Source organism: Moschus berezovskii, chromosome 8, assembly GCF_049115385.1.
Source record: "Moschus berezovskii isolate FMDL1 chromosome 8, NW_MosBer_1.0, whole genome shotgun sequence".
Taxonomy (NCBI): Eukaryota; Metazoa; Chordata; class Mammalia; order Artiodactyla; family Moschidae; genus Moschus; species Moschus berezovskii.
The window spans coordinates 71482027-71553467 of NC_142467.1; the positions used below are offsets into that span (position 1 = coordinate 71482027).

At 38.1% G+C, this 71441-nt stretch overlaps 1 protein-coding gene across 2 annotated transcripts; it reads right to left on the bottom strand.

Moving 5' to 3' along the window:
• Positions 1-1872: 1872 nt before the first annotated feature.
• On the bottom strand, positions 1873-53492 carry GCSAML (germinal center associated signaling and motility like). 2 transcript variants are annotated; one of them, XM_055429948.2, is made up of 5 exons: positions 53289-53492; positions 25731-25790; positions 21354-21403; positions 5980-6008; positions 1873-5071 (listed from the first exon to the last, which is right to left on the bottom strand). In XM_055429948.2, the coding sequence occupies exons 1-5, from the start codon at positions 53315-53317 to the stop codon at positions 4838-4840; spliced, it is 402 nt and encodes a 133-aa protein (XP_055285923.1). In that variant the 5' UTR covers positions 53318-53492; the 3' UTR covers positions 1873-4837. The 2 variants fall into 2 exon arrangements, with proteins under 2 accessions (XP_055285923.1, XP_088694864.1); XM_088838738.1 differs by lacking the exons at positions 21354-21403; positions 25731-25790; positions 53289-53492 and adding an exon at positions 7708-7841.
• Positions 53493-71441: the final 17949 nt, after the last annotated feature.

Below are 71441 nucleotides of genomic sequence, written 5' to 3' on the forward strand. Positions count from 1 at the left end.
ATAAGCCCATTGAGCAATGATAGGTCTGGGAAAACAGACTGACAGATATCTATCTACAGGCTATCCCAGACATGTATCTACAGGTTATCCCATCCATTTGATTATTAAAATCTTTCTCTGCTAAGGTCACACTTTGGTGAGCATTCTCATAGGACACAAATATCTTCATATTTTTAACATGTTAAGAGAGGTCTAACCACATATCTTTCCCCCAGACCTCTTTACCAATTTTCCAATCATGTTCCTTCCAAATATCTGACCATTCACTAAGCCTCTGGCCATAGCAAATGAATCTGTACACAGTTGCACGTCTGGCCATTTTTTCTGCCAAGAAAAGTGAATTACCAGGTTCACTTCTTGAAGTTCTGCCCAGAGAGGAGAATTTCCCTTCAGCACTGTTCTTCAGGGATGTTCCAGAAAGGAACAGTAGAGCCAGAGCTTTCCATTTTAGGTGTAATACCTGTGTATGTGCAAAACCATCTGTAAACCAGATGAGTCTTTCTTCCTGTCAGCTGATTGTGGAAAACTCCTCATGGAGCAATAGGTACAGGTTGGGAGAAAAAAAGTGCTATAGCAGGAATGGGAACCAGGGGCATTTGGGCCACTTCTTCACGTAACCTATTTGTGCCTTCAGGGCCTGCTTGGCCCAAAGTTATATATACCACTTCCAGTGGTATATATGATGGAATGCTATCGTGTGTACCCAATTCTATGGCTTGGTCAATTGACACAGTTGATGATGGGCAACTCATATTGCAAGGCAACTTGGTGACCCATGATTAAACCTTTAGTCTCAGAGCTATTTCTCAAAAGGATAGTAATGATCTTTGGAGGATGGATCCAAAATTTTAAGGGCTTTCCCTGTGATTTACCTATAGGAACCTTCCAAAGCTCCAGACAATTTCCTTATGTGCCACTGACACTTCAAGCACCACTGGATCTGCTGAATCATAAGATCCAAGTGGCAGAGCACTTGGAGAGCAGCCTGGACCTGATGCAGAGCTGTCACTTGTCTTGGGCCTCACTAAAAACTTGCAACTTTTCAGGTCACTCCATAAACAGACAAGAGCTGCAAATCCAAATAAAGAGTATGTTATTAGCAAAATCCACAAATATTGTGTCTTCAAAATTCCACAGGCATTGGATCTCGTTTTTGTTCATAGTAGTAGCCAGATGCAACAATTTATTATTTACCTCAGAAATAATATCTCAATATCCCCCATACCGCTAGATGCCTAGATATTTCACTAACATAGAAATCCACTGAATTTTAGTAAAATTTATTTCCTACTCTTGAGACATAAAGGTCTTACCGATAAGTCTTCAAATCCCAAAGATTGCCAATAAGTCATCGGAAACTAGGAGAGAGGCATAAAACAGATCTTGGGAAAACAGAAAACCTCTGGCCTACAATTTGATCTTGAACTTTGCAGCCTCCAGAATTGTGAAAAAATTAATTTTTGTTATTGAGGCTACCTAGACTATGATACATTGGCAACCCTAGCAAAACAATATGTCTAAGTACTCAAGTAAATGTCTAGCAGCTTTATTTATAATGTCAAAACTCTAAATGCCTCACATACCCATCAGCAAATAATTGGATTAAAAGCTATGAGCTATTCATTCAGTAGTATACTAATAAAAATATCAACTACTAATACAAGGTGAAACATTCATTATGCTGAATGAAAGACAGCTTATACATTAAAAACAAATACTGAATCTCCAAAAGAAATAGGGTATGATTTACAACCAGGTCACATCTATGCTTTTAGATTTCTATATTTCTTTTACTAAACAGTAATATTCATTGACCTATTGACTCCCCCTTCTCCTATAATTCCAGATTATTAAGTATATTAAAATGAGTCATTATCTTGAATATAGTATTTATTACATGTGAAAAATAACTACAAAAGCATACAGAGAAAAAATAATTTTTTCATTTCCTAAAGTTGACTGATTTCTACAAGATAAAACAATTTTGTCATTTGAAGTTGACTAATTTCTACAAGAAAAAACAATTTTCTCATTTCCTAAAGTTGACTGATTTATACAAGGTAAAACAATTTTTTCATTTCTGAAAGTTGACTGATTTCTACAGTAAAAAATTAATTCTGTCACTTCCTAAAGTTGACTGACTTCTACAATATTCCTACATATTTCTGACAGGGTGACTTTTCCAGAATTATAAGATTTCTGTTAAGTTCTCCTTCCACACATTGAAATCACTTCAAAGGAAAACAAGAATTTACCAAAAATAGGGAGTCAAAATTTGTATAAAACCAACAAGTTACATAACTAGAACCCAGAAAACATTAAATAAATGGTATTTATCTGTATCTTCTGTTATGAGATCGTTCCTAATAAATCAGGTAAGTTATATTTTGACATAACCTATTGCATTCTGTTAATTTGTCCATTTTCTCTGTTTACCCACTCTCTTCCAGGTAGTTCTATAGAGGAGGCAGCAAAGGAGCTCCAGTGTAGAGAAGTGTCTCTGTTTACATTTTGTAAGAGATTAATGTGCATAGAAGAATAACAGACATTATTTTAGATTAAGTCTAGTATTAAACTAATAACTAGAAACCAGATTCCTTCCTACACATGTCATTTTAATGAAAAAATATGAAAAACAAAACAGAAAGTTAGCTGACATCTATCTATTGATTTATCCTTGCCAGTAACCCAAAAGGTCAGTATATTGTAAATCCCAAAGAAAGGCAATGCCAAAGAATGCTCAAACTACCGCACAATTGCACTCATCTCACATGCTAGTAAAGTCATGCTCAAAATTCTTCAAGCCAGGCTTCAGCAATATGTGAACCGTGAACTCCCAGATGTTCAAGCAGGTTTTAGAAAAGGCAGAGGCACCAGAGATCAAATTGCCAACATCCGCTGGATCATGGAAAAAGCAAGAGAGTTCCAGAAAAACATCTATTTCTGCTTCATTGACTATGCCAAAGCCTTTGACTGTGTGGATCACAATAAACTGTGGAACACTCTGAAAGAGATGGGAATACCAGACCACCTGACCTGCCTCTTGGGAAACCTGTATGCAGGTCAGGAAGCAACAGTCAGAACTGCACATGGAACAACAGACTGGTTCCAAATAGGAAAAGGAGTACGTCAAGGCTGTATATTGTCACCCTGCTTATTTAACTTATATGCAGAGTACATCATGAGGAACGCTGGGCTGGAAGAAGCACAAGCTGGAATCAAGATTGCCGGGAGAAATATCAATAATCTCAGATATGCAGATGACACTACCCTTATGGCAGAAAGTGAAGAGGAACTCAAAGGCCTCTTGATGAAAGTGAAAGAGGAGAGTGAAAAGGTTGGCTTGAAGCTCAACATTCAGAAAACGAAGATCATGGCATCTGGTCCCATCACTTCATGGGAGATAGATGGAAAAACAGTGGAGAGAGTGTCAGACTTTATTTTTTGGGCTCCAAAATCACTGCAGATGCTGATTGCAGCCATGAAATCAAAAGACGCTTACTCCTTGGAAGGAAAGTTATGACCAACCTAGATAGCATATTAAAAAGCAGAGACATTACTTTGCCAAAAAAGGTCCGTCTAGTCAAGGCTATGGTTTTTCCTGTAGTCATGTATGGATATGAGAGTTGGACTGTGAAGAAAGCTGATCGCCGAAGAATTGATGCTTTTGAACTGTGGTGTTGGAGAAGACTGTTGAGAGTCCCTTATACTGCAAGGAGATCCAACCAGTCCATTCTGAAGGAGATCAATCCTGGGTGTTCACTGGAAGGACTGATTCTAAAGCTGAAACTGCACTACTTTGGCCACCTCTTGCAATGAGTTGACTCATTGGAAAAGAGTCTGATGCTGGGAGAGATTGGGGGTGGGTGGAGAAGGGGACGACAGAGAATGAGATGGCTGGATGGCATTGCCGACTCAATGGACATGAGTTTGAGTGAACTCTGGGAGTTGGTGATGGACAGGGAGGCCTGGCGTGCTGTGATTCATGGGATCGCAGAGGGTCGGACACAACTGAGCGGCTGAACTGAACTGAACTGAACTGAGAATGAAAGTAAAAAAAAAGGGATTGTTTACCAATTGCCTGAATTTTGAAACCAGACACTACTCTTCCTTCTTCATTAAAAATAACTAGTATTTAAATTAACTAGTATATTGTGGACAAAACTGTAAGTACAAATATGCTTTCAGTTTTTAGTAAACTTTGAACAAATTTATCTGATTTGCTATCAGAAAGAAAGATACTGGGCCACTAAACCTCATTTCTTCTTTTTAAATTGCACTCTCAGCTTTTCCTCTTAGAAAGGCCAATGTCAAAACCTGTTAATTCTTAAACTGCTACTACAAATTTACATGCAAGAATCTCCAGTATGCGGAAAAGGCAAAATTGAAGTAAATATTCAGTTAGTAAATGTTCTGGTCACTGGTCTTATTATGTTAAGAATTTATTGAGTAGATTACACCTCAAAAGTGAAAAGATAATTAGGACTGTGAATGCTGGCCTCTGAAATTTGGAAAGTAGAATTGGAGTTGGATATTCTAAGTCACATATGTGTAGATGTTTATTGTTCTAGTGAGGATCCCCCCTACAATTTCCACATCCTCAAACCTTACAAACAAAAAGAGGTCGAATACTCTATATCATTATATCAACTTATGTGGCTTTACTCAAACCACATTGACGAGATCTTTCAGTTTCTTAATGTGGTACAGTGACAGAATATCATTTATAAAATCTGCCCAGAAATAAAAGTTGCATGTACTGCTGAAAGAGAAAGACCCCCCTGGAGGTCACCGTTTGGTCATCTTTATTACTGGAAGATGATGAGGCAGGAGTAATCTAGTGAGGAAGCACAATTTCGTAATCATTCTCAGCTGTACAGGAAGAAGACCTAATAGTGCAAGGTTTCCTGAGAAGGGCATATTCTGTTTCTGGCCCTTCCCTTAATGGTCTCACTCTCTTTGCGATGTTCTCATAACCATCATCGTTGGAGTTCAGGGAGGGTCTCCGATAGGGCCTATGATTAATGACAGTGTAACATACTTCTTCACAACCACTGACATTCTCATTTTCCTGCAAGTACAAAGGAAAAAGAAATCAAGGATCTAGAATCAATCATCAGATTTGAACTCTGTACTCCACTACCCCTCCTTTTTTCTTGTCTAATGATGATCTTGCACCTCAGGTATTCAAGGCCCTTTCTCCAAGCCCTGATGTCTTAAAGACTTCATTTTAGCAACATATCCTATGCTTCAAATTGCCATTAATTCTGTTTTCATTTCACTACAAATAATAAAAGAATAACAAGACACTGTTATCTCCCTGAACATCTAGAGAAAAGTACTTTATGTCACACATACTGAGGTATAATATATGCAACAATCAGAATCACAGATCTATAAGTAATTAATAAAATTGCATAACAATTTTTCATAGGATAAAATTTAATTAATGTAATGGAGAATCTAAATACATTTTCAATTGTATGGACCATGAAAGAAAAATTAAAATACTGCTAATTAAATCAATAAAATGTTTGTGATGTAATATTAAAAAGAATAAGTGTTTTTTCATTTGTTGATTGACATCCACCATGTTTATAAATATAAAAGCTAAGTCCTGGTCATAAAGATTAAAAGGGAATGCGGAAAGCTAAAAAATAATATATATTTTATGTTGGTCAGATTTTAGTTGCAAATTAGATTTACTTTTGTTATAGTAGCTTTGAAAATTAAAATATTAGACTTTGGTAGACTTGAGAAAACAATACAAACTTACCAATCACCTAAATTTGTTAAATATTTTTATTTTTTTATTTCTTTCTATTTTTGTATTAGAATTACCAAGAATAATATTTGAACTATGAAAGTCTTTGATAAATCCATTCAGAAATTGCATGTTAAGGAAGATATACAAGTAAGTTTATATGAAGTTGTCTGTATTTTGCATTTATCACACAAATGCAAAAATGATTGTATTACCTGATTAGAAGTGGATGGAACAACTTTACCTGGAGGATAAAAATAAAAAGAAAGCAATCTAAGAGTTTTGGGACATCACAAATTGAGGTTAAGGAGATAGTGAAAGGGTAGAAAAAAATGATGAAATTCCAAAGAGGTCCCCTGTCTAAACATGTCATGATTCCACGTTATTATTGAGATTCTTAAGGAAGGACACATCTTTTAGGGCAACAACAATACTATCTTTCTGTGTAAATGATACATATCAAAGTTGGTGACTAAAAGTAAATTTTAAAGCTGGCTAATAAAATTTTGTACATAAATATGCTATGACAATAATAAAAAATAATTATGGCTATAAAATTAAGATATAAATTTTATAAAGTTATCATAGGAAAATCACATAATTCTTAAGATGAATAGTCATTATAGAGATAGATATTGACAATAACAAAAGTAACTATATCAAATTAAATAGAGATTCAATTTTATTACAGCTATAAATACTGAATTATACATCTGTTAATCTAAGATTCACTGCTAATATTTTTAATAAATATGTTAGAACTATACGTTACTATATTTAGACTATTAAATATAGTAAAACCCCAATTTGTAAAAGGAACATTGAATGATTCTTAAATCTACAACCTAATAGACTTGAAAGTGATTGTGAGCAAAATCATAGAACATGTTAAATAAGCAGATTCTTTATAACAACAGTATGCTAGTAACTTTTAACACCTCATTGTTCCTCACAGAAAAGTCACATTCAATGCACTATTTCAAATAGGAAATATTATATTTATCCATATAATAAATATCTTTATAAATATCATAGTATGTAATGAATCAATTAACCAAATATGTTTTAAAATGAATATTGTTTTATAATTCAGAAACAGGGAATTATGTAGCTTGAGCACAATTCAATTGTAGCATTAGTGACAATTTGGAGAACCAAGCACAAGTATTAAAGACATGAAAAAAATCATACACCAGTGGGTGAAGCGGTTACAGCTTTTGGTGCTGAAAATATTAACATATTTAAGAACAAGTATATTTATTCTAAGGTTAAAAATGTGAAACATGCCATCATTTTGCTAAAGGTCATCTAAATTCATATCCAGAGTAGACTTTGAGGCTTAAAACCAGAGTGGAAATATCTGAGAAAATTTCTGATGACTGAAATTAACCTGAATTCTAAACTGCAAGAAAGATCATTGTGTCACATGAAGTGTTCCCTCTGGTCTTGGAGAGTGAGACTCCTCTTTCCTTGATTGAAAACCCTGAAATTTATCTTGCAAAGGAAGACCAGCAAGTTTCTCTTACCAAGAATACATTATCTTATTCATACTCAAGACAAAAATCAGATCCAAGCATACCCTTAACATAAAGTAGATTATAAAAGAAAGAGATAGGATGGGGAAACCACTTTCTCCCCCACAAAGTCATCAAAAGAACATTTGAATGCTGAGCAAATTCCACAGAACAACTTCTGAACACTGGCAGAGGATACCAGACACCCAGAAAAGCAGCGCAATGTCTTCGAAAGGAGGTAGGACAAAATATAAAAGATAAAAAGAGAGACAAAAGAGTTAGGGATGGAGACCAGTCCTGGGAGGGAGTCGTAAAAGAGAAGTTCCAAACACTGGGAAACCCTCTCATCTGCGGGTCTGTGGGGAGTCTTGGAATCTCAGAGGGCAACATAACCAGGTGGAAAAATAAGTAAAACCCACATTTACGTACCTAATGGCAACTCCCAGCGGAGAAGTAGCCCAGATACTTGTGTCCACCACCAGGAAGCCGGGGCTGAACAGGGAGGCATGTGCTGCATTGCATAGGGTAAAGACTGGGTCTGAATGCCCTGAGGCAATCTGAGGGAGCTAACATGAGATAGCAACTCAAACTGGGGGATAGCCAGAGAGAGATAAAAAAGACAGAGAGAGAGAACTTTCCCATGAAAAGCCCTAACATTAGGCACCGCCGGCCTGCTCACAGAACAAAGGACTGAGTGAACACCAGAGGAGAGGTAGCGGGCAGCAGACTGGCCCATCCCCCACTGGAGGTAGAGAGGCAGGCGGGCAATAGCCAGAGCCAGAAAGGGGCAATCTCGGTCCCAGAGATGACATCCTCTATGCTTTTGAACTGTGGTGCTGGAGAAGACTCTTGAGAGTCCCTTGGACTGCAAGGAGATCCAACCAGTCCATTCTAAAGGAGATCGATCCTGGGTGTCCATTGGAAGGACTGATGCTAAAGCTGAAACTCCAATACTTTGGCCACCTCATGCGAAGAGTTGACTCACTGGAAAAGAGTCTGATGCTGGGAGGGATTGGGGGTGGGAGGAGACAGGGACGACAGAGAATGAGATGGCTGGATGGCATCACCGACTCGATGGACATGTGTTTGAGTGAGCGCCAGGAGTTGGTGATAGACAGGGAGGCCTGGAGTGCTGTGATTCATGGGGTCGCAAAGAATCGGACACGACTGAGCGACTGAACTGATCAAACTGCAAACAGGCTCCCAGTTGCTAACCAAGTCTTCCTGGGATCCTGGATGGTTGACATCCACCAGGAGGGTCACAGCCAGAGATTAGCTCCCCAGAAGAGACACAGGACACACCTGAGATGGCACTCCCACTGCGCACCCAGGAAACTGAGTGGCTGGGATCGGGGAAGCGATAAGACGCACCACACCTGGGGAGTGTGTGCGCACCAAGCACCTGGTCATCTGAGCTGCTCCGACCTGGGAAGGGCACAAATCACAGGCCCAAATGAGTCTGCACCTTTGTGGAGAACCCGAGAACCTGAAACTGAGCAGCTTAGACCTGGGAAGTGCATGCAACCCAGGACCCGCTTTAGACAGTTCCCCTGCAAAGCAACCTGGAGCCTGAGCAGTGTAGACTGTGAAAGCACACACTCCGTGAACGGGGGCAAAGCCAGTGTGGCCAAAACACTGTGAGCACTCCCCACACACTCCAGTGATATTTGTTTGCGGTGTTCCTCTCTCCCCACAGCACGACTGAACAAGTGAGCCTAAATAAGTGACCACCTTCACCCTGTTGTGTCAGGGCTGAAATTAGACACTGAAGAGACTTGCAAACAGAAGAAGCCAAAATAAACAGAGGGAACCACTTTGGAAGTGATAGGTGCAACAGATTAAAACCCTATAGTTAGCACCGATTACATTGGAAGGGGCCTATAGATCTTGAGAAGTATAAACTGGAACAAGGAACTATCTGAAACTGAAATGACCCCACACTGCCCACAACAGCTCCAGAGAAATTCCTACATATAATTTTACTATTATAATTTTTAAAAATTTTTAATTTTCTTTTTATTTTTAAGTGCTCTTACTCCTTTAATTTTCATTTTTATAACCTCCTATTACCTTGCAAAAAAAAAAGACCCTATTTTTAAAGCAAGCTTCATATATATTTTTTATAATTTTTGTGATTTTATTTTGCTTTTTTAATATTGTATTTTTGAGAGTCTAACCTCTACTCTAGATTTTTAATCTTTGCTTTTTGGTATTTGTTATAAATTTTGTACCTTTAAGAATCCAATCTTCAGTACCCATTTTTACTTAGGAGTGTGATTACTGGCTTGGCTGCCCTCTCCCCCTTTTGACTCTCCTTTTTCTCCCCTAGGTCACCTCTATTTCCTCCCTCCCCCTTCACTTCTCTCCCCAACTCTGTGAATCTCTTTGGGTGTTCCGGGCTGTGGAGAACACAGGGAACTGATTACTGGCTGGATTTGTCTCTCTCCTTTTGACCCCCACCCCTTCTCCTCAGGGTCACCTCTATCTCCTTCCTCCCTCTTCTCTTTTCTATGTAACTCAGTGAACCTCTCTGGGTGTTCCAAGCTGTGGAGAGCACATAGGGATTTCATTACTGGCTAGCTTGCTCTCTCCCCTTTTGATTCCCCCTTTTCTCCTCCTGGTCACCTCGATCTCCTTCATCCCTCTTCTCTTCTCCATGTGACTCAGCTAACCTTTCTGGGTATCCCTCACAGTGGAGAATCTTTTATCCATTAATCTAGATGTTTTATCATTGGTGCTGTGTGGATGGAGAAGTCTTGAGGCTACTGTAAGAATAAGACTGAAAACCAGAGGCAGGAGGCTTCAGTCCAAAACCAGAGAACACCAGAGAACTCCTGACTCCAGGGAACATTAATCGATAAGAGCTCATCCAAAAGCCTCCATACCTACACTGAAACCAAGCTCCACCCAAGATCCAACAGGTTCTTGGCAACAGGCAAGACATACCACACAAATTCTCCAGCAGCACAGGAACATAGCCCTGAGCTTTAATATACAGGCTGCCCAAAGTCACACCAAACCCACTGACTTCTCAAAACTCACTACTGGACACTTCATTGCACGCCAGAGAGAATAAATCCAGCTCCACCCACCAGAACACTGACACAAGCTTCCCTAACCAGGAAACCTTGACAAGCCACCCTTTCAACCCAACCCACAGTTAGGAACCTCCACAATAAAGAGGAACCACAAACTGCCAAAATACAGAAAGGCCACCCCAAACACAGCAATCTAAACAAGAAGAAAAGGCAGAGAAATACCCAGCAAGTAAAGGAATAGGATAAATGCCCACCAAACAAAACAAAAGAGGGGGAGATAGGGAGCCTACCTGAAAAAGAATTCAGAATAATGATACTAAAAATGATCCAAAATCTTAAAAACAAAATGGAATTACAGATAAATAGCCTGGAGGCAAGGATTGAGAAGATGCAAGAAATGTTTAACAAAGACCTAGAAGATATGAAAAAGAGTCAATCAATAATGAATAATGCAATAAATGAGATCAAAAACACTCTGGAGGGAATCAACAGTAGAATAACGGAGGCAGAAGATAGGATAAGTGAGGTAGAAGATAGAATGGTGGAAATAACTGAAGCAGAGAGGGAAAAAGAAAAAAGAATTAAAAGAAATGAAGACAACCTCAGAGACCTCTGGGACAATGTCAAAGGCTCCAACATTCAAATAATAGGAGTCCCAGAAGAAGAAGAAGAAGAAAGGCCATGAGAAAATACTTAAGGAGAAAATAGTTGAAAACTTCCCTAAAATGGGGAAGGAAATAGTCACCTCAGTCCAAAAAACCCAAAGAGTCCCAAACAGGATAAACCCAAGGCAAAACACCCCAAGACACATGTTAATCAACTTAACAAAGATCAAACACAAAAAACAAATATTAAAAGCAGCAAATAACACAAAAGGGGATTCCCATAAGGATAATAGCTGATCTTTCAACAGATATTTCAGGCCAGAAGGAAATGGTAGGACATACTTAAAGTGATGAAAGAGAAAAACCTACAACCCAGATTACTATACCCAGCAAGGATCTCATTCAGATATGAGGGAGAAATAAAAACCTTTACAGACAAGCAAAAGCTGAGAGAATTCAGCACCACCAAACCAGCTCTGCTAAGGGATCTTCTCTAGACAGGAAACACAGAAAAGGTATATAAACTCGAACCCAAAACAACAAAGTAAATGGCAACAGGATCATACATATCAATAATCACCTTAAATGTAAATGGGTTGAATACCCCAAACAAAAGACAAAGACTGGCTGAATGGATACAAAAACAAGACCCTTATACATGCTCTCTATAAGAGACCAACCTCAAAACAAAGGACATATAGACTGAAAGTGAAGGGCTGGAAAAAGATATTTCATTCAAATGGAGATCAAAAGAAAGCAGGAGTAGCAATACTCATATCTGATAAAATAGACTTTGAAATAAAGGCCATGAAAAGAGACAAAGAAGGACACTACATAGTGATCAAAGGATTAATCCAAGAAAAGATATAACAATTATAAATATATATGCACCCAACATAGGAGCACCACAATATGTAAGGCAAATGCTAACATGTGTGAAGGGGGAAATTAACAATAACACAGTAATAGTGGGAGAGTTTAATACCACACTCACACCTATGGACAGATCAACTAAACAGAAAATTAGCACGGTAACACCAACTTTAAATGATACAATGGAGCAGTGAAACCTAATTTATATCTATAGGACTGCTGCTGCTAAGTCACTTCAGTCGTGTCCAACTCTGTGTGACCCCATAGACAGAAGCCCACCAGGCTCCCCCGTCCCTGGGATTCTCCAGGCAAGAACACTGGAGTGGGTTGCCATTTCCTTCTCCAATGTGTGAAAGTGGAAAGTGAAAAGTGAAAGTGAAGTTGCTCAGTCGTGTCCGACCCTTAGCGACCCCACGGACTGCATAGGACACTTCACCCCAAAACAATGAATTTCACCTTTTTCTCAAATGTGCACAGAACCTTCTCCAGGATAGATCACATCCTGGGCCATAAATCTAGCCTGGTAAATTCAAAAAAATTGAAATCATTCCAAGCATCTTTTCTGACCACAATGCAGTAAGATTAATGTCAACTACAAGAATAAAACTATTAAAAGTTCCATCATATGGAGGCTGAACAACACGCTCCTGAATAACCAACAAATCACAGAAGAAATCAAAAAAGAAATCAAAATATGCATAGAAATGAATGAAAATGAAAACACAAAAACCCAAAATCTATGGGACACTGTAAAAGCAATGCTAAGGGGAAGGTTCATAGCAATACAGGATTACCTGAAGAAACAAGAAAAATGTCAAACAAATAACCTAACTCTACACCTAAAGAAACTAGAAAAGGAAGAAATGAAGAACCCCAGGGTTAGTAGAAAGAAAGAAATCTTAAAAATTAGGGCAGAAATAAATGCAAAAGAAACAAAAGCAACCACAGCAAAAGTCAACAAAGCCAAAAGCTGGTTCTTTGAGAAGATAAATAAAATAGAAAAACCATTAGCCAGACTCATCAAGAAACAAAGGGAGAAGAGTCAAATCAGCAAAATTAGAAATGAAAATGGAGAGATCACAACAGAAAACAGAGAACTACAAAGGATCATAAGAGACTACTGTCAGTAAGTATATGCCAATAAAATGGACAACTCAGAAGAAGTGGACAAATTCCTAGAAAAGTATAACTTTCCAAAACTGAACCAGGAAGTTCAGACCCTGAACTTAACAGACCCATCACAAGCACAAAAATCGAAACTGTAGTCAGAAATCTTCCAGCAAACAAAAGCCCAGGACCAGACGGTTTCACAGCTGAATTCTACCAAAAATTTAGAGAAAAGCTAACACTTATCCTACTCAAACTCTTCCAGAAAATTGCAGAGGAAGGTAAACTTCCAAATTCATTCTATGAGGCCACTAGCACCCTAATACCAAAACCAGACAAAGATGCCACAAAAACAGAAAACCACAGGCCAATATCACTGATGAATACAGATCCAAAACTCCTCAACAAAATCCTAGCAAACAGAATCCAACAACGTATTAAAAAGATCATACATCATGACCAAGTGGGCTTTATCCCAGGGATGCACGGATTCTTTAATATCCGCAAATCAATCAATGTAACACAACACATTAACAAATTGAAAGATAAAAACCATATGATTATCTCAATAGATGCAGAGAAAGCCTTTGACAAAATTCAGCACCCATTTAGGATAAAAAACCCTCCAGAAAGCAGAATAGAAAGAAAATACCTCAACATAATAAAAGCTATATATGATAAATCCACACAAACATTATCCTCAATGATGAAAAAGTGAAAGCATTTATACTAAAGTCAGGAACAAGACAAGGGTGCCCACTCTCACTACTACTATTCAACATAGTTTTGGAAGTTTTAGACCCAGAAATCAGAGAAGAAAAAGAAATAAAGGGAATCCAGATTGGAAAAGAAGAAGTAAAACTCACTGTTTGCAGATGACATGATTCTCTACATAGAAAACCCTAAAGACTCTATCATAAAGTTACTAGGGTTAATCAGTGAATATAGTAAAGTTGCAGGATATAAAATTAATACACAGAAATCCATTGCATTCCTATATTGTAACCATGGAAAAACAGAAAGAGAAATTAAGGAAATAATTCCATTCACCATTGCAGCAAAAAGAATAAAATACTTAGGAACAAATCTACCTAAAGAAACAAAAGACCTATATATAGAAAACTATAAAACACTAATGAAAGAAATCAAAGGTGACACAAATAGATGGAGAAATATACCATGTTCATGGATTGGAAGAATCAATATAGTGAAAATGATTATACTACTGAAAGTAATCTATAGACTCAATGCAATCCCTATCACGCTACCAATGGTATTTTTCACAGAACTAGAACAAATAATTTCACAATTTGTGTGGAAATACAAAAAACTTGAATAGCCAAAGCAAACTTGAGAAAGAAGAATGGACCTGGAGGAATCAAGCTGCCTGACTTCAGGCTACACTAGAAAGCTATAGTCAAAAAGACAGTAAGGTACTGGCACAAAGACAGAAATATAGATCAATGGAACAAAATAGAAAGCCCAGAGAAATCCACGCACCTATGGACACTTTATCTTTGACAAAGGAGGCAAGAATATAAAATGGAGAAAGATAATCTCTTTAACAAGTGGTACTGGGAAAACTGGTCAACCACTTATAAAAGAATGAAACTAGACCACTTTCTAACACCATACACAAAATAAACTCAAAATGGATTAAAGCTCCAAACATAAGACCAGAAACTATTAAACTCCTAATGGAAAATATAGGCAAAACACTCTCTGAGATAAATCACAGTAGGATCCTCTATGACCCACCTCCCAGAGTAATGGAAACATAATTAAACTTAAAAGCTTTTGCACAACGAAGGAAACTATAAGCAAGGTGAAAAGACAGCCTTCAGAATGGGAGAAAATCATAGCAAATGAAGCAACTGACAAAGAATTAATCTCAAAAATATACAAGCAGCTCCTGTAGCTCAATTCCAGAAAAATAAACGACTCAATCAAAAAGTGGGCCAAAGAACTAAAGAGACGTTTCTCTAAAGAAGACATACAGATGGCTAACAAACACATGAAAAGATGCTCAACATCACTCATTATCAGAGAAATGCAAATTTAAACCACAATGAGGAACCATCTCATGCCAGTCAGAATGGCTGTTATCTAAAAGTCTACAAATAAATGCTGGAGAGGGTGTGAAGACATTAAGGAAACCCTCTTACACTGTTGGTGGGAATGCAAACTAGTACAGCCACTATGGAGAACAGTGTGGAGATTCCTTAAAAAACTGGAAATAGAATTCCCATATGACCCAGCAATCGCACTCCTGGGCATACACACCGAGGAAACCAAAATTGAAAGAGACACATGTACCCCAATGTTCATTTCAGCACTGTTTATAAGAGCCAGGACATGGAAGCAACCTAGATGTCCATCAGCAGACGAATGGATAAGAAAGCTTTGGTACATATACACAATGGAGTATTACTCAGCAATTAAAAAGAATGGATTTGAATCAGTTCTAATGAGGTGGATGAAACTGGAGCCTATTATACAGAGTGAAGTAAGCCAGAAAGAAAAACACCAGTACAGTATATTAACACATATATATGGAATTTAGAAAGATGGTAATGATGACCCTATATGCGAGACAGCATAAGAGACACAGATGTATAGAACAGTCTTTTAGACTCTGTGGGAGAAGGCAAGGGTGGGATTATTTGAGAGAATAGCATTGAAACGCGTATTATCATATGTGAAACAGATCTCCAGTCCAGGTTCGATGCATGAGACAGGGTGCTCAGGGGTGGTGCACTGGGATGATCCTGAGGGATGGCATGGGGAGGGAGTTGAGAGGGGGGTTCAGGATGGGGAACACACGTACACCCATGGCTGTTTCATGTCAGTGTATGGCAAAAGCCACTACAATATTGCAAAGTAACTAGCCTCCAATTAAAATTTAAAAATTTTTTTAAAAGAAAGAGAATATTTTCCTTTTTATTTATTCTCTTAATATGTATTCGCAGCCTGTCCAAGTCAAACAGGCAAAAATGTGAATTCAGCAACACTGTGTTGTTATTTAATTGATTCTGTGAGTCCTAGATTATAAAAGAAAGCACCCAAGGGCTTCCCTGGTGGCTCAGAGGTTAACGCATCTGCCTCCAATGCGGGAGACCCGGGTTCAATCCCTGAGTCGGGAAGATCCCCTGGAGAAGGAAATGGTAACCCACTCCAGTATTCTTGCCTGGAGAATCCCATGGATGGAAAAGCCTGGTAGGCTACAGTCCACGGGGTCACAAAGAGTCGGCTAAGCGACTGAACAGAACAGAACAGAATAGACACATATGGTATGGAACCGAATAAATGTCTAGATACCGATGCACTTACCAGAAAGTCTGGACTCAATACTGCAATTCACAGAGTTGAGAGGCACATCTAATTATTAACTAGAGTGGCTGCCTAGGAATTAATCTCAGTAATTGCCTGTAATTGTCTCCTATTACTGCTGCCATGAAATTAAAAGATTTTTGTTCCCTGGAAGAAAAGCTATAACAAACATAGTGTACTAAAAATCAGAGACATCATTTTGCTGACAAAAGTCTGTATAGTCAAAGATATGGTTTTTCCAGTAGTGCTACAGTTGTGAGAACTGTCTTATTTAGGCTTCGGAGACAAAGCAGAGCAGGCCTCTGACTTTGCTTCTAACCTGCCAGAATACTGCCCTGACTGGGAGTGACTGGGAGTGACTGCCTGCTATAAGTGCAAGACTTGGAGCACCTTAGATAAAATTGGGGAGGAATCTTGAGATTGTTGAGACCCTGAAGGGGGCCTGGCCAACCAAGCCCTGTGCTTAACAATATTCCAAGTTTTACAAGACAAAACAAACAGAATTAACATGAAACTAGGCTTGCAATTTGGTCACAGATTGATGATGATATCAGCTTGCATCTGTCCTGGGATTATAAATGGGAAACCCAAACTGCAGTCTTTGACGTCTCACTCATAGAGTGGACACGCTGCCTGGACCCTTTCCTAACTGGGACTCCAGATGTGCTGTGACATGGGACTTCCCAAAGCCGATTGAGTCTGAATGTTGGTCAAAACCCAATTTGGTGATGTATCTTCTGCTCTTTCTATTTCTCCTTTCTTTTAATATTAGTATATTGAAAGTAAGCTAGATAATTCTCGAATAAATATCTGTATTATTTATTTGTATATAACAAGTGGCTTATTTTGTTACCAAATCCTGTGAATCTGAGGTGAAAGTTAAAACTTTCTGCAAAACAGATGCGAAGAGCTGACCCATTGGAAAGACCCTAATCCTGGGAAAGATGGAGGACAGGAGGAGAAAGGGGTGACAGGGGATGAGATGATTAGATGGCATCATTGACTTAATAGACATGAGTTTGTGCAAACTCTGGGAGTTAAGGACAGGGAAGCCTGGCATGCTGCCATCCATGGAGTCGCAGAGTCAGACATGACTGAGTGAACAAAAACTGCTGTAACAAATTATCACAAACCTGATGGCTTAAAACAATGCAAGTTTATTACTAATATCTTACAGTTTTAGATATTAGAATTCTAGTCTCACTGGGCCAAAATCAAGATGTTGACATGGCTGCATTCCTTTCTGGAGATTCTAAAGGAGACTCAATTTCTTTGCCTTTTCCAACTTCAGGAAGCTGCACTCATTCCTTGGATCTTTGTCCCCTTCCACCGCTGCTGCTGCTGCTGCTAAGTCACTTCAGTCGTGTCTGACTCTGTGTGACCCCATAGATGGAAGCCCACCAGGCTCCCCCGTCCCAGGGATTCTCCAGGCAAGAGTACTGGAGTGGCTTGCCACTGCCTTCTCCGCTTCCACTGCTACGAACAAGCAATAGCTGAGTTTTCCTTATGCTGCAACACTCTGACACTGTGCTGCATCTCTTCTGCTTCTCTCGTCTATTTTAAGAGCATTTGTTCATCTCCCCACCTAGAAACCTTGAATCACATATGTAAAGTCCCTTTGACATTTAAAAACATAATCACACTTGGATATCTTTGGGGCCTTTATTCTGTTAACACCTGTTTGCATGCTCAATAGCTCAGTCGTGTCCAACTCGTTGTGACCCCATGAGCTGCAGTCCACCAGGCTCCTCTGTCCATGGGATTTTCCAAGAAAGAATACTGGAAAGGGTTGTCATTTCCTCCTCCAAGGGATCTTCCCAACCCAGGGATTGAACCCACATCTCCTGTACTGGCAGGAAAATTCTTTACTGCTGAGCCACCTGGGAAGCCCCTTATTCTACCTACTACCCATATACTCCTTGTTATAAAGCCAGAAAAGGAAAATATCAAAAGATTTAGGAATGTAAGAATATTTAAATGAATATGCTGCTATAACCTTCTCATCCTTGCCCCAGCATCTCAGAAAATGGCAAAGAAAACCTTCCTTTCTCTCTGTCCATGATATAACACATGGTAAGCATCACATTGCTTTCTAAATTGCAAATTTTTCTTGCTGTTTGTATTTCGGTAAGTCTTCTGTCTCTATTATGATTCACACACCATTAATAGACTGCCACATCTTTCCTGGAGTTCAACTCAATAATTATGATTGATCTGTAATTGTTGGAACCAGGAATGGTTGAAGTAACAAACTTCCAAAGGTACGAGAATCTGGGCTTAGTTACATCAGCTGATTAGGTTTAGAGGCAGAGCAGATCCCATTAGTATTAAAAAATGAGACACAAGTAGTCCACAGTACAAATGGCAAAATATTTATTAAAATTTACCTGTGGTCACTTGGGTAGAAAAGCCTAGCCTAAATGACTGCTCTAACAGACCTTTTGGGAAAGAATGAGAAATATAAAGATAAACTGATTATCTGATTGTTTTGGAGCACATAAACAGAGAATATGATGCTTTAAATTTGTGGTTCAAGAGCTGATTAAAGGACCAAGGAAACTTCCCTAAAAGAATCTTATTTTACCTTAGCCCACTAATAGGAGAAGGGAATTTTTTCCTGTGTCTATGTCATATGTGTTGAAGGGATCCATAAATATATCCAACGAATATCACAATGACTAAAACAAGGGTGAAAGCAGATATGTTGATCAATTTGCAGCAGCATCGTATAGATTCTCCTCAACTGGCTCTGGTCCAAATGGAATGTAAACTAACTAAAATCAATAAAATAAAACCAGAAAATTATTGACTTTAATATCAAAAAGATGCAGAGGTGGTAATTTTGATAACTTTTTACTCAATTTCCCTTTTTGGCCTCAGTAAATGCAGCTGGGTCTTGGACATTTTCACAAATCTAATTAGATAACTTCAGTTGCATTTTCTGTTGCAAGTGAGACCTGTTAATTCACTAAAGCAGTGCATTTGGCAAATATTTAGATACATTTGCTTTCATGAAGAGACACCAGTGCTACTTCATTGGAGTATTTCAGGGCTTTATCAATTTGTCTCTCTCTCAATATCTGCTTTGCAGGAACATTGATCATTCCATATATCTGCAGGACATAAAAATAATCTGCTATATAGAGAACATAAGGCTGATAGAGCCTGGTGAACATAAAGGGACAGGTACCATAGAATACTTTATATATATAGTTTGCCAAAGGAAAATGAAGGAACCTTCACTTGGTGAAGTTTGGGGGGCGGGGGTAGTAGCCTGAATTATTTCAGGATAGCCCCATCTCAATCCAGAGAAGGCAATGACATCCCACTCTGGTACTCTTTTGCCTGGAAAATCCCATGGACGGAGGAGCCTGGTAGGCTTCAGTCCATGGGGTCGCTAAGAATCAGACATAACTGAGCGACTTCACTTTTCACTTTCATGCACTGCAGAAGGAAATGGCAACCCACTCCAGTGTTCTTGCCTGGAGAATCCCAGGAATGGGAGAGCCTGGTCGGCTGTCATCTATGGGGTCACAAAGAGTCGGACACGACTGAAGTGACTTAGCAGCAGCAGCCACTTCAATAAATTTGCATCTACTCTTCCTGTAAAAAAAAGTAGCACAATACTTTGGTGAATCTCTTAGGATTTGAGTAAGTTGGAGTTGGGCTCAAAGGAATAGCAAGAGGGCATCACTATAGATCCCGTAAACATTAAATACCTAACAATTTTAAGTTTAGGATCTCAGAATTTTAATTAAAAAGGATAAGTTTGATGAGAAATTTAACTTGCAAAACTGACAAGATGAAACAGAAAACGTGAATAATCTATAACTACAAAAGCATTTGCATCTAGAAGTGAAAAACATTTTCCCCAGATACTTTTCCCTAAAAAATTCTACCAAACATTAGAAAAAATAAAATCCATCAAACAGAAGCTCCTCTAAAGAATAGAAAGTTTCCAAATGGTCAAGCACCAGAATTCCAAATGTACTGAAACAGGGTAGCATCAGACAGTAGAGCAATGGTCAACAATTGATCCAAAGAGTAGAGTGTGGTGTCAAATGAAGGAAGGAAGAATTTCAGGAGGGAGATACTTAGCAACATTTTCAAGGGCTAGAGATAGAGTGATGGAGATTAAAATTGAATATTGTCCTTTAGAGTCTGTAGTTACATCTGAACAGAGACATTCAGCTTTTTTAATGTGATTCATACTTAAAAGTATATTTTATATCCTGGTTCAGTACAACCATATACATGTATAAAATAAAAATAATTATCATATAACAATTATATATGCAATGCACTGTGATGCTTTTTAAGCATGTTATTCTAATTATGGCTGTGATGCAGTCTGGTAAAATGTATTGTTTCATAGTCCATTGAATACGATTAGTGGAACAGTAATACCAGAAGTAAACTACTCTGAGTTTAGACTGGGAAATGCAAAGTCCCAAATAATGAGGCCATACAATTCTTTAAAGAAGTTTGACTGTAAGATGAGAGGACAGTTGAAGCAATAGTGATAAGAAAATGTGAGTTTTCTTCATAATTGTTCATTTTGAGTAATTGCCTGATTACTACAGTAGTAAAAGAATGTGCCTGCCAATGCAAGAGATGCAGTTTCAATCCCTGGATTGGACAGATACCCCGGAGAAGGAAATGGCAACCCATTGCAATATTCTTGCCTGGGAAATCCCATGGACAGAGGAGCCTGGTGGGCTACAGTCCTTGGAGTCACAAAGAGTCAACACAACCAAGCGACTAAGCAACAACACCTAGATACTATATCAAATGGAGTAAATGCTCTAAAAAAAAAACACTCAACACCAGATAATATGACCCTATTTTAAAACTTCAATATATAAATTAAAATTGGCAGAAATTAATTCCTTCCCCTAGAAATCTATGAAATGCTGCCAGAAATAAATCATATTCAAATACTACTGTAATACAAAGAATAATGAGATCAGTTTTGTGAGACAAAAATAAGTAAAGGACCAGCACATCCCTGTAAGGACTCCAAGCAAAATTTCCTCCAACTGGAACATAGTATCAGAACATCAACTAATTTGTATATTTACAACATCCCTAGTATGAAAAATATTATGAAGCAATGACTTACTTTTCTTATCTTGACCTTGATTTTCTATCTCAAATGTAGTCACTTCCTGCCTACAAAGGAAAAAGATAATAACATGAGATACTCCAGTTCTCTGAAGCCAAAGTTGCACTTGAAAGAAATATTTCATTGCCCTTAACCTAAGCTCATTGCTAAACTTATAGGTCAAAAGTTAAATAAAATTAAACTTGCTTGCTTACTCCCCTTTCAGAAAAACCATGAAATATAGTTAATGCTGTATTGTATAATTGAAATAGACTCTCACGTTTTAAAAAGGTAAATATGTGAGATGATGGATGTTTTAATTACATCAGTGGGGCAATCCTTTCAAAATATATACATAAATCATCAAGTACTCTTTAATTATCTTAAAACTTTGTCTTAAAATTTTATTTTTTAATTATACTTCAATAAAGGTGAAAAGAAGGAAAACCACACAAATCTAAGAAAAGAATGAAAATTAGAGAACAAATTCCACAAATTCCAACAAAGTATCTTATGAATTTATTTTACTAAATAATTACTAAATTATTTAGACCACATATATTGTATATTATCATATATATGAAAATCATATGTGCAATATAGTGAAACTGGGAATGACCCAAAGGATAATATTGAAATTCAATTTATTTCTCTGCTGTTCTAGATGAGTGAGGACATCTTTAAAGATAAATCATAAGTTCTAGAAATTATAATTACAAACTTGCAGTGACAGACATTAAAAAGTATGGTCTAGTGATTAAAGAAATAGAGATTATCTCTACAGCCACACAATTCCACACCACATAACAAAGAAGAGACAAAGAGGGGGTGAAGCTTTCAACACAACTTTTGTTTCATTTTCCCAGACTCTTAAACTTGAAGGAAAAAATGGAAGTGACAAAAGATACAACCTATAATGATATTCCCAACTCAAAGAGGGTAATGCATACAAAACAGAGATGTGCTCAGAGCAGTGGGAAGAAAATATTTGGTGAGGAGGCAATCTGAGACAACAAACTAAAATCAAAGCCTGAGTCTTAGATTATGTCTCCTCTCCCAAAAAGTGAAAGTGTTAGGTGCTCAATCATGTTCAACTCTTTGTGACCCCATGGACTATAGCCCACCAGGCTCCTCTGTCCATGGAATTCTCTGGGCAAGAATACTAGAGTGGGCAACTATTTTCTTTCCCATTGGATATTCCCAACCCAAGGATAAAACCTGTGTCTCCTGCATTCTAGGCAGATCCTTTACCATCTGAGACTCCAGGGAAGCACTCTTGCTAAACCAGTGGACAAACACACATACTACTTTATCTCACAAAAGACCTGCTTACACAGCAAGGTCCTAAGCACAAAGTTGCAAGCATGGACTGCATTATATATATATAATAGAAACAATGTAATAAAGACAAGTAATAATGCGTGAAGCAGGCAAGTGGGCTAGCATAAATCAGGGGGGGAAATTGAAAGAAATGGCAAAGCTTTTAGAGAAAGTAAAATGGTATTGCAGCTTCAGCTTTAGCATCAGTCCCTCCAATGAACATCCAGGATTGATCTCCTCTAGAATGGACTGGTTGGATCTCCTTGCAGTATAAGGGACTCTCAAGAGTCTTCTCCAACACCACAGTTCAAAAGCATCGATTCTTCGGCGATCAGCTTTCTTCACAGTCCAACTCTCACATCCATCTGATGCTGGGAAAGGTTAGGGGCGGGAGCAGAAGGGGACAACAGAGAATGAGATGGCTAGATGGCATCACCGACTCTGTGGACATGAGTTTGAGTGTACTCCGGGAGTTGGTGATGGACAGGGAGGCCTGGCGTGCTGTAATTCATGGGGTCGCGGAGAGTCGGACACGACTGAGCGACTGAACTGAACTGAACTGAAAATGGTATTAAAAGCATGGAAAAGTAAAAAAACAAGCAGTAGCATAAAAAACATACTTTAAAAAGTAAATGGTAGAAAATAAAAAGGTAGAGTGGTTAGAAAATCAATGATAATTATGAAAAAAAGAAATCAATATACACATAATTGTTCTTTCAGGACATGAGAACCAAATAAAACAAAAATATCCAAAGATATTTTTAAAAAAGAACTCCTGAAATAAAGACTTGAATCTGAAAATTGATTTTATGGGTGAAAAAAACGCAAATCATGGGGAACATTGATGTGTAATAGCTTCTGAACTTCAAGAATAATGAATCCTGGAACATCCATGGGAAAACATTACAGATATAGAATGCAATCAGAACGTTAGTTCAGAAGCATCACAAGATATTTTCTACCTCTTCTCCAGCTACAAAATGTAAAGGGGAGTTGCAAAGAGTCACAATGAAGGCATAGCCACTCCACTATTTCTACATTTTCCTTTGTGCAGAGAAAGCATAGCTGAAACTTAGGAAATGACTGATTCCTCAAAAATTATTTCCTGTCACCAACAAATATCAAGGTCTTCCTCTCCATCCCCCATACCTTCACACTTTGTAAGACTAGAAAGGGTCATCTCAGAGACAGAAACACAGACCTTGAGATGAAATGATTAGGAAAGGGGTTGAGTACAAAGATATGAAAAGCTCATGACTGACAAACAAGTCATGGTGTTTCCGTTAATCTAAGCAGTGGCAAGATATGATTGTCCAGATATAGATTGCTTTTCACTGCCTTTTTTTTTTTCCATGAGTGTCCTCTCAGGGTTAAGCAACTGATAGGCACTAAGTTCAAGCAGTGGTTAGAGCCTTCACAAACACTTGGTCTATAGAGGAAGATGGAAGTAAAAAGCCAAACTAACAATATAAAGTTACAAGTTAAGAGAAAGGCATAGAAAAATATGAATTGATGTTTTCAAATTGTGGGGATGGAGAAGACTCTTGAGAGTTCCTTGGACTGCAAGGAGATCAAACCAGTCAATCCCAAAGGGAGTAAATCTTGCATTTTCATTGAAAGGACTGACACTGAAGCTGAAGCTCCAGTACTTTGGCCACCTCATGCAAAGAGCTGACTCATTGGAAAAGACCCTGATGCTGGGAAAGATGGAGGGCAGGAGGAGAAGGGGGCGACAGAGGTTTGATGGCATCATCGACTCAATGGACTGAGTTTGAGCAAACTCCAGGGATAGTGAAGGATAGGGAAGCCTGGCATGCTACAGCCCATGGGGTCACAAGAAGTCGGACACAACTGAGCAACTGAACAATAGCAAAATATAAAGAGAGGGGCAGTGTAGAAAATCGATGTGGTATGGAAACAGTATTCTTACATAGTCTAGTCAAGAAGTTCATAGAAATCATAAGAGCCAGCATCTCCAGAAGAGATATTTTCTGTCACAAACAAGGAAAATGAAACCCATGTGCACTAGCAAAGCAGCATGCACCAGGGCCCTGAGGTGAAGATTAGTGACTTGAAGGATACGACTTCCTAGGAGAACACGGGTGAGCATGCAGGGTGAGGAATGATATTGGAGACATACACAGGAGTCAATCTATATTGAATTTTAGTCTGTGGTGAAAAGTTTGGATTTTATTCTGGGCGTAATAGAAAAACACTGATGGATTTTTAGAGAAAAGCAGAGACATTACTTTGCCAACAAAGGTCCGTCTAGTCAAGTCTGTGGTTTTTCCCGTGGTCATGTATGGATGTGAGAGTTGGACTGTGAAGAAAGCTGATCCCCGAAGTATTGATGCTTTTGAACTGTGGTGCTGGAGAAGACTCTTGAGAGTCCCTTGGACTGCAAGGAGATCCAACCAGTCCATTCTAGAGGAGATCGATCCTGGGTGTTCATTGGAAGGACTGATGCTAAAGCTGAAACTGCAATACTTTGGCCACCTCATGCAACGAGTTGACTCACTGGAAAAGAGTCTGATGCTGGGAGGGATTGGGGGTGGGAGGAGACGGGGACGACAGAGAATGAGATGGCTGGACGGCATCACTGACTCGATGGACATGAGTCTGAGTGAACTCCGGGAGTTGGTGATGGACAGGGAGGCCTGGCGTGCTGTGATTCATGGGGTCGCAAAGAGTTGGACACGACTGAGCGACTGAACTGAACTGAACTGAGGGGAAAAGCATGATTAGATTTATATTTCCCCAAATTATTCTAAGTATGTGAAATAGGTTGGAAATGTGGTCATTACAAATAACCAACCAGAAACAAATATCCTTTATATCAGCTATTCATTCATGTATTTGCATTATGAAACTATTAAGAAACAAAATATGTGTACTAATGACCCAGTTTTCATGTTTAGAGTCTCCATCTAGCATTCTGCCAAGTCTTAGAAGCAATCGCCAAAGAATTTCATCATTGTGGCTGTAAGAGGTCTAAGATAGGACATTAGCTCTCACAGTACAGAGATTCTGGAAGTAAATCTCTGGGGAAAATACTCTGAAATGCTGTGTCCTTACCGTTTTCTTTTCACGTCTGGGCTTACCTTCCCAAGCTCCTTTTGATTGTCTTTCAAGCAACTAGAGAACACACAAGAAAAAAAGAGATTATTACCTCTTTCCAAATCTTTTTGTCTCCGTTTTTAGCTTTCCTTAACATTTTTCAAAATATGGGGTATAGTTGCCTTACAATTTGTGTTAATTTTTGCTGCACAGTGAACTGAATCAGCCATATATATACATGTCTCCTCTTTCTTGGACCTTCCCCCAGCCTGTATCCCACCCATCTAGGTCATCATAGAGCATTGAGCTGAGCACCCTCTACTATACAGCAGGTTCTCACTATCTCTTTTACACATGATGGTATTTATATGTCAATCTCATCCCACTTTGCTCCGTACATGTCCACAGGTCCATTCTCTACATCTGCATCTGTATTCCTGCCCTAGAAAAAGGTTCATCTATACCATTTTTCTAGATTCCACACATACATGTTAATACATGGTATGTGTTTTTCTCTAATTCACTCTGTATGATAGACTCTATGTCCATTCACATCTGTAAAAATGACCCAACTTTGTTCCTTTTTATGACTGAAAAATGTTTCATTGTATATATGTATGACATCTTCTTTATCCACTTATCTGGATTTAGGTTGCTTCCATATCCTGGCTATAGTAAATAGTACTATAATAAACACTGAGGGGCATGTGCCTTTTGAACTATGGTTTTTCAGAGTATATGCCCAGGAGTGGGATTGCTGGGTTATATAGCAGTTCTATTTTTAGTTTTTTTAAGGAAACTCTGTACTGTTCTCCATAGTGGCTATATCCATTTACCTTCCCATCAATAGTGCAAGAAGGTTCCCTTTTCTCCCACACTCTCTCCAGCATTTGTTGTGTGTAGAATTTTTTTAATGGCCATTCTGATTGGTGTGAGGTGATACCTCATTGTAGTTTTAATCTACATTTCTCTAATAGTTTGTGATATTGAGCAACTTTTCATATGCCTCTTGGTCATCTGTATGTCTTTCTTGGAGAAATGTCTATTTAAGTCTTCCACTCATTGGGTTTTTTGTTGTTGTTGTTGTTATTGAGCTGTTTGTATATTTTGGAGATTAATCCCTTGTCAGTTGCTTCTTTTGCAAATATTTTCTTTTCTTCTGTTCTCAGGTCTGTATTTTCACCTCATTTATGGTTTTCTTTGCTATGCAAAAGCTTTTAACTTTAATTAGGTCTCACTTGTTTATTTTTGTTTTTATTTTCATTACTCTAGGAGATGGTCAAAAATGATCTTGCTGTGATTTATGTCAAAGAGTGTTCTTTGTATGTTTTCCTCTAAGAATTGCATAGTGTCTGGTCTTATGTTTCAGTTTTTAATCTATTTTGAGTTTATTTTTGTGCGTGGTAAAAGGTTCTAATTTCATTCTTTTACATGTAGCTGTCAAAGTTTCCAGGCACCACTTGTTGAAGAGACTGTCTTTTGTCCACTGTATATTCTTGCTTCCTTTGTTGTAGATTTGGTGCCCATAGGTGCGTGGGTTTTCCTCTGGGCTTTCTATCCTGTTCCATTGATCTGTATTTCTGTTTTGTGCAAGTACTTTACTGTTTTAATTACTGTAGCTTTGTTGTGTAGTAGCTTAAGCAAACCCCAGGAGACAGTGAAGGACAGGGAAGTCTGGCATGCTGCAGTCTACAGGATTGCACAGAGTGGGATATGACTGAGTGACTGAACAACAACAGCTGAAGTCAGGGAGCTTTATTCCTCTAGCTCCATTTTTCTTTCTCAAGATTTACTTTGGACAGTTGGGGTCTTTCACCTTTCCATATACACTGCAACATTTTTTGTCCTAATTCTGTAAAAGACGTTGTTGGTAATTTGATAGGGATTACGTTGAATCTGTAGGTTACTTTATGTAGCATAGTCATTTTACACAACATTGATTCTTCCAGCCCAAGAACGTGGTATATTTTTCCACTTGTTAGTGTCCTCTTCAATTTCTTTCATCATCAGTGTTGTCTTATTGATTTATAAATACAGGTCTTTTGCCTCCTTGTGCTCAGTTAATTAGGCCTATTCAACTCTTTGCAACCCCATGGACTGTAGCTCACCAGGCTCCTCTGTCCATGAAATTTTCCAGTCAAGAATACTGGAGTGGCTTGCCATTTCTTACTCCAGCTTTCACCTCCTTCAGTTCAGTTCAGTTCAGTCGCTCAGTAGTGTCCGACTCTCCACGACCCCATGAATCACAGCACGCCAGGCCTCCCTGTCCATCACCAACTCCCGGAGTACACTCAAACTCCTGTCCACAGAGTCAGTGATGCCATCCAGCCATCTCATTCTCCATCGTCCCCTTCTCCTCCCACCCCCAACATTTCCCAGCATCAGAGTCTTTTCCAGTGAGTCAACTCGTCGCATGAGGTGGCCAAAGTATTGCAGTTTCAGCTTTAGCATCAGTCCCTCCAATGAACATCCAGGACTGATCTCCTTTAGGTGAGTTTATTCCTAGGTATTTCACTCTTTTTTTGTTGCAATGATAAATGACATTGTTTCCTTAATTTCTCTTTCTGATCTTTCATTGTTAATGTATAGGAATTCAAGAGATGTCTGTGCATTAATTTTGTGTCTTGTAGCTACTAAATTCATCAATTAGCTCTAGTAGTTTTCTGGTGGTGTCTTTGGGATTTTTTTAATGTAGGGTATCATGTGATCTGCAAACAGTAACAGTTTTACTTCTTCTTTTCCAACATGGATTCCTTTTATTTGTTTTTCTTTTCATATTGCCATGACTAGCTCTTCCAAAATTATGTTGAATAACAGTGGTGAGAGTGGACATCCTTGTCTTGTTCCTGATCTTAGAGGTTTTTCACCAGTGAGAATGATGTTTGCTATGGGTTTGTCATATATAGCCTTAGTTATGTTGAGATAGGTTCCCTCTATGCCCATTTTCTGGGTACTTTTTTTTTTATCACAAATGGGTATTGAATTTTCTCAAAAGATTTTATTGCACCTATGAGACGTTCATATAGCTTTTATTCTTTAATGTGTTAACATGATGTATTACAGTCATTGATTCATATATATTGAAAAACCCTTGCATCCCTGGGATAAATCCCACTTGATCGTGGTATATAATCTTTTTAATGTGTTGTTGGATTCTGTTTGCTAGTATTTTGTTGAGCATTTGCATCAATGTTTCTCATTAGGTCTGTAATTTTCTTTTTCATGATATCTGGTTTTTATCACAGTGATGGTGGACTAGAGACTGAGTACACTTCTCTTACTATTAAAAAGAAGCCTGCTTTTCCTTTTTGTTAAACTTCATTTCCTTTGAAATTGACAGTCATAGATACAGAATGCAATTTGGAAAATAACCAGAAGCCAGACTTACGATGGAACAAAATTCTGTAATCTGATCTTTGATTCTCTCAGCTTAATTTTTTATAATCCGGAAAGTTCCAGGGCTTGGATTGATCATAATCTGGCATGCAAATTTCCTGAGTTCTCCAGAAGAGATAGGAGGTTCCAAGAAGGTTGAAAGCCCCTTACAATGGAAAGGTGCAGCCTCTCCAGTGAGTCAAGGTAGCATAAGCATGCTATATGTGTCTATGTGGAGTACTAGGACTACTGATCCTGGCCCTCTAAGGCAGACTAAGATTCTCTAAAGCCTTCTGTTTTGTCATTCACATACACATAGAGCAATGTAATCCTCACCTACATTCAGAGAAGTGTATGTTGTGCATATTACTCTTATGTTTATTCACATTAATTAAAATCATTATTATTAGAATCAGGCAAACACTGAATAATGAAGCTACAACCAGAGAAAACAGCGACTTGCATGATTATATAATGGCTACAGAATAAATCATCATAGACCAAATCCCGTGATTCAGTTAATCAAATTTTTCACTATGTGTATTGTACAAACATATCATTTCTTGTAATAGTCTTTTCCCGCTAGTATCAAATCCTCAAAAATAGTGTATTCTCTTGTTTCTATATAAGGGTTCATGTAAAATATCTCAGACTATGAGCCTCATACTTGCTTATTGACATTATAGACTGAAGTCATTTCTACAGTATTAATGTTTAAAGTTCAAGAAACGTTAGATATTGACATCCAGGACTACTAAGCAAAGAGTAGAACTTATTAAATACAAAGTAAATCAGATTTGCAGAGGAAGGGAACCTTTACTTTTGATTCTGATGTAGAGATTTCTGGATAGTATTCAAAACCTGTCAAATTTGGGAGTTATAATTGCTTAATAGTATAGATCGTGAATCAGGAAAAATTTAATTTTGGTGTCCCCTATCTTCTGTTCTTTTTCTGTTTCCCTAGAATCCAGTTTCTCATGATTTCATTTTTCCAATCTGATCAATGAAGATTCTCCTTGAGGTTTTCAATGATTCAGTAATTTACCCTTCTAAGGGCTGTTTGTATTTCAAAATTAAAAAAACAGGGTCATAAAGTTCTTAATTTAGAAGGCACTTAATTGGAATTCCATGCCATTAGAATTACTGTACATAAATAGGCATTTATGAATTGTCATAAATAAAGTAAAAGATTTTGTTTTAATCAAACAGAATTCAGATACCATCAGGCATTGATGATATACAAAGATTTGTTGAACGAATTAATAAATTGTCAATATTCTATCATTTAAAAACCACATATTAAGCTTAAAATGTATGCTGGCCAAAGTACTGAGATAAGGGCTGATTTTTCCATATTTTCTGTGCTTTTATCTTTCTTTTTAAAAATGAAATGAATCACCAGTCCAGGTTCGATCCATGATACAGGATGCTCAGGGCTGGAGTATTGGGATGAACCAGAGGGGTGAGGGGGGTTCAAGATGGGGAACAAATGTACACCCGGGGCAGATTCATGTCAATGTATGGCAAAACCAATACAATAATGTAAAGTAATTAGCCTCCAATTAAAATAAATAAATTTTTAAAAATAAATAAATAAATAAAAATGTCCCAACTGTATGACTTTAACTTCTTAATACATCATAGCTCCACAAAAGAAATCTAAATAAACACCAAAATTCAATAGTTTGTACAGTATTTCTCCATCCAATTTGAGATTTTTTATTTTCCATAGGTTCTTCTTTCCACCTCAAGAAGACTCTTCAAAATCTCATTTAGCATAGGCTTGTTACTGATTAAAACTTCTTTCTTTTAATTTATTTATTTTAATTGGAGGCTAATTACTTTACATTATTGTATTGGTTTTGCCATACATTCACATGAATCTGCCCCAGGTGTACATGTGTTAGATTTGCTTGTCTGAGATGATTTTTATTTCACCTTCTATTCTAATTGAGTAGAATATCCTAGGTGCTGGAAAGCATTTTTGATGAGTGTATGTACATACTCAGACATGTCCAGCCTTTGCAACCTCAAGAACCATAGCCTGTCAGACTCCTCTGTCCATAGAATTTTCCAGGCAAGATTACTGGAGTGGGTTGCCATTTCCTATTCCAGGTCATATTCTTGACCCAAGGGATCAAACCCACTTCTCTTCTGTCTCCTGCCTTGACAAGCAGATTATTTACCACTTAAGCCATCTGGGAATTGCCCAGATGAATATTTTGATGAATACAGATGCAAAAATTCTCAGTAGAATACTCGCAAACCAAATACAATCATATGTAAAAAAAGAACTATGTATCATGATTGTGTTGGATTTATTCAAGGAACACAAGAATGGTTCAATGTTTGCGAGTCAATCAATGAGGCATACCAAATTAACAAGAGAAAGGATAAAAATAATGTGGTCATCTCAACAGATGAGAAAAATGCATTTGACAAAATTTAACATCCATTCATGATTAAAACTTTTATCGAAGTGGGTATAGAGGGAATATAGAATGGGAAAGACTAGAGATCTCTGCAAGAAATTAGAGATACCAAGGGAACATTTCATGCAAAGATGGGTTCATTAAAGGGAAGAAATTGTATGGACCTAACAGAAGCAGAAGATATCAAGAAGAGGTGCAAGAAGACACAGGAGAACGGTACAAAAAAGATTTTCATGACCCAGATAACCATGATGGTGTGATCATTCACCTAGAGCCAGACATCCTGGAATGTGAAGTCAAGTGGGCCTTAGGAAGCATCATTACAAACAGGACTAGTGAAGGTGATGGAATTCCAGTTGAGCTATTTCAATTCTAAAAGATGATGCTGTGAAAGTGTTCCATTCAATATGCCAGCAAATTTGCAAAACTCAACAGTGGCCACAGGACTGGAAAAGGTCAGTTTTCATTCCAATCCCAAAGAAAGGCAATGCCAAAGAATGTTCAAACTACCACACAATTGCATTCATCCCACATGCTAGAAAAGTAACACTCAAAATTCTAAAAGCCAGGCTTCAACAGCACATGAACTATGAACTTCCAGATGTTCAAGTTGGATTTAGAAAAGGCAGGGGAACCAGAGTTCAAATTGCCAGCATCTGTCAGATCATTGCAAAAGCAAGAGAGTTCCAAAAAAATATTTACTTCTGCTTTATTGATGATGCCAAAGCCTTTGACTATGTGGATCACAACAAACTGTGGAAAATTCTTCAAGAGATGGGAATACCAGACCACCTGACCTGTTTCCTGAGAAATATGTATTCAGGTCAGGAAGCAACAGTTAGAATTGGACATGGAACAAGAGATTGGTTCCAAATTGGGAAAGGAGTATGTCAAGGCTGTATTTTGTCACCCTACTTATTTAACTTATGTGCAGAGTACATCATGCAAAATGCCAGGCTAGATGAAACACAAGCTGGAATCAAGATTGCTGGGAGAAATATCAATAACCTCAGATATGCAGATGACACCACCCTTATGGCAGAAAGTGAAGAGGAACTCAAAAGCCTCTTGATGAAAGTGAAAGAGGAGAGTGAAAAACTTGGCTTGAAACTCAGCATTCAGAAAACTAAGATCTCTGATGGAATATAAGTGAGCATAATAAAGGACATTTATAAGAAATCCACAGCTAACATCATACTCAGTGGTGAAAAGATGAAAGCCGTTTCTCTAAATTTAGGAATAAAGCAAGAATGCTCATTCTTACCACTTCTATTTAACATAGTATTGGAAATTCTAGCCGAAGCAATTAGGTAAGAAAAAGAAATAAAATACATCTATATTAGAAGAGAAGAAGTAAAACTGTTCCTATTTCCAATACTTTATATAGAAAACCCTAATGTTTCCAAAAAGTCTATTAAAATAAATAAATTCCTCATAGTTGCAGGATATAAGATTAATATTCAGAAATCTTTTGTGTTTCTGTACACTAATACCTATTCTCAAAAAGAGAAAGTTTTAAAAAAGCTATCTTGTTTAAAATTACATCAAAAAGAATTAAAATATCTGGGAATAAATTTAACCAAGATGGTGAAAGATGTATACTAAAGAAAATTATACAACATTGATGAAAGAAATTGAAGATGATACAAACAAATTGAAACCTATACTGTGATTTTATATTAGAATAATTAATATTGTTAAAATGAGCATTCTAATCAAAGCAATCTACAGATTAAATGTAATCTCTATCAAAATACCCATGACTTTTTCACATAGCTAAAACAAATAATCCTAAAATTTATATGGAACCACAAAAGACCCAGAATTTCTAAAGCTCTCTTGAGATAAAAGAACAAAGCAGGAAGTATCACTCTCCCAGACTTAAGAGTATACTACTTACATACAGTAATCAAAACAGGTTAGTCCTGGCACAAAAAAACAGACACATAGGTCAATCAAACAGAAAAGAGAATCTAGAAATAAATGCATGTATCTATACCCAGCTAATCATTGGCAAGAATATACCAATAGAGAAAACAGTCTCTTCAACAAATTTTCCTGGTAAAAAAGGACACTTACATGTAAAACAATGATATTAGAAAATTTTCTCACATTGTGCACAAACATAAACTCAAAGTGATTTAAAGACCTAATTGTAAGATTTGTACCATAAATTCCTAAAAATAATATAGGCAAACACTCTTCGACATGTTAAAGCAACATTTTTTGCCAAAATAAATAAAAGCAAAAATAAACAAATTTGATCTCATTAAACTTAAACATATTGCACAGTAAAAGAAATCATTTATAAAATTGAAATACAACTCAAAGAATGGGATAAAATATTTGCAAAAGATGAGCTCAACTAAAGGCTAATATCCAAAATATATAGACAGTTCATACAATTCAGTATCATAAAAGCAAACAACCCAACCAAAAAAAAAAAATGAGCCTGAACAGACATTTCTTCAAAGACATACAGATGGCTAACAGACAAATGAAAAGATGCTCAACATCATAAATTATTAGATAAGCATAAATCAAGACAGCTTTGAGGTATCATCTTACACCTGTCAAATGACCATTATCAAAAAAACTGCAACAAAAGTTGGAAAGGATGTGGAGAAAAGTGGACCCTGTACACTGTTGGTAGAAATGCAAATTTGTACAATCACTATGAAAAACAATATGGAGATTCCTCAAAAAACTAAAATTAGAACTACATATGATCCAGAAATTCCACTTCTTGGTATTACATCTAAAGAAAACAAGAACATGTGTGCAAAAGACACAAGAACATATATGCAAAAGAAAATAAGAACATGTATAAAGAAGACAAAAGATGCTGTATGCTGTGTACATACAATATCACCATTCACAATAGTAAAGATATGGAAACAACCTAAGTGTTCATCAACAAATAAATGGATATAAAAGATATGAGATGTGTGTGTGTAATACATAATATTAATATTATTCAGTCTTTAAAAACAATTGAATCTACTGCTACATGGGTGGATCTACAGAAACAATGGTAACAGTGACAGACTTTATTTTCTTGGGCTCTAAAATCACTGTGGATGGTGACTTCAGCCATGAAATTAAAAGATGCTTACTCCTTGGAAGAAAAGCAAGACAGCATATTAAAAAGCAGAAACATTACTTTGCCTACAAAGGTCTGTGTAATCAAACCTATGGTTTTTCCAGTAGTCATGTACAGATGTGAAAGCTGGACAATAAAAAAGACTGATGGCTGAAGAATAGATGTCTTTGAACTGTGCTGGAGGAGACTCTTGACAGTCTCTCGGACAGCATGGCAATCAAATCAATCAATCCTAAAGGAAAACAACCCTGACTATTCATTGGAAGGACTGATGCTGATGCTGAAACTGAAGCTCCAATACTTTGGCCATCTGATGGGAAGAGCCAACTCATTGGAAAAGACCCTAATGCTGAGAAAGATTGAAGCCAGGAGAATGGGATGACAGAGTATTAAATGGTTGGATAGCACCATCAACTCAATGGACATGAGTTTGAGCAAACTCCAGGAGATGATGAAGGACAGGGAAGCCTGGTATGCTGCAGGTGCTCCATAGGGTCGCAAGGTCGCAAGCTGTCCATGGGGTTGCAAAGAGTCAGACGCGACTGAGCAACTGAGCAACAACAACAAAGTAAGTCAGACAAAGACATAATGTTTGATATCACTTATATATGGAATCTAAAATATAATGCAAACGAATATATGCAAAAGATATTCACAGATATAGAAAACAAACTAGTGTTTCCCAAAAGGGGGAGAAAAAGAAGGAAGGGCATATTAGAGATATGGGATTAAGAGAGACAAATACTATTATAAATAGAAACCAACAAGAAGATACTGTATAACACTGGAATTATAGCCATTTTCCTGTAACAACTTTGGATAGAGTATAATCTGTAAAAATATTGAATCAGTATGCTTTACACTTGAAATTAATAAAGTATTAGAAGTCAAATATACTTTAATAAAAATAATAAAGTTAAAAAAATCAGAAAAAGCACATGACAATCAACTAGGTATTATCCCAGACAGGGTAGGTTATCAATACAAATAGCCAAGACATGGAAGCAACCTAAATGTACCTCAACAAATGAATGGATAAAGAAGATGCAGTACATATATTCAATGAAATATTACTCAGCCATTAAAAATAATGCCATTTTCAGCAACATAGGTGGACATATAGATTGTTATCCTGAGTGAAGACAAATATTGTATGATATTGCTTATATATAGAATCCAAATAAAATGATACAAATGAACTTACAAAACAAAAACAGATTCCCAGACCTACAGAGCAAACTTATGGTTAGCAGAAGGAAAGAGTCTAGGCGAGGGACAGATTAAGGGTTTGGGACTGACATGTACACATTGCTGCATTTTTAAATGGATAACCAACAAGGACATACTGTATAGCAAAGGGAACTCTGCTCAATATTATGTAAAAACCTACATGGGAAAGAGGAGAGTGAAAAGTTGGCTTAAAGCTCAACATTCAGAAAACTAAGATCATGGCATCCAGTCCCATCACTTCATGGCAAATAGATGGGGAAACAGTGGCTGACTTTATTTTGCTGGGCTCTAAAATCACTGCAGATGGTGATTGCAGCCATGAAATTAAAAGACGCTACTCCTTGGAAAGAAAGTTGTGACCAACCTAGACAGCATATTAAAAAGCAGAGACATCACTTTGTCAACAAAGGTCCGTCTAGTCAAGGCTATGGTTTTTCCAGTGGTCATGTATGGATGTGAGAGTTGGACTATAAAGAAAGCTGAGCACTGAAGAATTGATGCTTTTGAACTGTGGTGTTGGAGAAGACTCTTGAGAGTCCCTTGGACTGCAAGGAGATCCAACCAGTCCATCCTAAAGGAGATCAGCCCTGGGTGTTCATTGGAAGGACTGATGTTTGAAGCTGAAACTCCAATACTTTGGCCACCTGATGCGAAGAACTGACTCATTGGAAAAGACCTTGATGCTGGGAAAGATTGAGGGCAGAAGAAGAAGGGGACGACAGAGGATGAGATGGTTGGATGGCATCACCAACTCAATGGACATGAGTTTGGGTAAACTCCGGGAGTTGGTGATGGACAGGGAGGTCTGGCGTGCAGCGGTTCATGGGTTTGCAAAGAGTCGGACACGACTGAGTGACTGAACTGAACTGAGCTGACAAGGGAAAATCATTTGAAAAAGAATAGTTACATGAATGTGTATAACTGAATCACTTTGCTGTATACCTACAACTAATATGACATTGCTAATCAACTTCAAATTAAAATGTAAAGTTTAAAAAAAGAACCATTTTATCAACTATTTGAACTTCAATGCTATTATTGACTTGTACTATATTTTTCACTTAGCTTGTATTAATCTGCTAACAGAAAAATTATAAGCTTAAGCAAATAGATTTTTGTTTGTCCATTATTTGTGCATTTTTCTGAAAATAATTAGAGAGAGATACATTGACAGATATTGGATTGAGACATATAGGGGTGTTATCTGGCAGACGTGCTTGTTACTTTTGCCACGCCTACTTTTTTGGTGTCACTATCATTGCAGATGCTGATTGCAGCCATGAAATTAAAAGACGCTTGCTCCTTGGAAGGAAAGTTATGACCAACCTTGATAGTATATTAAAAAGTAGAGACATTACTTTGCCAACCAAGGTCCGTCTAGTCAAGGCAATGGTTTTTCCCGTGGTCATGTATGGATGTGAGAGTTGGACTGTGAAGAAAGCTGATCGCCGAAGAATCGATGCTTTTGAACTGTGGTGCTGGAGAAGACTCTTGAGAGTCCCTTGGACTGCAAGGAGATCCAACCAGTCCATTCTAAAGGAGATCAGTCCTGGATGTTCATTGGAGGGACTGATGCTAAAGCTGAAACTGCAATATTTTGGCCACCTCATGCGACGAGTTGACTCACTGGAAAAGACTCTGATGCTGGGAAAGGTTGGGGGCGGGAGGAGAAGGGGACGACGGAGAACGAGATGGCTGGATGGCATCACCGACTCTGTGGACATGAGTTTGAGTGAACTCCGGGAGTTGATGATGGACAGGGAGGCCTGGCGTGCTGTGATTCATGGAGTCGCGGAGAGTCGGGCACGACTGAGCGATTGAACTGAACTGAATCATGCTTGTCTTGTTATTATCACAACCTCAGACATCAGGTCCATGTTCAAAGTAGTTGTAAAAGGGAAAGTAGATGCCATTTATGCTGAACATATTTATTAGAAAAGAAAAAGATTTCATAGGAAGCTCCAGGTCATCTCATTGAACGTCTAATGATATGCCTACCTACAAGGGATATAGAGCTGATTATTGCTAAAATAAATAAAATCAAAATTATATTAGTAAGGAATCTTGAGGAATGGATACGGATCATGCAACTGACAGTGTTTCCAATTCCCTTATAGAGAAAAAAAAAGACAAGGAAAAAAGCCTTTCCTAATCATTTCCTATTACTTGTTAACAATCTCTCTTATTCACAAGCCCAAAGTTTACTTAGACACTGCTAAGGCAGGACAGTAAAGTCAGTAACTTAATACAGTTCTGAATTGATAATGGATTTTATGTTCATTATTTGATTGCTTTCTCACTACCATCTCTGTTTATCAAACACTGATTGCTATCAGACCTCTAAGCCATTAATTAAAAATAAATTAAAAAATAAAAAAATGAAAGAAACCTATTAACATATTTACCATCTTAGAAATCTAACCAAAAAATTTATAGGTTATCTCAACAATTTCAAAAATTCATTTGATACTATTTAGCCACATTAATAATAAAAAATCTCATAAAATTTATTATAAGTTGAAACTTCTTTATTTTGATAAAAGCGATATATCAAAAGCATACAGCAAAGTTAATGAAAACAAAACAAGCAAAAGGCAGGAGTTGTAAAAAATGAAAAGAAATAAAAAAAGTCTTTTTTATAGTTTATATATTAACTGTATGTAAAACCCAGTAGCATTAACATAATAAACCATTAAATGACAAAGTTAACAAGACTGGTAGACACAAAACAACCTTACAAAATTCAATAGCATTTTAACAACACTAGGCTAGAGTATAATGTACTTTATCTGATATTATAAATAGCACCTAGAAATCAACCTAAACAAAGAATGCAAGAAAAACAAAAATTACAACTCTTTTAGAATACAGTAAAATTTTGAATAAAGTTACACACAACTGTTTTGATTGGAATAGTGGTTGCATCACCACAACTTTTTGTCCTGAAATTAATCTATATAGTCAATGTTATCCCAATCAAAATTCAAGCTGACACTTTTGATTAACTCAACTAATTTCAGTTCAGTTCAGTTCAGTTCAGTCGCTCAGTCGTGTCCGACTCTCCGCGACCCCATGAATCACAGCACGCCAGGCCTCCCTGTCCATCACCAACTCCCGGAGTTCACTCAAACTCATGTCCACAGAGTCGGTGATGCCATCCAGCCATCTCATTCTCCGTCGTCCCCTTCTCCTCCCGCCCCCAACCTTTCCCAGCATCAGAGTCTTTTCCAGTGAGTCGTTTTTAATAAATACGAGAGGTAAAAGTCCTCAAAAAGTTAAATCAATTTTGAAGTGAGGAACAAAGAGGGATGTTCTGAGCATAGTTAATGGGCATTGTTAATATCTGTTCCATCTTCTTTCTGGAAAAAGGAAAATGATGACTGCCTTCCTCAGAATCATTTGCCACCAATATTGAAGCTGCAAATTATATGCTGCTCAAAGTGTGAAGAGGCCTTTTTGTGGCTCTTCCTCCAAAAGTCAGGTTCACAGACAAGAAGTTTTTGTGCATCAGCCTTCTGGTGTCCATTCTCAAGCCTCATAGACAGTACTGGTGGGAAAATTTTTAATGTAGAATCACCCTAGAAACCTCTTGGGCAGGGTAGCTTGGTTAATTTTGTAGGGTAAAGGTATGTTTATAAAGAGGCCCAGGCTGAAAGCCACAACTAGAGCCATTCCAGTGATTTTGTAGGTACCAAATTCTTTGCATTAAAACCCATCCTACTAAAATCATTCTGCTGTGGTTTATATTTATTATATCAAACATCTGTAATGTCATAGAGAATAACATCACAACAGATATCAAGTCATACTATAAAGTCATAATAATAAAATCTACGTGCTGCTAGTAAAGGAATACAAGACATAAACCAACCATGTGTAGACACTTCATATATAATACAGAAGTAATTACAGTTCAATGGGAAAGAATAGATCTTCTAGTAATTGAAGTTGCAAAATCTGGGTCAATTTTTTGAGAGAAAAAAAGCAAAATCTCTAACTTAATCCATATACTAATAGAGATTAAAGATCTAATGAAGAAAATCAGTACAAGAAAATTCAGAGTAATAGCTTTGCTACATAAAAATGGGAGAAAACTTCTTCCAAAGGAATTACCCAAGAGAAAAGAAAACATATATCCACAAAAGCATTTAAATATTAATATTTATAGTAGCTTTTATTCATTATAGTCCAAAATAGGAAGTAACTCAAATACTATGAATAAAAGAATGCATAATCATACTCTTGTGTATTTGCACCTAAACAGACTCTGGAATATTCAGTAACAAAAAAGAATGAACTTTTGTCACATGCAACAGTATGGAAGAATCTCTTCATTAATGTTGACTGAAAAGCAAACACAAAAACTACATATTTTATGAGCTCATGTATAAAAAAACAAACATGGGAATAGAAGAGTACTTTGAGGTGATTGAGAAGAGGCATGAGGAAAATTTCTGGGATGATGAAAAATTATATGTCATGATCTGTGTGTTCTATAAGTATACACATGTTCTATGACTATACACATGTTCTATAGGTATATACCACATCCCATAGGTATACACATTTGTAAAACTCAACAAGTGCTACGCTTAAAATTTGCTCATTTTGCCATATGCAAATTTTGCCTTAATACAGAAATCAGTTAAAGGAAATTTATCTTAAAAGAATCAAACCACAAACCATGAGGCAAAAACTTGACAAATTTCATTACGTCAACATTTAGGACTTCAGGCATTAATAAATAAAAATGAAGCAAATAGATAGATGCCTGGTAAGATTAGATATTTTTTATGGCTAACAAACTTGAATCAGTCTCCTGAACCTCTTCCTAGTCTTATCTGTGCACTTTCTTATAAAATCCAGTTTTAGTAAAAATCCTACCAAGGTGCTTTAACCTGAACCCCACAAAGCTCCTCATCCTCCACCATCCACCAAGAGATTTCTGATCATCATGGCCTGTCTTTAACAAGAGTTCTGTTAGGTCGGTTGAGCCAGAACCACTTTTAACCCTATTTCCTCTTAGTAAATTTTCATCCACTGACCCCTACCCTATTCCTTGACTGTAAATTCTTTCAGCCCCATCTCTCTCCCCAGCTATAAAATCAAGTCTTCCTTGACATCTTTAACAAGTGTCATTACTTTTTTCTTTAACCTGGCTAACACTCAAGAGGTGAGTCTATAATATTCAAAAGGTGTTTGTTAATCCACAAGAATTCAAGAAACCAAAGAGGCGGGAAAAGAGCAAAAAAGTTTCTGTTTGTTTGGGTATTTTGTTTTGCTCTAATTTATTTCTGATTGGAGGACAATAGCTTTAAAATAATGTGTTGATTTCTGCTGTACAGCAACGTGAATAAGCCATAAGTATACACATATCCTCTCTGTGTTGAGCCTCCCTCCCACCCAACTCCTCAATTTCCAGACCTCTAGGTCATCACAGAGCACTATGTGTAAAATAGCTAGCTAGTGAGAAGCAGCTTTGTAGCACAGGGAACTCAGCTTGCTGCTCTGGGAGCAAAGGCTTTGGATAGTAAACATTTAAAAGAAGCTTCAGAGCCTAAGAAGCATCTGAATAGATACACAAAATCACCAATAAACAACCAGAAAATGAAAATTAAAATAACAATTGATTACAAATTTGCATTTAAAATATATGGCAAAGTTAGAGAACATGCATTTTTCAAGTATAGGAACAGATGTGAAGATCCAAAAACTCCAGAAAGGGAGAGTAAAAGGTGTAGCCTCCTGGTAAAGAAATGGGGCATATTCCAGGTCACTCCTTCCAAAGGGATATAAGAGGTATGTTTACATATCTACAGCAGGACTTTGGTAGGCGGGTTGGCAATGAATGGATGTGAAGCAAGTGCAGATAAGTTATAAGGCAGATACACTCACTCTAATGAATATAGATCTCGAAGATATTGATGAGTATAGAAGAAAACAGACTAAGATGATAATAAGTTATTTGCATCTATTAACATTTCAAAGACTCAGATCCAAACACTCTAAGGCTACAGATGAAATAAAATTGGTACTTATGGGGAGAGGAATGAGATTGGGAATTAGGGAGGAAGGAGAAAACATAATGAGAATGGTCTTACATAGGTGGCTCAGTGGTAAAGACTCTGCCTGTCAATGTAGGAGATGTGGATTTGATTCTTAAGTTGGGAAGATCCCCTGGAAAAGGAAGGACAACTCATTCCAATATTCTTGCCTGGGAAATCTCAAGGAGAGAGGAGACTGGCGGGCTACAGTCCACAAAGTCATAAAAGAGTCAGACACCACTTAGTGACTAAACAACAACAAGATACCACTCCTTCGTCTTCCTGTTAGTGGTGATTCCTTTGTTCCTTCCTCTGCTTTTAAAGCAGCTGCCACTTTATTAGAAGCTAAATGAAAATAACAACGCAAAATACTTTTCAATGGTCACAAAGAGTATTTTGTTTCGAAAATCTTTAACACATTCTTTCTATTTTTTGGAAAACAGAAAAGCATCACCAAGAGTCATCAAATTCTACCCTTAATTATTAACTAAAGAGAATAAAGAGAAAAAAACACATGATCATCTACACATGAAAAATTCATCTGCTTCAAAGTCAGGTACTTCAGTCTCTGATGCCTGGCTAAGCACTTGACCCTGAACACAGTTTTAAAAGTAAGAGCACATACACAATGGAGTATTTTTCAGCCATCAAAAAGAATACATTTGAATCAGTTCTAATGAGGTGGATGAAATTGGAGCCTATTATACAGAATGAAGTAAGCCAGAAAGAAAAACATCAATACAGTATACTAACGCATATATATGGAATTTAGAAAGATGGTAACCTTAACCCTGTATATGAGACTGCAAAAGAGATATAGGTATATAGAACAGTCTTTGGGACTCTGTGGGAGAGGGTGAAGGTGGGATGATTTGGGAGAATGGCATTGTAGCATGTATATTATCATATGTGAAATGAATCACCAGTCCAAGTTCGACACATGATACAGGATGCTTGGAGCTGGTGCACGGGGATGACCTGGAGGGAGGATATGGGGAAGAGGGAGGTGGGAGGGAGGTTCAAGAAAGGGAACACATGTACACCCTGGGCGGATTCATGTCAATGTATGGCAAAACCAACCAATATATTAATGTAAGGTAATTTGCCTCCAATAAAATAAAATTTTTAAAAAAGTAAGAGCAGAATGATTAGATGGTAAATGAATTTCCTTTTAAGGTACATTTTCCTTTTCTTTAGTCAATCTACTACCCGCCCCCCACTTCTGAATACAGAGGCATACTAAAGCCTTATTCTCTGGGGAATAGCCAATCTTTTAATTTGGTTACTTTAGCCCTGAGCAGGAATGTAAGAATTCTTCATAAACAATTATGGAGATCTGGCTATAAAATTCAGTCCAAAATGTAAGTTCTAAATCCATGTTGCCTGTGGAAATATGGACCGGGTCTAATTCCACTAGAGGCAGTATAGATTTTCTGTTATTGAATTTTCCTTTAAACTATCATCTTTGAAAGACTGAGTCATACAGAAATCATAAAATATTTAAGATGATCAAGAACAATAAAACTATTAATCTTATAATTTTAAAGTTTTCATGCACTATTCAGAAATTTTATTATTTTTAGTCAATATGGGCTTGTTTGCATGCTGTGTACACATATAGATACAAACTTGAAGTAGATAGATGATATAGAGGAGAAAAAGTCTTCCTCTAATTTCTTTAGGTCTCCAGCTGGGCCTAAAAATTAAACTGACATGAAGCAGACTAACAGGAGAAAAACATACAAATTTTTTTGAATCTTTATATGCATATGAGAGCCTTCACTTGAGAAAGAAGACCAGAAGAATTGACCAGGGCAGGAAGCTTGTATATCTTTTAGACAAAGGCACAATAAGCCTTTGACAAGGCAGAGGGATTGAGCTAGAGCTAATAAATGACAAAGGTGTAACAAGTTTTGAAAACATAGCTTTCTTGACCCTAAATTCTTTGTCTCTGGTGATAGGAATTTCTCTCTTCCTCTTGGAACAAGGAGAGCACCTTTCACATAAGAGATTCATCTCCTGCTTTCAGGGAAGAAAGGCAAGTTTTGGGAAGTCAGAACAACCATCCTGCTTCTACTGTCCTTAAATTCCTTCAGCTTGAGATAATCAACATACCAAGGCACCATATTTTAGGGTAGTACATCCTGAACCCTATCATTGGATAGATGGAAAGAAGATTCACACTTTCTAAATATAATGTATGTGTCTGCTATAAATTTCCAGAAGGCGGAAACAGTTCTTATTATCCATTTAATACTGAACCCAATAAACAAGCAACAGGCAGAGGGCTTCATGTCATCCCCTCATACTCCTCTGAGAACCACCTACAAGCTCCCCACCTTCCCATGTTCCAGAAGGTCCAAAGTACCCTCTTCTTGAAAAGAAGAGAAGTCTTATAGCCTCTCTCAAGTAATCAAACAAAGATTGTTTGCTTTGGAGTCTTGCTGGCTACATGTTTGATGACTTAAACCACCCCTTCTAACTGAGAGACTGAAACCCTTCTACTCTTAGTTTCAAAACATATAAAAACGGGAATAACAATATCTCCTTTGTGGTATCATTGTAATGATTTAGCCCAACTATACAGTATTTCGGAGAAGGCAATGGCAAGCCACTCCAGTACTCTTGCCTGGAAAATCCCATGGATGGAGGAGCCTGGTAGGCTGCAACCCGTGGGGTCGCTAAGGGTCGGACACGACTGAGCGACTTCACTTTCACTTTTCACTTTCACACATTGGAGAAGGAAATGGCAACCCACTCCAGTGTTCTTGCCTGGAGAATCCCAGGGACGGGGGAGCCTGGTGGGCTTCCATCTATGGGGTCACACAGAGTCAGACACGACTGAAGTGACTTAGCAGCAGCAGCAGCATACAGTATTTCGGCACTTGTTCAGTTGCTTGATAAATGTTATCTCCCTTTCCCCCAATGCCATTGGATTAGAGTGTCTGAGAGGGAAATCTGGAAAATCTTTGGTACAAGTCTCCTGGCTCTTTCATTCCATGAATGATCACACAGAGGCATGGGGTAACGGCTGAGTCTGGAGAATAAAAAAGTGTTACCACAGACAAAGGAAAGGGGGAGAGCTGAGTCTGATTCTTATCATTTCTGTTTCCTCTGTCTGGCAGATCTGATAGGGATTTATTTGACAGTTACAGGAGGAAGTTGGGAAGTACCACCTCACCTAAGATTCATCACTGCTCTCCCTGTTTCTGTGTCTCCTTCATCTCCAAATATGTGCAGCATATCCCAAGAGTCTCTAATAATGGAGAGGTCCCCAGGAGAGGCCAGGAAGAGACTTATATGTCATTCAGGGGAATAACTTTTTCCTTCTCTCATGCCACATTTGTGATCTAAATAACTGACAAACACCAATATGAAGTGCATTTACTTTCACCAAACCTCTTTTTTACCATTTCAGTTGTTCCTGCTGAATCTCAGCTCTTCATTTCCTTTTAATTCATGTATTTTTTTTAGAACTTCTTAACTTTGTCCATTTTTCTCCATTTCACCTTACACACTGAGGACAGACAATTCTCTTAACATATAAGCCACATTACATCTTTCTCCACTGATAAATGTTCATTGCATTATCACTTCCTGGATGCCTTTGAAGAGTTTTTATCATCAAATGCGAAGTCTCATTTTCAAATTCGTCTTCTATAGGGATTATCCTTGAACAATATGCTCTAACTTTTGACAACTGTACTTCCTGAAACACCATGTACTTCAAACTCTTATATGTTTTCACACATTGTCCCTTTAGTTTGCAATCTTTTCCACTTTGTTCAACCTGCCTAACATTTGCAGAACAATCCAAGCTGCAATTCTTCAAACATCTACGTCCCTGCCAGTCCAAATCAGAATTCCATTCATCCCTTCCTCTTGTTTCTATAACACACTATTTGGGCTTCTGTGAAGAATACATTAACATCAGCCCTGTCTGAAAAAAAAAAGACGTTGTTGTGGTATAGTGGAAATGACACATGACTTGATATCAGAAATTACTGATATATCCTGCTAATCATTTCACAACATATACATGTGTTAAATCATCATTTGTACACTGTAGTTTCATCATTTTATAGCAGAAGTGACCTTGAAAAGCTTTTATCATCTCTCAGCTATATAATCTCTAATTTATTTTTATAATCTCTAATTTTTTAAAGTATAGAACAGCTATTAGGTACAGTATTTGTTCAAGGGACTTATCAACTTTTTAATCAGCACACACTGTAGTCCCTCCTCTATGTTATTATTTTCTTAAGGCCAAGAGTGCTATCTCATATAGGCGTCCCATACATTCTGACTGACCTCAAAAGAGGGAAGCAATTTTCATGGCATACATGAACTCAACTCTGAGCACAACTGTTTCACTTTACCTTCATCACCACAGAAGACATACCAATGGCCAACAGCTGCCTGGAAATGTTCAACATCACTAGTTATCAGTGAAGTGCAGATCAAAATCACATTGAGTTATATCATCTCACACCTATTAAAATGGCATGGCTGTTATCAAAAATATATTGCGTGTGTGTATGTGTTGTTTTATAGCTGAGCCATGTCTGACCCTTTGTGACCCCATGGACTGCTTCTCAGTCTGTGGGGATTCTCCAGGCAACAATACTGGAGTAGGCTGCCATGCCTTCCTCCAGGGGATCTTTCCAATCCAGGGATCAAACCAGGTTTCCCGCAATGTAGGCAAATTCTTTACCCTCTAAGCCAACAGGGAAGCCCAAGAATATTGGAGTGGGTAGCCTATCCCTTCTCCAGCGGATTGTCCCAACCCAGGAATTGAACCGGGGTCTCCTGCATTGCAGGTGGATTTGTTACCAGCTGAGATACCAGGGAAGCCTATATATATATATATATATATATATAATCTGCAGATATTGGCAATGGTATGGAGAAATTGGAAACTTTGTGCATTGTTAGTAGGTAGGCAAATTATGCAGGCACTATGGAAAACAGTATGATGACTTCTCAAAAAAATTAAAAACAAAATAATTATTTCTGTAATTTTGCTTCTGAGTATATGTCCAAAGAAATTAAAATCAGGGTCTCAGAGAGATATCTGCCTTCCCATGTTTACTGCAGCATTATTCACAATAAATAAGGTATGGAAACAACACAAATGCCCATTCACAGATGAATAAAGAAAATGTAGCCTGTGGCATATACATACTATCTAAAATTATTTAGCCATAAAAAGAAAGTATTCTACCTTTTACAACAACACGGATGAACCTTGAGTATATTATGCTTAAGTAAAATAATCCAGTCACAGAAGAACAAATACTGCATGACTTCAGTTGTACGAGAAACTGAAAATAATTGTAGCATGGAAGCATATACACTACCATATGTAAAATAGATAACGAATGGAATTTGTTTTATGACTCAAGGCTCTAACCGGGGCTCTGTAAAAATCTAGAGGTGCGGGGAAGTGTGGGAGGTGGGAGAGTGGCTCAAGAAGGAGGGGGCACATGTATGCCTATGGCTACTTCATGTATGGCAGAAATCAAACCAATGTTGTAAAAATTATTCTTCAATGAAAACTAAGTAAGTTTTAAATTTTTTACAAAAAGAAAATAGTTGAACTCATAGAAGAAGAAAGTAGAGTGGTTGTTGCAAAGGGCTGGGAAGAAAGGGAAAGGGGGAATTGCTGCTCAATAATATCATGTTTCTGTTATACCATATAAATTAGTTCCAGAATATGCAGCACAACATAGTTCCTATAGTTAGTAATAAGTTATTGTGCATTTTAAAATATATTAAGATCTCATGTTAAGTGTTCTTAACTCAGACACAAAACACACACACACACACATATAAAACAAGGGAACTAGAGGTGATGGTTCAGTCAGTTCAGTCGCTCAGTTGTGTCTGACTTTTTGCAACCCATGGACTGCATAATGCCAGGCCTCCCTGCCCATCACTAACTCCTGGAGCTTGCTCAAACTCATGTCCATTGAGTCAGTGATGCCATCCAACCATCTCATCCTGTGTTGTCCCCTTCTCCTCCTGCCTTCAGTCTTTTTCAACATCTGGGTCTTTCCAAATGAATCAGTTCTTTGCATCAGTTGGGCAAAGTATTGGAGTTTCAGCTTCAGCATCAGTCCTTCCAGTCAATATTCAGGACTGATTTCCCTTAGGATTGACTTGGATCTCCTTGCAGTCCAAGGGACTGTCAAGAGTCTTCTCCAACACCACAGTTCAAAAGCATCAATTCTTTGATGCTCAGCCTTTTTTATAGTCCAACTCTCACATCCATACGTGACTACTGGAAAAACCTTAACTTTGACTAGAAGGACCTTTGTTGGCAAAGTAATGTCTCTTCTTTTTAATATGATGTCTATGTTGTTCACAATTTTTCTTCCAAGGGGCAAGCATCTTTTAATTTCATGGCTTCAATCATCATCTGCAGTGATTTTGGAGCCCAAAAAACTAGTCTGTCACTGTTTCCATTGTTTCCCCATCAGTTTGCCATGAAGTGATGGGACCAGATGCCATGATCTTAGTTTTTTCATTGTTGAGTTTTAATCCAGCTTTTTCACTCTCCTCTATTTCATTCTTAATTATCTCCACTAATTAAGGTGTTAGTACCTTAACTATGGTGATGATATCACAGAAGAATAAACATGTATCAATTTAAAAATACATACTTTAAATATATGAATTTTGCATAACAACTATATCTCAATAACACTTAGAGATAAAAAGCCCAGGACAAGCAGTTGTAAAATACAGAGTGACCAAGTGGTGACCCTATTAACCTCATGTCCTCTGCCCTCCTCATCCCATTACACACCATACTCTGACTCTCCTCGGAGCCTTGACACATGGTCTCTCTGTCTGGAAGCTAATCTCACAGATTTTTGCCTAATCTGCTTATTCCCAATTACCCATGTTACTCTAATATTAGCTCTCCTTGACATCATACCTCTTCCTCTGTTGTATTTCATTTGTAGTGCTTATAACTCCTTGAAGTGCATGATTTATATAATTGTAACCCATTTCTCCTGCTAGAACAAGTTCCATGAGGTAGAATTTTTTTCATCTTGTTCTCAATCATATCTGCAGTGCATTGAATGGGGTTCCTTGTGAACTAAATAATTTCTATGAGTAACTCACTGAGGCAAAATGCACTGTAACTCAAGAATCTGAAAATACAGTTGACTTCAGTACTAATGGAATTAAATAATAGGTATCATTCATTAATCAGCTACTATGCTCCTGCTAAAAAGAGTTGGACACAACTGAGAGACTAAACTGAACTGATGTTCTGCTAACATATATGAAAAGTGAAAGTGAAAGTTGCTCAGTCATGTCCAACTCTTTGAGACCCCATGAGCTGTACAGTCCATGGAATTCTCCAGGAAAGAATAATGGAGTGGGTAGCCTTTCACTTCTCCATGGGATCTTCCCAGCCCAGGGATTGAACCCAGGTCTCCTGCATTGCAGGTGGATTCTTCACCAGCTGATCCACAAGGGAAGTCCAAGAATACTGGAGTGGGTAGCCTATCCCTTCTCCAGGGGATCTTCCCCATCCAGGAATCAAAACTGGAGTTTCCTGCATTGCAGGCGGATTCTTTACCAACTGAGCTATTGGGGAAGCCCACTAACACATATACATTGTTTCATTTTATTGTCACAACTAAATCTAGGATCTGGCAATATTATTACCCTCACAGTGGACATACAGTTATGCAATCATAGAAACCAAGGAACTTATCCAGGATCACAAGTAAAACAGGACAGTTATCAAATATAAGCTTAATCTAGCTTCATGATTTATCAGGTGAATTATTTATTAGAAATTATTCATTTCTCCTTCATCCAATTGTGTGAACTGCAAACAGTGCTGCTAACCTGCCTTCTGAAGTTCACCAAGGCAAAGAGTACTCTAGACAGAAATTACCCATATTTTACTTACTGGAAATAAAATAATCTCCTATCACCAATTAATAAATGTATTCAACAATCCAAAAATCCAACACTTTTATATTTAGTATTGCATTTTTCCAATGAAGCCATACATAAGGATAAAAATAACCACTTAGTATGGAAAAATAATGAGATAATCTTATGAACTTCTTAATGGTGTATAGAGCAGAGAGCAAGCCTGAGATAATTATTAGTCTCTACTGTCAAGGCTATGGTTTTTCCCGTGGTCATGTATGGATGTGAGAGTTGGACTGTGAAGAAAGCTGATCGCCGAAGAATTGATGCTTTTGAACTGTGGTGTTGGAGAAGACTCTTGAGAGTCCCTTGGACTGCAAGGAGATCCAACCAGTCCATTCTAGAGGAGATCAATCCTGGGTGTTCATTGGAGGGACTGATGCTAAAGCTGAAACTGCAATACTTTGGCCACCTCATGCGACGAGTTGACTCACTGGAAAAGACTCTGATGCCTCGAAAGGTTGGGGGCGGGAGGAGAAGGGGACGACAGAGAATGAGATGGCTGGATGGCATCACCGACTCTGTGGACATGAGTTTGAGTGAACTCCGGGAGTTGGTGATGGACAGGGAGGCCTGGCATGCTGTGATTCATGGGGTCGCAGAGAGTCGGACACGACTGAGCTACTGAACTGAACTGAACTGAACTATCAATGCAAGTTGAATACTTCACTCAGTCCTGTGAGTTTCTTGAGTACTACTGAATCTGGTTGCCTTGCAGTTTGTGAGCATGCAGGAGGACCTAGAATATTCTTTTACTGTGGAACCATCATTCACAGATGAAAACCATGAGAAATCCTAAAACAACATCTGTCTACTTCCTCTTCACATCTTCCTAGACTTTAAAATAGATCTGAAATCTAGCTGATAGGCTTCTCCAGAAGGTGGGAGTAGGATCCTAAGCAGAGAGCAATGGCTGAAGAGTAGAATATGTATGTGTGTGTTAGATGCTCAGTTGTGTCTGACTCTTTGCGATCACATGATGAGTAGAATAAGAAGGGGTTTTTGCAATGACAAGTGTAAGCAAACCAAGACACTTCCATCTCTCTGAGTCTAACTGGCTTCATTTACAACACGGTTGAACTGAATCAGCATCTTCATGATGCTTTCATGTTTGTAAAGTAAGCAAAATTCATGGCTGTTTTGAAAGAGACCACCAACCTTATCAGAATATGGTAACAGATAAAGTTGGATATTTAAAAAATCAATACAGAAAGGAAGACAGCTAAAAATGGAAAGCTCCTTTAAGTCTCAGTAATCTGAAGAGGACAATTTTGCCCTCTGCTTTTCTCCAATGAGTGCACATGCTTCTTCACACTGGCCAAAAAACATTTATTGAGAGGCTTCTTTCTACAAATCATTAGCAAGAATTTCAGGGATTTTCAGAGTTGAAGAGTACTATCCTCGTGGTCAGAGAATACATTATCTAAAAGTCTTACACCCATATAACCATGACAGAACGCGATGCGTTTAGTGTCATCACTGTGTATGAACCATTTACAAGTCATTGAATAGTGAAAGAATAATTTCTGGCAAAGATCAGGAAGATGTAATATCTGGTCACAGCACTGTAGAATGAATATTATATTTTGACAAATAAAAAATGGTTGAAAATGAACCTTGAAACAAGAATTCTGACAGCCAAGGCACACTTGAATTCAAATCAGCCAAGAGACCAGATTGACAAAATCCATACAACATATTTATGACAGAAAGCGGAAAAAGGTATATTTAACTAACAAAGTACACATTCTTTAGATTTCTATTTTGCTCTACATTCTAGACAGTTATAGGGGCTGTAAAGATATATTCAAAGCAAAAATTGCCTTGGAGAGACTCCATTAGTAAGTAGAAATCACTTAATTAGAGGCTGGTTGCTAAGCAAGACGGTGAGGCAATGCCCAAAGGGAGAAGAGAACAAGGAGGAAGTGATTAAAACAGTATATAGGACTTTAAATTCTAAAACAAGTGTTCCACAGTTTAGATGTTAGCTAATGGGAAACAGATATACTCATTGGAACACAGGAGCAATATGTTGAGTGTCGCAAGGCCAGATCAATCTACCTGTATTACAGATCATATCCAGATGGCCAACAACAACTCTTTGGAAAAGACCCTGATGCTGGGAAAGATTGAAGACAAGAGGAAAAGAGGGCAACAGAGGATGAGATGGTTGGATGGCTCATCGACTCAGTGGATGTGAGTCTGAGCAAACTCCAGGAGACAGTGAAGGACAGGGAAGCCTGGCACGTTGCAATGCATGGGGTCACAAAGAGTCAGACACAGCTTAGAGACTGAATAACAACAATCATTAACTATCAGGGAAATACAAATCAATCAAAATCACAATGAGAAATCACCTCATTAGTACAGCTATTATCAAGAAAAACAAGAGAAAAAAGAAAAGAAGACAATCCTTGTCCATTGATCAGTTGCTCAATACTTCGGTTACTTTTATGTCTTGGCTATTGTGAATAATGCTACAATAAACATAGGAGGATCCTGTTTTCATTTTTTTGCATATGTACCCAGAAGCAAGAATGATGGATCGTTGCATTTTTTAATTATTTAAATTGTTTTCCACAGTGACTGAACCACCACCAGTATACAAGTCTTTCTTTTTCTCTACACCCTTGCCAACACTTGATATTTCTTGTTTGGAAACAATCTAAGACCACAGATGAATGGATAAAAAAGATGTGTCTTGTAAAGCAATTATATTCCAATAAAAAATAAAATAAAAGGCATTCCAACAACAATAAAAAGAAATGTGTCTATATATCTTAGGCAAAGAAAAAATTATTTACCTATGAGAAAGAGGGAAGTGTTTGATGAGGATAGGGATAAAATTCACCCACAAAAGGCACTACTTAAATTAAAAACACTTGAGTAAATTATTTTGCTTCCACAATTTGTAAGAACCTAAGTGTTTATTTTCACACTGATCCCATGAAATCAATGAATGGCAAGATAAGCCCTCTACCCAGATGAAGAAAGAGATGTAGGAAGATTGAAGTGATCACAGACCCAGGTTGCTGGATAAAAGACAGGATGCACAGTTAAATTTTTCAGTTTCAGATAAACAATTTTTTCAGCTTAGGAATGACCCATGCATAGCACATGACCTGTGCAACAGTGCTCCAGATATTGCATGAGGGATACTTACACTGAAAAAAAAAATGCATGTGTTCATGTGAAATTCAGATCTGACTGGCATCTTGTATTTTTATTTTCTAAATCTGGCAACCTACCACAATTCCAAAGTAAGCCAAGAGAAAGTGTATTGGGAGGTTCCTGTGTGTTCTTAGGAGATGCAGTCTTCAAGTTCAACCTTCTTAAAGCACAACTGATCCACCATTCCAAATGCACACACCCCACCTCCCTCTCCCTGTCTCTTCTCCCAAGAAGGGATGTGCCCAGAGTTAGGACTCACCTGATTTCTCTCATGAGATTATTTCCCATCCTCTCACTGTGACTCTGTTTCTTAGATCCTGAGTTTAATTCCACTTGGGGTGTCTTGACCAAAGTAGCAGTGGCCACAAAACGGGGCAGGATATTACATCTGACCACTGATTCATGCTTTCACCAATGACAAGTTGCCAGAGGATGGGCATAGGCATGGTAGAGAAGGCGGGGGAGGGGAAAAGGAAGAGATGTGAGTGTGAGAGTGTGTGTGTGTGTGTGTGTGTGTGTGTGTGTGGTGTGGAAAAATCAGGCTGAAACATGAATGAATAAATCTAACACTCTGGGTTCATTTTGCTTTCAAGAAAATTTCAGGATTTCAGAGTCAGATAGGGCAGGGACTATCCCTATTTCTCACAAATTTGAGATTTCAAGACTCTCAATATTTTTTCCTCTTCCAAACACACAAAAAGAAATCCTCCTATAAGGAAAAGAAATAAAGTGAAAAAAACAGAACAAACATCTGTTTGTTCTTCCATTTATAAAAATCAAATCAAATATAAATGCCTTTCCTTAGTGATCTGATACTTCAGAAGACAAGACTGCAGAGAAAGTAAGAAAAATAGAAGAGTCTGGACATTACTCAAGGTAAAAGACATTTTTCTTCCTGTTCTTTTTTCATGACTAACATTACAAGGGGGAAGGTGACAGGGCCTAACATACAATCTCCTCCATCTGGTCCCCCACTTCCTCCCCTACACCGCCCATCAGAGCCACAAAGCACAAGCTGGTCACAGTGATAATTTCAAAGCAGGCAATGAGCTGACTGCTGACTCTGAGCCACTGTTGTTGGGAGAGTGAAATAGCTTTTTCGTTATAGTTCTCATGCAATAGAGAATAAGTAGCCACTTTTCTTCAGTTCTCATCCAACATGAAATTGATCTGCTGAATTCAGAAACTATACACTCATATGTTCCAATTCTTTTTTTTCCGAAAGTATCAGAACTGAGGATGTTTTAACTTAGCCATCGCAGAGCTCAGGAAGTATCAGGCCTTGTGTGTGTGTGCAAAGTCGCTTCAGTTGTGTCTGATTCTTTGTGACCCTGTGGACTATAGCCCATCAGGCTTCTCTGTCCATGGGATTCTCCAGGCAAGAATACTGGAGTGGGTGCCATTTCCTCCTCCAGGGGATCTTCCCAATCCTGGGATCGAGCCCATGTCTCCTGTGGCTCCTGCATTGCAGGCAGATCCTGCATTGAGTCACCGGAAAAGCCCAAATTCTGGTTTAGAAATTTCTAAATTCTAGTTTATGTTTCAATCACAATTGTGAGAAAAATATATCTGCAGCAAGATTGTCACACATCCCATTCTGGGTTTATGGTTTACCCAACTCTTATTTGAGAACCTGTGTACTAACACCCTGCTTCCCAAACGTTCACATCTATAATAATCATCTGATGATCTTGTAAATGCAGATTCTGATTGTCAATCTGGGGTCAACAATCCGCCTTTCTAACAGACTTTTGGGTAGATGCCACTCCTGCTGATCCTTTAAGGAAGACAGTGCTAGACCAGGGATTCTCAAAGCATGGTTCCAGACCAAGAGCATCCATGTCACCTGAGAACTTGTTAGAGATACAAATTTTCGGGCCCCAGCTCACACCTGCTGAATCAGAGATTTTTGGGATGTGTTCCTCCTATTGCCTGCTGAGATTTGAGAACCAGTCCCATAGACTATTTATTACTCACAAATATGCTTATCAGTCCCTAAATGCTTAAGTAGGTCCCCACTGGGAGCCAGACACTTAGTGATGGAGATGTAGTAACATCCAGGGTCTCCAATTTCTTGAGCCTCTTTAGGTTCCCCTCTGCTCACACTAGCATGAGTCGATCAGGAAAAATCAGGTGGAAAAAGAATACACCAGCAATGCAGGAGACACAGGAGATGCAGGTTCAATTGCTGGGTCAGGAAGATCTCCTGAATAGGGAAATGGCAACCCACTCCAGTATACTTGTTTGAAAAATCCTATGGATAGAGGAGCCTGGTGGGCTACAGTCCATAGTGTTGCAAAGAGTTGGCTATGACTGAGTGACTAACACTCTTAATTTTACTACTGAAGGCTAACCAATGAGCCTCCTGCACCTGACATTCTTCACCTGTGAAATAGATAGTATATAAGTGAAAGTGAGTTTTAGTGTAAAATATTCTGTAATGATGGTGGCTGTGACTGTTGAATGAGCTGACATGCATGTTATAAGAAATTTCATTTAGCAGTCTCAGTGCTGTGTAGAAGAACAAGATACTAGCCTTCAAAGCCAGTATCTCAAATTATACACTTGATGTGGGTCATTTTTATCCTTTAGAAGTATCCTCCCTGTCAATATTCTCTATGTGGTTGCTCTCTCTACTTGATCTATTCCCTATTGACAACTTCGGTTTTCATTTATTTGGAAAGCACACAAAATGCATTCTATTTACTCTTGTAGTCAGAACTATCATCTCACTTTTTACTTTTAAAGTTGGATATTTGATAACATGGCTTTTTCTTATCATTGTTATTATATGCTTGGCATAGAAAATCTAGAAAGTACAAATAAGAAAAAATGAAAACATTTAAATAACCCAGAATCCTATTACCCAGAAACAATTTCTACATATTTTAATGTATATTTATAGTCTTTGCTCTGTGAATACACATACGCACCCCTTGGGTTAAAAAATTTCCAAAAGGAGATTTTCCTTTGCACATGTCTTTCTATGTCTTTAAATAGGTTTTTCAAAGATCAGTTTGTTTTTTTTTCCTTTCTTTCCAGCTTTATTGAGGGATAATTGGAATAAAAATATCCAAATATAATTAGCATATACAATTTGGTGAGTGTATATATACATATATGTATCAATTGTATAGTGCTATATTATATATAGTATAGCACTAGTGGTAAGGAACCCACCTGCCAACACAGGAGAGGTAAGAGATGATGTGGGTTCAAAACCTGAATCTGGAAGATCCCCTGGAGGAAGGCATGGCAACCCATTCCAGTATTCTTGTCTGGAGAATCCCCATGGACAGAGGAGCCTCATAGGCTAAGTCGATGGGGTTGCAAAGAGTCAGACATGACTGAAGCAACTTAGCAGACACACACAATACCATCCCCACAATCAGGGTAATAAAAATAGCCATCACCTTCAAAACTTCCTTACATCCTTTTGGTGTTTACTTGTGGGTGTGTGTTTGCATGTGTTAACATGAGATCTACACTTTTAACAAAAATTTAAGTGTACAATACCTTTTGGTTAATTATAGGCATTATAACAGTCAACAGAGGGAAAAGGCAACCTACAGATAACCTACAGAAAAGGAAAAATATTTGCAAACTATGTATCTGATAAAAAGGTAATTTCCAAAATACATAAGAAACTCATATAACTCAATAGCAAAAAAATAATATAAAATAAGTAGCCCGATAAAAGAATAGGTGAAGTATTTGAGTAGACATTTCTCTGAAGGTGTCTTACTGATGGCCAACAGTTATGTGAAAAGACGCTCACCATCACTACTCATTCAGTTCAGTTCAGTTCAGTCACTCGGTCGTGTCCGACTCTTTGCGACCCGATGAATCACAGCACGCCAGGCCTCCCTGTCCATCACTAACTCCCGGAGTTCACTCAAACTCATGTCCATCGAGTGGGTGATGCCATCCAGCCATCTCATTCTCTGTCGTCCCCTTCTCCCACCCCTAATTCTTCCCAGCATCAGAGTCCTTTCCGGTGAGTCAACTCGTCGCATGAGGTGGCCGAAGTATTGGAGTTTCAGCTTTAGCATCAGTCCTTCCAATGAACACCCAGGATTGATCTCCTTCAGAATGGATCTCCTTGCAGTCCAAGGGACTCTCAAGAGTCTTCTCCAGCACCACAGTTCAAAAGCATCAATTCTTCGGTGATCAGCTTTCTTCACAGTCCAACTCTCACATCCATACATGACCACGGGAAAAACCATAGCCTTGACTAGACGGATTTGTTGGCAAAGTAATGTCTCTGCTCTTCAATATACTATCTAGGTTAGTCATAACTTTCCTTCCAAGGAGTAAGCGTCTTTTAATTTGATGGCTGCAATCAGCATCCACAGTGATTTTGGAGCCCAAAAAAATAAAGTCTGACACTGTTTCCACTGTTTCCCCGTCTATTTCCCATGGGGAAATGCAAATCAAAACCACAATGAGATTATACCTCAAACCAGTTAGGATGATTGTTATTATATTTCCTTTTTTTAATTTATTTTTTTATTGAAGGATAATTGCTTTACAGAATTTTGTTGTTTTCTATCAAACTTCAACATGAATCAGCCATAGGTATACATATATCCCCTCCCTTTTGCACCTCCCTCCCATCTCCGTCCCCATCCACCCCTCTAGGTTGTTACAGAGCCCATGTTTGAGTTTCCTGAGCCACACAGCAAATTCCCATTGGCTATCTATTTTACATATGATAATGTAAGTTTCCATGTTACTCTTTCCCACCATCTCACCCTCTCCTCCCCTCTCCGCATGTCCATAAGTCTATTCTCTATGTCTATTTCTCCAATGCTCCCTGTAAATAAAAGCTTCAGGGCCATTTTTCTATAGTCTGTATACATGCATTGCTGCTACTGCTGCTGCTGCTGCTAAGTCACTTCAGTCGTGTCCAACTCTGTGTGACCCCATAGACAGCAGCCCACCAGGCTCGCCTGTCCCTGAGATTCTCCAGGCAAGAATATTGGAGTGGGCTGCCATTTCCTTCTCCATATATATATATTAGAATACAATATTTATCTTTCTCTTTCTGACTCATTTCACTCTGTATAAAAGGTTCTAGGTTCATCCACCTCATCAGAACTGACTCAAATGTGTTCCTTTTATGGCTGAGTAATATTCCATTGTGTATACATACCACAACTTCTGTATCCATTCATCTGTCAGTGGATCTCTAGGTTGCTTCCATGTTCTAGCTATTGTAAATAGTGCTGCAATGAACAATGGGATACATGTGTCTTTTTCAACACTGGTTTTCTCAGGGCATATGCATAGGAGTGGGATTGCTGGGTCATATGGTGGTTTTATTTCTAGTTTTTTAAGGAATCTCCAAACCATCTTCCGTAGTGTCTATATCAATTTACATTCCCACCAACAGTTCAAGAGTGTTCCCTTTTCTCCACACCCCCTCCAGCATTTACTGTTTGTAGACTTTTTATTATGGCCACACTGACTGGTGTGAGGTGATTTCTCATTGTGGTTTTGATTTGCATTTCTCTAATAATGAGCACTTCAGTACTCTTGCCTGGAAGATCCCATGGATGGAGGAACCTGGTAGGCTGCAGGCCATGGGGTCGCTAAGAGTCGGACACGACTGAGCAACTTCACTTTCACTTTTCACTTTCATTCATTGGAGAAGGAAATGGTGACACACTCCAGTGTTCTTGCCTGGAGAATCCCAGGGACAGGCGAGCCTGGTGGGCTGCCATCTATGGGGTCGCACAGAGTCGGACACGACTGAAGTGTCTTAGCAACAGCAGCAGCAATAATGAGTGATGTTGAGCATCTTTGCATTTGTTTGTTAGCCATCTGTATGTCTTCTTTGGAGAAATGTCTCTTTAGGTCTTTTTCCCACTTTTCAATTGGGTTGTTTGTTTTTCTAGCATTGAGTTGTATGAGCTGCTTGTATATTTTGGAAATTAATCCTTTGTCAGTTGTTTCATTTGCTATTTTCTCAAATTCTGAGGGTTGTCTTTTCACTTTGTTTATAGTTTCCTTTGCTGTGCAAAAGCTTTTAAGTTTATTCAGGTCCCACTTGTTTGCTTTGTTTTTATTTCCATTACTCTAGGAGGTGGGTCATAGAGGATCTTGCTTTGATTTCTGTCATCGAGTGGTCTGCTTATGTTTTCCTCTAAGAGTTTTATAGTCTCCGGTTTTACATTTATGTCTTTAATCCATTTTGAGTTTATCTTTGTGTATGGTGTTAAAAAGTGTTCTAATTTCATTCTTTTACATGTAGCTGTCCAGTTTTCCCAGCACCATTTATTGAAGAAGCTATCTTTGCCCCATTGTATATTCTTGCCTCCTTTGTCAAAAATAAGGTACCTATAGGTGCATGGGTTTATTTCTGAGCTTTCTATCTTGTTCCATTGATCTATATTTCTGTTTCTGTGCCAGTACCATACTGTCTTGATGACTGTAGCTTTGTAGTATAATTTGAAGTCAGGAATGTTGATTCCTCCAGCTCCATTCTTCTTTCTCAAGATTGCTTTGGCTGTTCATGGTCTTTTGTATTTCCATATGTATTGTGAAATTTTTTGTTCTAGCTCTGTGAAAAATGCCATTGGTAATTTGATAGGGATTGCATTGAATCTGTAGATTGTCTTTGGTGGTATACTATAGTCATTTTCACAATATTGTTTCTTCCTTCCCAGGAACATGGACTATCCTCCATCTATTTATGTCATCTTTGATTTCTTTCATCAGTATCTTATAATTTTCTGTGTTAAGTTCTTTTGTAGGATGACTGTTATAATATTTTCATAATATCATTACTAATGATATGAAGTACTCCATTATATAACTATGTGATGATTGTTTTTGGTCTTTTCTCTCTCTCTTTTTTTTTTTTTTGATTACTTCAATATTTCTATTATAACAATGCTACAATTAGCATTTTTTAAAAATAAATCTTTACATTACTGATAACGTTTGTTTAAAATTTCTAATGTTAACTGGAAGTTTCCCTCCATGAAAATAGTGATATTGTAACATTAAATTACATCAGCCATCCGTGTGGGAGATTTGGTATCAGTTACTTCCATAAAGCTTGGAGCTAGTCCAAGCATGTGAGATGAAAGAAGATTCTTATCTGTTAACAGCTAGTCTCTGTTTATTTGTAGATAATGCTGGAACCAAAATGGTTTCTTACCCAAGCCCTGGGTAAAGAAACTGACTCTCAAATCTAACTCGATTATTTTATGTGGAAGGACAGACCAATAAGATGAAAATTGACTACTGGAAAAGTTAACAGGTCAGCAAACCAGAGAGTTGATTTAAAATGTTTTTAATGTCATTGCTTGACTAAATTTAAATTTTGTTGTATTTATTATAAAAAGAAGTTATCTCAATTTTGAGGAGAGGTAAAATAATGATTGTATCAGTTCAGTTCAGTTCAGTTCAGTCACTCAGTAGTGTCCGACTCTTTGCAACCCCATGAATCACAGCACGCCAGGCCTCCCTGTCCATCACCAACTCCCAGAGTTCACTCAAACTCATGTCCATCCAGTCGGTGATACCATCCAACCATCTCATTCTCTGTCGTTCCCGTCTCCTCCCACCCCCAATCCCTCCCAGCATCAGAGTCTTTTCCAGTGAGTCAACTCGTCGCATGAGGTGGCCAAAGTAGTGCAGTTTCAGCTTTAGCCTCAGTCCTTCCAATGAACACCCAGGATTGATCTCCTCTAGAATGGACTGGTTGGATCTTCTTGCAGTCCAAGGGACTCTCAAGAGTCTTCTCCAACACCACAGTTCAAAAGCATCAATTCTTCGGCGATCAGCTTTCTTCACAGTCCAACTCTCACATCCATACATGACCACGGGAAAAACCATAGCCTTGACTAGACGGACCTTGGTTGGCAAAGTAATGTCTCTGCTTTTTAATATGCTATCTAGGTTGGTCATAACTTTCTTTCCAAGGAGTAAGCGTCGTTTAGTTTCATGGCTGCAATCAGCATCTGCAGTGATTTTGGAGACCAAAAAATAAAGTCTGACCCTGTTTCCACTGTTTCCCCATCTATGTCTCATGAAGTGATGGGACCAGATGCCATGATCTTTGTTTTCTGAATGTTGAGCTTTAAGCCAAACTTTTCACTCTCCTCTTTTACTTTCATCAAGAGGCCTTTGAGTTCCTCTTCACTTTCTGCCATAAGGGTGGTGTCATCTGCATATCTGAGGTTATTGGTATTTCTCCCAGCAATCTTGATTCCAGCTTGTGCTTATTCCAGCCCAGCGTTCCTCATGATGTACTCTGCATATAAATTAAATAAGCAGGGTGACAGTATACAACCTTAACGTACTCCTTTTCCTATTTGGAACCAGTCTGTTGTTCCATGTCCAGTTCTAACTGTTGCTTCCTGACCTGCATACAGGTTTCTCAAGAGGCAGATCAGGTGGTCTGGTATTCCCATCTCTTTCAAAATTTTCCACAGTTTATTGTGATCCACACAGTCAAAGGCTTTGGCATAGTCAATGAAGCAGAAATAGATGTTTTTCTGGAACTCTCTTGCTTTCTCCATGATCCAGTGGATGTTGGCAATTTGATCTCTTGTTCCTCTGCCTTTTCTAAAACCAGCTTGAACATATGGAATTTCACGGTTCACATATTACTGAAGCCTGGCTTGGATAATTTTGAGACTGGAAAAGTCAGTCTTCATTCCAATCCCAAAGAAAGGCAATGCCAACGAATGCTCAAACTACCACACAATTGCACTTACCTCACACGCTAGTAAAGTCATGCTCAAAATTATCCAAGCCAGGGAATAACTATAAAAATCTCTATTATTCAAATGCTCTTTGAACCATGCTCAATAATAACTTCAAACATTCTTTCTTATTATGTATTCCTAATTGAGAGACACTATACTGAAAACAGTTATCTGGTTTGTAGGTTAAATCCCCCATGTATGAAGCATTCCTCTCTCATTTTAACTATGTCAATGCTTTGTTAGGATTTTTTTCTTTTTATCAAGATATAATTTACACATAACATGTAAATTTAAGTTGTATTGATTTGATACATTTATGTATTGAATATGAGTACTGCCATACTTAATGTTGACATAGTCAACACATCATATTACATAATTACCATTTCTTTCTTTTTTTCATAATGAGAACATTCAAGATCTAGTCATTTAACAAATTTTAGGTGCATAATGTAATATTATTAACTATAATCACAAGGCTGTGCATTAGGTCCCCAGAACTTATTCAATTCCAACTTTATGGTTGTATCCTTTGGGTAACATATCCTCAATTTTCAAGGACACTAATTCTGGCCATGAGGCTGAGTAAATTCAGACTGGCACTCCCTGCTGGCTATGTTCCTGATCAGACCCTGAGATGAGGGAAGTCAAGTACAGACATTTAGCTGTAGAATTTGAGCTTAACTGCTCTGGTTTGTACAATAACTGTAGTCAGTAACTACCCATAAAGCAAAAGTTTTTTTAAAATTATTTTCTTTGCTTCAAGTATATTTTACCTAAAAGGTATTTATAGTAAATATTGTAATTGTCAATATAGTAAATATTATAATTGTCAAAAATAAGTTTGATTCTCAGTGTTTCAAATATATGACTATTAATAAGGCAAAATAGAAGGTGGAGCCAAGATGGTGGAGAGGGAAGACATGGAGTCCAATGTCTCTGATACCTAAGATACTCACCAGATGCTGATGGGAGAACTCTAATGGCCAAGTGCATGGGAGGAGCCCCTGAGCAACCAGGTACCAGGTAGTGGGGAGCAGGGGATGGGAGGTGAAGGCAAAGTGGAGGGGACTGGTGTAACTGAGAGGTGGCTGGGGGAAAGGGAAGCATTTGGGGAGCCAGGAATGGCACATCACCTTAGCTGGGAGGGGGGGTGGAATCCTTGGGAATTGAAGGATCCATTGAAGGAAGTGCCTGGAGTTCCCTGTACACTTAACCCTGGGGAACTTTCTGGGCCCTAGAGCCTGGTCCTCCACCCTCTAGGGCCCCTCTGTCCTTCAGGGCCATCTCCACCCTCTCAGCGGAGTCCTCCAGGGCACACTCCATTCTTCAGGGCTTCCTCCACTTGGGTAGGCCCTGGGAATGTGAGAGGGAAGGAAGCGGAAAAGCCAGGCTAGTGGAGGAGGCTTCCTCGGGGGTTTCAAGATCAGGGAACCACATGCCATCCCCCCATTGACTAGGCCCGGGAGCCCTCTGACCCCAAGCTGAGGCCACAAACTTCCAGGACACTCTCCACCCTCTGGGATCACTCTGGGTCCATCCCTGCACCGTCCAGGACCCCTTCTACCCTCCAGGGTGCTCGCCTCCCTCTGAGGTCCCTTCCTTCCTCCAGGCTGAGCCCTCCACCATTTGTGGTTCCACTCCGTCTTATGGGAGCTCCCCTCCACCCTCTGAGGTGTAGCCCTCGATCCTCTGGGCTCCCCTCTGCTCTCTGGGCCAAGCCCTCACTGAGAGCTCCACCCTCCAGGGCCCACTCTGTCCTCCAGGGTGCCCTCTCAGGGCACTCTCTGCCTGTATAGGTGTTACTGGTACAAGAAGCAAGGTAGAGGAGAAGGAGCCAGGTCAGTGGGCTGAGGGTACCTTGTGGTGTGGAAGAGCAGAGAACCACCTGGTGTTCCCCCACCCACTCAGGCCCAGGGAGCCTCCTGGGGAAATGGGCTTAATCCTTGACGCCCAAAGTTGGAGGCACTCCAGAGGACCCCTCAGCTGGGAAGAGCCCAAGCTTGCCCCCCCTCCCCCGCCCAGTACATTATCCAGAGCTGTGGATCCTGAATGAGGACTTCACTTCCGGGTAAACTCCACCTCTCCCTAAATCCCACCACATCCTAGGCTCTTCCATAACTAAGAACTGACCTTCAGAGCCAAGAATTTTTCTGCCTTTTTGTTGTTTTCTTTTCTTTTTTTTTTTTTTTAACTCTTTGCCAGTAGAATTTGGTTTTACCCTCCAGTAGTTGTTTCATGTATAACTATTTTTCTATTATTCTTTTTTAATTTTCTAAACTTAATTTTTTACTCCATTATTGTTCTGCTCCCTCTTATTTTTTTACTATATATGTATATATATATATATATATATATATATATATATGTATATATATACACATATATGTTGTTTTATATATATATGGGGCGGGGGGGGGGGCGCTTCCCAAGTGGTTCAGTGATCAAAAAGCTATTTTCAATGTAGGAGACATGATTTCAAATCCTGGGTCCAGAAAATCCCCTGAAGAAGGAAAGAGCAACCCACTTCAGTATGCTTGCCTGGGAAATCCCATGGACAGAGGAGCCTGGCAGGCTACAGTCCATGGGGTCACAGAGTTAGACACAACTTAGTGACTAAACAACAACATACATATATATATACTTTTTTCTCTCTCTCTCTCTCTTTTCTATTGGAGTACAGCTTTACCCTCCAGGGATTGTTTCATCAATAATAGTTTTGTTTTTTCTAATATATTAGAAACATTTTTTCTAATATATCTGTTGATTTTCTAAGTCCATTTTATTTTTATTCTTTGTGCCTGTCTGCTCCCTTTTGTTTTTATTATTATTTTCGTCTTTGCTTTTGGAGTTTGGTTTTATGCTACAGTGCCTGTTTCAAACAAATTCATATTTTTTCTAGCATATGTTAGTATTCTAAATTTGTTACATTTATTACTCTTTTTTATTGTTCTACTGCTTTCTTTTTTTGAATTATAAAATCTCAGAAGAAGAAGAGAAAGAGGCTGTGAAAATATTTGAAGAGAATATAGTTGAAAATTTCCCTAACATGTGACAGGAAATAGCTACCCAAGTACAGGAAGCACAGAGAGTCCCAAACAGGATAAATCTTAGGAGAAAGACACAAGGACACATTAATCAAAGTAATAAAAACTAACTATAAGGAGGAAAAGTAGCAATGGAAAAGCAAAACATAATATATAAAAGAACCAGAAATTCTATAGGTCAGAAGGAAGTGTCAGTATATATCAAAAGTGATAAAAGAGAAAAACTTACAACTAAAATGACTATACCCAGCAAGGATCTCACTCAGATTTGATGGAGAAATCAAAAACTTTACAGACAAGCAAAAGCTAAGAGAATTCAGCACCACCAAACCATCATTACAACAAATGCTAAAAAAAAACTTCTCAAGGCAAGATACACAAGAAATGAAAAAGACACAAAATCAAGCCCAGAATAATTAAGAAAATGGCAATAGGAACATACATATTGATAGTGACCTCAAATGTAAATGATTTAAATGCCCCTAGCAAAACACACAGACTGGATGTATGAATACAGAAATAAGAACCATATACCTGCTGCTTACAAGAGACCCACTTAAGACCTAAAGACATATAGACTGAAAATAAGGGGATATAAAAAGATATTTCATGCAAATGGAAATCAAAAGAAAGCTGGAATAACAATGCTCATATAAAAAAATAGACTTTAAAAACTGTTACAGAGATAAAGAAGGACACTGCATAATGAAAAAGGGATCAATCCAAGAAGAAATCACAGTTATAAATATTTATGTACCCATCAGAGGTGCACCTCAATACATTGGTAAAATGCCATTGCCTTCTCCGAGTAAAATGCTAACAACCATAAATATGGAAACAACAGTAGTACAATAATAATAGGGGTCTTTAACACCCCACATAGACTAGTGAACAGATCATCCAGGCAGAAAGTTAATAAGGGAAACACAAGCCTTAAATGACATATTAGATCAGTCAGGCTTAATTGATATCTTCAGGACATTCCATCCATAAACAGAAAAATATACATTTTTCTCAAGTGCACGTGGAACATTCTCCAGGATAGATCACATCTTGGGTCACAAATCAACTCTCAGTAAGTGTAAGAAAATTGAAACTGTATCAAGCATCTTTCTGAGCCACACACTATGAGATTATGTATCAATTACAGGGGGAAAAAGTGTAAAAGACACAAACACATGGAGGCTAAACAATACATTTCTAAAAATCAAGAGGTCACTGAAGAAATCAAAGGGAAAAAAAAAACATACTAACAAATGACAATAAAAACATGATGACTCACAACCCATGGGATGCAGGAAAATTTCTATGAGGGAAGTTTGAAGGAATACAAGCCTACTTCAAGAAATGAAAAAAACATCAAATAAACAATCTAAACTTAACACCTAAAGCAAGTGGAAAAAGAAAACAAAAACCCCAAAGTTAGTAGAAGGAAATAAATCATAAAATCAGATAAAAAATGTTAATAAATTAAAAATACTAAGAAAACAAGAACAAAGATCAATAAAACTTAAAGCTGGTCCTTTAAGAATATAAACAAAATTGACAAACCATTAGCCAGAGTCATTGAGGGGAAAAAAGGAAGACTCAAATCAATAAAATTAGAACAAAAATGAAGAAGTTGCAACAGACCACATAGAACTGCTGCTGCTAAGTCACTTCAGTCGTGTCTGACTCTCTGTGACCCCATAGACGGAAGCCCACCAGGCTCCCCCGTCCCTGGGATTCTCCAGGCAAGAACACTGGAGTGGGTTGCCATTTTCTTCTCCAATGTGTGAAAGGGAAAAGTGAAAGTGAAGTCGCTCAGTCGTGTCCGACCCCTAGCGACCCCACGGACTGCAGCCTACCAGGCTCCTCCATCCATGGGATTTTCTAGGCAAGAGTACTGGAGTGGCTTGCCATTGCCTTCTCCGATTGACTACCTTGAAGAAATGGACAAACTTTTAGAAAAGTACAACCTTTCAAGATTGAACCAGGAAGAAATAGAAAATATAAACAGACTAATCACAAGCTGAAATCAAAACTGTCATCAAAAATCTTCCAAAACTCAAAAGTCAAGGGCTAGATGGCTTGACAGGTGTATTCTATCAAACAGTTAAAGAGCTAACAGCTATCCCTCTCAAGCGATTCCAAAAAATTGCAGAGGGAGGAACACTCCCAAACTCATTCTATGAGCCCACCATCACCCTGATATTAAACATGACAAAATATCACACACACACACAAAAATCACAGGCCAATATTACTGATGAACAAACATAGATGCAAAAATTCTCAACAAGAGGATGGTGGGAGGTGTAAGAGAGAAGTGACATACGTATAATTATAGCTGATTTGCATTGTTGTATGGCAGAAATCAACAAACCATTGTAATTTTCCTCCAATTAAAAAAAAATTTTTTAAATATTCAATAAAATACTAGCAAACAGAATCCAACAACACCTTAAAAGGATCATACATCATGATCAAGTAGGGGTTTAATCCCAGGGATGCAAGGATTCTCCAGTGTATGCAAATCAATCAATGTGATATACCATTTAAAGATGATGAAAGATAAAAACCATAAGATAATCTCGAGATGCATAAAAAACATTTCACAAAATTCAGCACCCATTTATGATAAGAATGCTCCTGAAAATTGGCATGGAAGGACCATCAGTTCAGTCGCTCAGTCGTGTCTGACTCTCCGCGACCCCATGAATCACAGCATGCCAGGCCTCCCTGTCCATCACCAACTCCCGGAGTTCACTCAAACTCATGTCCACAGAGTCGGTGATGCCATCCAGCCATCTCATTCTCAGTCGTCCCATACCTCAATATAAAAAAAGGGCACATACAGCAAACCCACAGCAAACATTCTCAATGGTGGAAAACTGAAAGCATTTCCTCTAACATCAGAAACAAGACAAGTCCTGTTTAAATATGGACTTCAGTTCAGTTCAGTCGCTCAGTCGTGTCCGACTCTTTGCGACCCCATGAATCACAGCACGCCAGGCCTCCCTGTCCATCACCAACTCCTGGAGTTCACTCAAACTCATGTCCATCGAGTCGGTGATGCCATCCAGCCATCTCATTCTCTGTCATCCCCGTCTCCTCCTGCCCCCAATCCTTCCCAGCATCAGAGTCTTTTCCAGTGAGTCAGCTCTTCGCATGAAGTGGCCAAAGTATTGGAGTTTCAGCTTTAGCATCAGTCCTTCCAAAGAACACCCAGGACTGATCTCCTTTAGAATGGACTGGTTGGATCTCCTTGCAGTCCAAGGGACTCTCAAGAGTCTTCTCCAACACCACAGTTCAATTCTTCGGCGATCAGCCTTCTTCACAGTCCAACTCTCACATCCATACATGACCACGTACCATGTATTAAAAAATTACTACTTTGAACCTACCATATAGCCCAGGGAAATCTACTGAGTGCTCTCTGGTGACCTGAATGGGAAGGAAATCTAAAAAAGAGTCAGTATTTGTGTATGTATGACTGATTCACTTTGCTGTAGAGCAGTAAATTAATGCAACATTGTAAAATCACTATTCTCCAATTAAAATTAATTTATAGAGTGTGTGAAGTGAAACTGTAAGTGTTCGCCACTCAGTTGTGTCTGACTCTTTGCGACCCCATGGATTGTAGTCCACCAGGCTCCTCTGTCCATGGGATTTTCCAGGCAAGAATCCTGGAATGGGTTGCCATTTCCTTCTCCAAGATATTGGCGATTGTTGTACTATTTTTGTGAATGAGTTTAATTCAATTGATTTGTACACTTTAAAATCGTTACAGTGGCAAATTTATGAGGTGGATGAACTTGGAGCCTATTATACACGTGAAGTATGTCAGAAAGAGAAAGACAAATACTGTGTATTAATGCATATATATGGATTTTAGAAAGACAGTACTAACGGTTCTACATGCAGGGCAGCAAAGGAGACACAGATGTAAAGAACAGACTTTTGGACTCAGTGGGAGAAGGCAAGGGTGGGATGGTTTGAGAGAATAGCATTGAAATATGTACATTGCCAAATGTGTTACATGTTTGCTCCAGTAAAAATAAGCTTGTTCTATCAAGAAAAGTATTAGTTTATCACTGTATTGTGCACTCAGAGTAGAATAATTGGATTTTTTAAAAATCTGTAGGACATGTACCAAAATTACTGTTGTGAACAAATATTTCAGGCTCTCTCCTCCACTACATGAAAACACCTTTGTGTAGACACACAAATCTTGTGTTCTGCAATCAATGTTTGGCAGTATAGAAACCTAAAATAACATTGAAATAACATTCAAAATATTACTCTATACACACATGATCAATTCTGTGTGTACAGAAATTAGAATTGTAATTATTCAATAGGGAAAAAATTCCCAAAGCTTCTTTTGTTCCAACTTCACTCCCCTGATGTAACCACCCTCTGTCTCATTCCTGAATGCTCTGGCAACAGCAAGAATGTCTTGTGATTTTAAGAGTTTTATGACATATTTGGTCCTTTGGGGGTTGGTATATATTTCTTGTTCTGAAAATACTATGAATTATCCTCATTCTTTTTGCTAACCACTTTCTTAGGGAAAATATCAGTGCTTATTTATAATTTAAACTTATTCTAATTTAAAAAATTAAGACTGTGTCCTTACACATGCGTTAGAAGAGAATTTAGAACACCTGCCACAATGACATGAAGATTTCCAATATTTTTAAGGCTTCCAAATCCCTTGGATGCTCTCCTATTTTTAATGCCACTTGTGTTTAATTTGTTAAGCTTATCAAATAAAATACTGCCCATTATACAATATTTGCACCCTGACTACAGAGAGATGATGCTGAAAGATAGCCAACAGTAAGTGATGTTCTTCAGTTTATTTGTTTTCTTTCATGGTACATATTTAAGTGTGGCAAAACCAATTCAATAATGTAAAGTAATTAGCCTCCAATTAAAATAAATAAATTTTAAAAAAGAAGAAAAAGTTTGAAAATGAAAAAAAAAGATAAAACAGTATCAGAGTTTCTGGTAATTCCAATAAGATGAACACTGATCCTTTTGAGTAATAGGATTTTTTTCTTTTTGGATTCCTTGGTATTTTAGTTGCCTATCTTCAGGGGAAGAGTTTGGGACTGCATAAATGATTTTTAAAATATGGACTCATTCCTGTAACTGTCATCATGCTTTCTATATCATAATGTCACAGGACTTGGGCTGGGTCACATTTTTCAAGAGTGATTTTTATTGTAATGGTTTTGGTGAGTCATTGGATGAGCAAAACTCTTCCTTTACGGGATTTTTTTTTTTTTTTTTTTTACTGAGAATCTGGTGTATGAGCGTAGCTCCAGTACTTGTACTGAGCAACTCTTGGACTTTGCGTAAGCCACTGAGCATTTCTAGAAATGAATCACATTATCACTAAGATCTCCATTTCCTCAAAAATTCTACTAAACTATTACTTCATGACTATGATTGATGTTTTGGTCCTCATCTGTTGGGAACATTCATACATGTTCTTCATATGTGAGTCAACAAAATTTTCATTATCTCCAGAGGGGCAATTAAACCCACATATGACAATACAGTCCTCAGTTGAGACTTTTACTTTTCTTTGTCGTCATAAATTCATCTGTGGTGACTCCTTGCGCAGGGCAGTTATTTTATTGTATCATGACTATTCTTTATTGCACATCAATATACTCGTTCACATATCCTCCCCCACATCCACTTTGTGAAACCACTCCTGACAACTCTCCATGCTTCCTGAATTTGGATAGGATCATTATACATCTCCTTGGTGCCTTCTCAGAGTATTAGGTGCTGCTCTCATGTGCTGGAAGATTGTCTCAGCATTCTGGCACACTGAAGACCACAGCAGTACAACTTCTGTGTGTGAATTTTGGCGAATTCCTGAAGCTCTCTGAATCCTATTTCTACAAATTCATGGGGAAACTCTACATATATTTTTTAAAACTGTGAATGTACAAGTGTTCAATTTATTCATTTGGTCAACTCCCCTCCCAGTTATACAAATAGGTAAGTTCCCTGCTGTGGGATTTTAAAAGAGTTGACAGTTGAGTTTATAAATGCTCTATTCTTCACAATGCCCGGACTCCAATTATAATAAATTTACTTTTCCTTTTAAAATACTGAAAAGACAAAATTAATGTTTTTGTTAAGAACAGTCCCAGAACTCTTCAGATACACCTGAGGCAGGCTGATTGTCTAAGGCAGACTGATTCTTCTAAGGAGCTTCTGACTTCACACACTGTTCCTGCTAGGTCCTGTGTTGTTTATTTAACGTTTATAAGAGGAAGAGGCAGGCTGGGTCACTGGGGCATGACTTTGACAGCTTTAAGTGTTCATTCTTAGAAATGCTTTTGTGAGGTTATCAACTATAACCTTCATTTTCCTTCAGTTCTGCCTCCACCATGATTACACACCATTCTAAAAACTGCTTCACAGTTTTCTCATTCAATGATAATTAAGGGACTTCTGTGTGCCAAACACTAGGTTAGCACTGGGGGCCCAAAAATAAAGTAACAGAAAGCTATAACTCCATGACATTTTTTACTCTAATGGATTGAGGTAGGTAATAAACACAGTAAATTGGAATAGAATATTTGTTCTATGGTAATAAATATTATGAATAAAAATAAAGCAGGAAAGGGGGAG

Excerpts from the sequence above, each read along its gene's own strand:
- GCSAML (XM_055429948.2), bottom strand. The coding sequence starts at position 53,317 with ATGGGAAATAATCTCATGAGAGAAATCAG. Across the intron at positions 25,791-53,288 it reads AATCTCATGAGAGAAATCAG|TTGCTTGAAAGACAATCAAA; the intron begins GTGAGTCCTAAC and ends TGTGTTCTCTAG. Across the intron at positions 5,072-5,979 it reads TTCCATCCACTTCTAATCAG|GAAAATGAGAATGTCAGTGG; the intron begins GTAATACAATCA and ends TTGTACTTGCAG.